At 37.8% G+C, this 72,089-nt stretch overlaps 2 long non-coding RNA genes across 2 annotated transcripts; both read right to left on the reverse strand.

The window, feature by feature from the left end:
* Window positions 1-13,060: 13,060 nt before the first annotated feature.
* LOC131202966 (uncharacterized) lies at window positions 13,061-22,411 on the reverse strand. The gene is made up of 3 exons (XR_009156262.1): window positions 22,296-22,411; window positions 18,992-19,147; window positions 13,061-15,898 (listed from the first exon to the last, which is right to left on the reverse strand). It is a non-coding gene; the product is annotated as an uncharacterized LOC131202966 (long non-coding RNA).
* An 8-nt stretch (window positions 22,412-22,419) lies between these two features.
* Window positions 22,420-55,910, reverse strand: LOC131202965 (uncharacterized). The gene is made up of 3 exons (XR_009156261.1): window positions 55,808-55,910; window positions 29,660-29,778; window positions 22,420-26,311 (listed from the first exon to the last, which is right to left on the reverse strand). It is a non-coding gene; the product is annotated as an uncharacterized LOC131202965 (long non-coding RNA).
* Between the last annotated feature and the right edge of the window lie 16,179 nt (window positions 55,911-72,089).

Raw genomic sequence — 72,089 nt, forward strand, 5'->3', positions numbered from 1 at the left:
TTTATGCTATTATCTCTTCTTCCAACTGTTGCAGGGACTGACACAAAAAATTAGTGTGACCAGTGGCTTAGTGGCTAAGGCACTAAGCTTGTTGATCAGAAAAGTCGGCAGTTTGGTGGTTCGAATCCCTAGTACAGGTCTTCTGCGTGAGCAGGGGGTTGGACTAGATGACCTCCAAGGTCCCTTTCACCTCTGTTACTGTTGCAAAGTTACAACTGTATCACAAGAATAGGCAGTGGTAGCAACATGAGCCATCATGAATGAAAATATAAACTACTTGTGCTATCATTGCACTAGGCAGAATATCAACACAACGGATCCAGGATTTATTCTGTTACTCGTTACAGCTATTCAATGCAATAAGTAGAATATATTCACATTCTATAAGTAGAATATATTCACATACAAATTATACCATTTTAAAGATACTTTTCTTCATATGTTTCGATAAATGTACTTAAAATGTTATATGCAGCAGGATTTTCAATTGTAAAATTGCTCCTAATCTCATTCAGAAAAAGACATTCAGAACTTTTCGGCAGGGTCAGGTTAATATGGAGATATTAAGAGTGAATCTGGCCTTATCATTGATGAATGTTTTATGTTCATATCCTTCAGAATCCACATTCATAAATAGGGCTTATGCTGGCACGATATCATTATCTCTTTTTTAAACTCCTGAAGGATAAACATTTGACATACAGAATTACAACATATTTTCTCATTTCTTGTTTCATTTTTGTTTAAAGAAACCATGTGAAGAAGCTTGAATATACAGATAAGATCCTGTGTTCCTTAAACAAGTTCAAGAAAAAACTATTTGGGATCAAAAAATTAGTACATTTTACTTGTTTTGTTCAATGTACTGTATGTATACCTGTAAGATAATTGTTATTCAAACTCTAATAATGCTCTTTTAGTAATAGGGTAGAGCTGGTTAAAAATAATTCTGCAATGCAGAAAAAAATGGGCTGCTAATTAGATTAATATAGTTCTACTTCGGCACAGATTACTGTGGTTTAGATAGAGATGGGCATGCTTTGTATGTCCATGCAACAGTTCTGTTCAATTAACATGTGCAATTCAATATGATAGTTGCTATCTATAAAGCCCGACATGACATTGAGCCAAGTTACTTGAGGGACTGCCTATTTCCCATAGTATCTGCCTGGCTGGCATGTTCTAGGTTCCTTTGATTGGATCTACTTAGTGCTTGAAGGGAAGACCAGCAGGATATTCAGAATTCAATCTAAGCTAACGAAGTAATAATCTGAAAGAAAGCAATTGCAAATAACTTTTGAACTGTCACCAGTTTGCTGCATGTAGGACTCAAGCTCAATTTGAGAGTTTTTCTCTCTCTTTAATATAACATGCTAAAATCATAGAATCATAGAGTTGGGGTGGACTTTGGAGATCTTATAGTTCAAGTCCTTGCCCAAAGTGCAAGACCTCTATCCATCTCAGACAAATTGTTGTACAATCTTTTCTTGGAAATTCATAGTGATGGAGTAACTGCAATCCTGGGAGGCAAAATTTTCCACTGCTTAATAGTTGTCACTGTCAGAAAATTTCTCCTTATTTCCAGGTTGGATCTCTTCTGACAAGCTTCCACCTATTGTTTCTTGTCCTGCCCTCAGGTGCTATGGAAAATAAATTGACACCATCTACTCATAACAGTGCTTCAAATATTGAAAGACTGTTATCATGTATCTCTCAGTCTTCTCTTCATGAAGCTAAATATACCTGGTCTTTATAGTCACTCTTCATAGGATTTGGCCTCCACGGTCTTATTATCTTTGTTGCTCTTCTTTGTACTTTCTCTAGGCTCTTAGTATCTTTTTTATACTGTGGGGACCAGAACTAGATGCAGTCTTCTAAATATGGCCTTGCCAGTGTGATATATGCCTTCGACATGACCTGAGTTTAACTCATAGAATCATCTATTACAATGTTCTTCCTGTTGAATACTACTTCAGCTTCAATTGCAACAATACACGAGCACACAATAGATTTAAGCTTAATGTTAACCGTTCCAATCTTGATTGCAGAAAATATGACTTCAGAAACAGAGTTGTTAATGCTTGGAATACACTACCTGACTCTGTGGTCTCTTCCCCAAATCCCCAAAACTTCAACTAAAAACTTTCTACTATTGACCTCACCCCATTCCTAAGAGGTCTGTAAGGGCGTGCATAAGAGCACAAGCGTGCCTACCGTTCCTGTCCTATTGTTTCCTTTCGTTATATCCAATTAATATAGTTATTATATACTCATACTCATATATATGCTTATGTATTGTTTAGTTATTTCATGCTTATGCTTATATATACTGTGTGACAAAATAAATAAATAAATAAATAAATATAAAGTAGTACTATTACTTCCCTTGATTTTGATGTTATTCCTCTATTGATGCAGCACCAGACTTCATTGGCTTTTTTTGGGAGGTGCAGCAAATAGTTGACTTAAGCAGTGGTCCAATAGTCCCCTAGATCCCTCACAGGTACTGCCTGTTCAATATTTGTGTATCTGGTTTACTTTTCTCACCACTAAACTGCATCATGTTGGAAAAGGCATGGTGTTGAAGTATGAAATCATTCTTCTGAATCTTGAGTCTATCTTTTGAAATGTTAGCAATTCCCCCCAACATTGTGTCATTCACAAAATTGATAAATATCTCTTCAACCCTCTCATCTAGGTCATTTGGTGGGCCTCTGGTGGCTCAGCAGACTAAGTCTGTCTGTTATTAACACAGCTGCTTGCAATTACTTCAAGTTCAAGTCCCACCAGGCCCAAGGTTGACTCAGCCTTCCATCCTTTATAAGGTAGGTAAAATGAGGACCCAGATTGTTGGGGGCAATAAAAGTTGACTTTGTATATAATATACAAATGGATGAAGACTATTGCTTAACACAGTGTAAGCCGCCCTGAGTCTTCGGAGAAGGGCGGGATATAAATTCAAATTAAAAAAAAATTATGAAGATTCTGAAGAGCACTGGGCCCAAGACAGAATCTTGAAGAACTCTACTGCATACTTCTCTTCACATACTGTAGCTGTAGTCCCATTAAAGACCACCAGTGGAGTGTGGTTTCAAACCCAACTAGTAGTGGTACTGGCTATGCCACATTGTTCTATCTTACCCAAACTTAGGCTGGGGTCTACTATATCAAATGCCCTACTGAGTAGTATATATTGAGTATTATACTCTGCAGTATTACAGTGGTCCAATAAGTTATTCATTTATCAAAGAAGACCATGAGATTCATTTCCTATATTCTGTATTTAACAAATCCATACTGGCTTCTAGCAATCACATTGTTCATTTCTAGGTGCTCACAAATTGATGCCACTTGATTACCTTTTCTGGGAATTTTGTAGATATTTACATTAGCCTGATTGGTCTATAATTTCCTGGAGCTACTTCTTCCCATTTTAAAAGATTGGAACCATATCAGGTTTTTTTTGGTCTTCTGGCAATTTACCCAAGCTTCAGGAGCTGTCAAAGATTTCATTCAGTGATTCTGAGATCACTTCTTCTGGCTCCTTCAAAATCACGGGATAAAAACCAGCTGTTCCCAGAGTCTTGAACTCATCAATAGAATCTAGTTGTTCTCTAATCAATGCTTTACCTATTTTGACCTGCATTCTATGTCCAAAAGTCCAATGTTGGCCATTTCCCCCCCTTTTTTTTATAAAGACAGGTGCAAAAACTGAATTATGAAGTTTTATCTTTTCCCTGCTGCCTGTCACCTTTTTGCCATCTTCTCCACTAGTGGACCAACCATTTCCTTGATTAAATTTTTTCTCTTTACCCACAGACCCATAGACACACAAATATACATATATGTATATATAAAGAGAAGAATAAAATCAAGGAAATGGTTGGTCCATATATATAAATTAAAAAACTTGTTTTGTTTACTTGTTTGTCTTGTTACAAGTCTTAACAAGTCCAGCCTATTTGCTGGTATTCTGTTCTATTGCAAACCTTCCTTTCCATTTTTTTATACTTGTCCTTTTTATCCATCAGCTTGTCAAAAAGCATTTTGTGCAACCACATTGGTCTTGGCCAGTGACTTCATTTTTCTTTCTGTTGTTTTTGTTTGGACTTTTACTATATCATTTTTCAGAATTTTGCAAACACCCTGAATGGTTTTTCCTCTATGATTTCAATCCATGAAATATTTCCTATTCTTTAGTTTGTTGAAGTCAGCTCTCTCAAAAGCTAGAACACTAGTCTGATTTGCATTATGATGAACCCTCATATGACATTTTCTCTCTCTCTCTCTCTCTAACTACAACTTTTACTTCTTCATCCATTCCACTTCTATTAGTAAGTGTCAAGTCCAATACAGCTGACCCTTTCCTCCACATTTTGGATGATAAAGTTGTCATAAAGTAAAATGTAAATGTAAACATACACAATGTATCAAAATACTAATAATAATATCAGCAATTTTATCAATATGAATAAGACCTGACAATATCATTCTAAAATTGAATAGATAATTGGCAAAAAAATTGGATGCCTTCTACTGTATGTTATAACTTAAGTATGCAAAAAATCTACTGATTCAAAACAAGGTTTTACCATATCCCTGTTTCTGTTTCCAACAGATGCTGCTGAAACACTTTTGGAGCTCCACAATCAAGTTTGTCTTTTGATCTTTGTGTTTCATACCACTGGTCTTGAAAAATGCTAAACATACATTTCTAAACACACTTTTTCATACCTTTCATTATATCTTTCATACCATAATATGCCTGTCAGTATCTTTACAGTACAGGTCATCACATTAAAGATTGCTATGTAGTTTGAATTTCAGTATCAGCAGTATTGCAGTATTGCCTTAATATTTAGAACCATTCAAAGCCTTTGGAAATGGAATGACATACAAGTTCAGTTAATCTATTGTCAGGCCAATACATACAATAACTCTTCTTGTCTTTAAAGGAACTAACACATTCATTAGCACTGTTTTAGTATTTGCCATTCTGCTAGTAATGTTTTGGTCTTTTTCTTTCTACCACATTCTTAAACTCTTCTTTGCTCTTGTCTTGTGCAGAAAATAAGTGAATCTTTATAGAAGAATTAAAAAGTGTTTATTATAGTAATGGTAATAAAGAAATGAACATTAGAAAAATAATATTAGCAGTGATGATTTATTCTTAGAAAGATCAGTATATTTTAAAAATAAAAATATATTAAATATACAACTCAACACCTATGTGTCCTTTTCACACTTTCTCATGTATGCTAGAACCCATATGGCAGAAACACCTACTCTGCACAGTATGAGCTGTTCCTTAGTACCATTGATTTCAAAAAGGCATACTTACAAACCCTACTTTTTTTTTTAAAAAAAGCATTACTTATTGGCCAAGTTAATTACTCTTTTATTTTTGGCACACTTTAGACTAGTGCTATTATTATCTTACATATTGTGTGCTAATTTTGAGGTTGAGATTAATGTGATTTTCTATGTAATTCGTTGAAAGCATTCTTATATGAGAGAGAAAGAGAGAGAGAGACAGAGACAGAGAGAGACAGAGAAAGAGACAAAAGGAAGGAAAATTAGATAGATAGAAGATAGATAGATAGATAGATAGATGATAGATAGATAGATAGATAGATAGATAGATAGATAGATAGATAGATAGATAGATAGATAGATAGGATAGATGGATTGGGTAGGTGGATGGATAGATGATAGATGATAGATGGATGGACGGACAGACAGATAAAGATAGTCAGAGAGACAGACAGACAGAGAATTTTTAGTCGACTGGAATGCAGAGTCATTACCATATCCTAAAAAACATATGTCAAATGTCAATGTTTTCAGATATGGAAAAGAGTACATTTTTACTTTTCATCTAGTACAGTTTTTCGTAAAGAACTTGAGCTCTAGATTGAACACTTAGAAATTCAACTCTGAGCAAACCATGAAACTCTCACTCAAGCAATTTGGTATAACTTCATAATTTAATGGTGATACTTTGGCTAATATAACTGAACTCTTTTCTTAATTTCCAGCTAAGTTGAATTTAGCAAAACTTAGAGGCAGATCAGAGCTGAAGAACAGGGACAGGGAAAAGGAGACCTTCAAACTTTGATGAATGATATACCAGCTCAAGGACCCAGAAACAGCAGATTCAGTCTCTCTTTGAGAAATAAATCAAAGCATTAATCAGGCTGTCAGTAAAGCAGGTGTTTTGATGCCTTTATGCTTCATTTTTATGCAAAATAATTGTGAGGTACAGAAATCATGAGGGATTGCAAATAAATGGCACTGACAGGGTTGATCCCACTAGGCGAGGGGGCCAAAACGAGGCTGTCTTTTCATATTATGAAATATATTTAACGGCAGCCTCTTTAAGCCCCAGTTACACAATGTGCTGTCAGTGAGTCTAGGATTTTTCTTTCATTTTTATCCCTTTCTTTCTTGATATGCCGGAGGCTCTTTTCTATTCTTTCATGATAAACTGTTCCAGCAGCCATAGCAGGTTTAGAATGTAAGAGCCATTGCTCACACGATTTGACAAAAGGATTCGGTTTTAAAGGGTTTAAAGGACATTGAACACACTATCTACAATCCCATTTCAGGATAACTTCTTTCCCTTTGGTTTTCATTACTCAGCAGCAGCAGCAACAAATACAACATAAAAATGTGTCAGTGTAAATTTTCCAGATTTGGAGGAGTAGAAAAGCATCAGAATAAAAGAAAAGAAGGTGGAGAAGTTGCCACCGCCGGTGGGGCTGAGACCCAGGGGCTTCTGATGCTTTACAGTGGCAATGTACAAGCATGCCTCTAATCAATTACACCAATCATATGCTATATAAACGTAATTTCTTAGGGGTTACTGACAGCTTGGTACCAAATTATAGTTCACATTGGAATACAAGAAATTTCAGTGTGATTGATGAGCATGATGTTAATGGTGCTTGACAAAAAAGTGCCCTGAACATCCACAGATATTGGTCCATAAATATGGCAGGACAGTACTAATAAATTTTGCTTATCATTACAAATTATTTAGCAAGAAACCTTTTCAAATGGGTTTGTTTCAGTTTGCAAAGACTATATTTTCAGAAATAGGTAAATTTGGTCCAAAAACCTCTATTCACCAATGATAATCTCCTCCGACTGTATTAAGAAATTGATTGGATTTTGTCCCTTTTTTATTTAATTAAAATATATTTTAAAAGTTGCACAGCTGGCACTTTCTTTGTACAGACAGCCTCGAGACCACTTTATTTAAATCTTTAATGAACCACTTGTGCCATAAAAGAGAAGAACAATGCACCAGAGGGCAATTGTAAAACTCCTTTTGCTGAATCTTGAAAGGAAAACTTTGCACCAAAGTTAGAGGGTAAAAGAAAAGCTTTCAGTTTAACCTAACAACACAGGACATAAGATCAAGGGTTCTTCATGAATGGAACTTTGATTTGTTAAATAAAAAATTGGGCAACTTAAGCTGCTTGTGTCCAAATATTGTACCTTTCTCTCACCCTCCCTTCCTCCCTCCATAGACACCCCCTGCCATGAGCAATACCAGATGGCCACACCCATCACTGATGATGCTCTTAATTAGGGCTTATTTTGGGTGTAGGGCTTATATTGCGAGCAGCATGAAAAATCAGGCTAGATCTTGTTTTTGGGTAGGTCTTCTTTTCAGGGAAACAGGGTAGTTCTTAAAGGAATTTGAAGATGCTTTTTAAAGGAAAAACATTATTAATCAACAGCTTCAAGGGCACAAAGCCAGCACTGACAGGCTTGTAAACAATTTATTTTATCAGTGTGGTGCTTTTCTAAGAACCTGTCACTGGAAAGAGTTATTTGCTTATCACCTTTCAAATCTTCAAATATTCAAGACACTTAGGATCTTGGCCTTGATCCTAATGAGACAAACAGTACACAGAAGATGGCTTAGACTAATTTCTTAACTGCATATCCAAAGGAGGACATAAGAAATGCTAGTCAATTGAAATTTATCCATTTATGCTTTGGGATTCTTAATTTACTTTAAATACAATAGTTCTCTATTGGTACAACTTTATCAATTTATAATAATGCTTCATTCATGTTGCTTTCTGATTGACTGATATCATCTTCATCTAACTGCTTGTAACTGATGATGAGCAACTTCAAAACCACCCTTCCCATTTTGTCCTGATTTATGAATTTTCTTTCTTCTCTGCCCCAGACTTCTCCCATTCCATGCCACATGCTCATTTTGCATAATGGATTTTTATGAAAATATTAATAGCTATTCAACTATTAAAAATCAATACATTGATTGCTTAATGATTGCCATGATATCTTAAGTCATATTATTAACACAATACCACCACTCATGAACTTGGGCTGGCACCAAAATTAGATGTATTTATACATGACCTCATAAGATCTATAGTTATATGAAAGCATACTGTATCTAAATAATGACAACATGAATCCATACTGTTGAAAGGCTGCATATTTATTTTGTGCATTAATCATGCAGATTTCTTATTTCAATGTTTAGCATGTTTGTCTCTGGGTAGTTTCTACAGTTCAAAGGAAAATGCATAATCAGTCATGATACAGGTGCTGTTGTAACAATTGAAAATTTATGTATATAGAAGTAGTATAAAGCCTTGAGTCCCTTGCTTAGTTTATCTTTCTATATTAACCTATATAAAAGAGTTGTTTTCAATAGGAAAAATCATGCAAAGAAACATGAAGATTCTGGATGAAGATTTTTCAAACATACATATGACTGTGATGCTATTTGTTAATATTTAGCCTTTCTATTGAACAAATCTCAATGTTTGGCAAAGATCAAATTAATTATAGGTCAGAACCAGTAAAATATGTTAAAAGAGCTGTGGTGATGCAGTGATTAGAGTGCAGTACTGCAGGCTACTTCTGCTGATCACTGGCTGCCAGCAGTTTGGCAGATCGAATCTCACCAGGCTCAAGGTTGACTCAGCCTTTCATCCTTCCAAGGTTGGTAAAATGAGGACCCAGATTGTTGGGGGCAATATGCTGACTCTGTAAACCGCTTAGAGGGGGCTGTAAAGCAGTCCTTATATAAGTCTAAGTGCTGTTGCTATTAAATTAAGGAGATTAATTACCAATCTTACTTTGATAAGCTTCTCAGACCAAGATGTAAGCATTATGGCTAGGCTAAACAGAGTAGTATAAGACTGGTACTTAAATTAGTATATTGAGTATTTGCAAATGTAAATATCTTCAAACCTCTATCCTATTTTTTCTGGATTGATATTAATACAGATTGCCATTCTCCTTTATCGTACCATTCTTACAATGGTTTAAGCAAAGAAACACTTTGAGCACTGAACACTTTGATGAGCAAACCTGAACATTTTGATGATTCAGGTTCATAGAAGCAAAGAAGTAGCACTCCCATATATTTATGACTATAAATGGTGAGAAGGAAAAGAGAATATGCTTCACCTAACATGAGCAAAAAGAAAAAAAATAGCATCCACTAGGAGGAAATAAGAATGGAACAGAGATGTCCAGGTGGAAAAGTAGGAAAACATGGTGACCAGGAGACTTTAAAGGACTTCATGGTCTTTATGTGGCATTGTTGAATTGAGGTGGAGGAGGAGGAGGAGGAGGAGGAGGAGGAGGAGGAGGAGGAGGAGGAGGAGGAGGAGGAGGAGGTGGAGGAGAAGGAGGAGGAGGAAAAGGAAGAGGAAGAGGAGGAGAGACTACGGAAGCTGCCAGAACCTAATGGCAAACAGTGTAAGAGGAATAGAATAGAATAGAATTTATTGGCCAAGTGTGATTGGACATACAAGGAATTTGTCTTGGTGCATATGCTTTCAGTTTACATAAAAGAAAAGATACCTTCATCAAGGTACATTTACAAAACAAATGATGGTCATAGGGTACAATTTAACACTTAATGATACAACACTTAATGATAATCACAGGGCACAAATAAGCAATCAGGAACAATCAATATCAATATAAATCATAAGGATTACCAGCCACAAAGTTACAGTCATACAGTCATAAGTGGAAAGAGATTGGTGATGGGAACGATCAGAAGATTAATAGTAGTGCAGATTTAGTAAATAGTTTGACAGTGTTGGAGGAATTATTTGTTTAGCAGAGTGATGGCCTTCGGGAAAAAACTGTTCTTGTGTCTAGTTGTTCTGGTGTGCAGTGCTCTATAGTGTCGTTTTGAGGGTAGGAGTTGAAACAGTTTATGTCCTGGATGTGAGGGATCTGTAAATATTTTCACGGCCCTCTTCTTGATTCGTGCAGTATACAGGTCCTCAATGGAAGGCAGGTTGGTAGCAATTATTTTTTCTGCAGTTCTAATTATCCTCTGAAGTCTGTGTGATGATAATAATAAATGATAATGACCAAACACTGGAGGAGACATGTAGTTGTAGTCAATTGAGAATGTTATTAGACTGGGATGAAATGCACTTGAAAAATTGCTCAGAAAGACTTAAGACAGCTCAGAATGGAAAACAATAGTTTTGACACTGAACATTATAACATGGGCAGTAAGTATACTTACAGGAAACTGGTAGTTAAAACGTGATATTGTCATTCAACTAGAATCATAGAAGATGGCTGAAATATTGATAATGTGACTAGACAAAAAAATGTGATCTGGCCTGGATCAAGCAAAAAGAACCAAAATAACAATAATACAATACTTTGATATAATAAATTACTTTACTTTAATTCCAAAATATACACAAAATATAAACTGAAATGGCTGAGTAAATATAAACACCCATTCCAAATGGGCAACTATTTAAAGTCACAATTGCCAAAACATCTCAGGGAGACATTTACTTGAGCAAAATTCAAACAGCTTGATACAATGGTTAGATATGGAACATTTCATTCTATCCCATATAATGAACATACACATATTGGAAAAGCTGAAGAGGTAGAAGACCTGACTCATATATTATTTGATTGCTGTCTGTATAAGGGGGTGAAAGATAAGTACCTTAATTCATACATTAAATGTATGGCCCAGTGGGAAGCTCTTCTTAAAACAACATACCTGAAGTGTGGCCAGAATTTGAAAAAAACACTTAACACAGCACAGTTTCTGACTAAGATGGTCCAACTGAGATTGGCATATGTGTGCCTGTACGAGTGATACAGAAATATAATTTTATGTTATTTTATTATATTTTACATATTTATGTATTAAATTATTGTATTTTATCGTATAATTATTGTATTTTACCCTATTCTTTATTTTATTATATTTTACATATTTATGTATTAAATTATTGTATTTTATCCTATAATTATTGTATTTTACCCTATTCTTATTTTCAATTGTTTTTATAGTATTTTATTGGTAATATAAGGGACACGGTAGTTCAGTAGGCTAAGACATGGAGCTTGTCGACTGAAAGGTTGGCAGTTCAGCGGTTCGAATCCCTAGTGCCACGTAATGGGGTGAGCTCCCGTTCCTTGTCCCAGCTTCTGCCAACCTAGCAGTTTGAAAGCATGTAAAAAATGCCAGTAGAAAAATAGGGACCACCTCTGGTGGGAAGGTAACAGCATTCCATGTGCCTTTGGCATTGAGTCATACTGGCCACATGACCACAGAGATGTCTTCGGACAGCGCTGAAACAGAGATGAGCACTGCCCCCTAGAGTTGGGAATGACTAGCACATATGTGCGAGGGGAACCTTTACCTTTACCTTATTGGTAATCAATAAAGCTAATCTGCCACAAAATATGACAATTGCAATTCAGTTACAGTGTTACAGAGTTTAGTATTATCCAGTTATAGATCCATCCATTGCCCAATATGTTATCTCAATATTTGGATGCATAGACTATATTGCATTCATAGAATGTACATTGCATTGTCCTGTACAGTTTACAATGCTACACAGTAATGTGTACATGTTTATGAATATATGTGTACAAAATGTTTACTTACAAGAAATGTTTAAATTATGAAACATCTAGAAATATTGAACAAAAGCAAAAAAAATCATTGGAAATCATATAATGCATCCATTTTAAATTTGAAAGGATCATTTCTAAAATAAGCAAAGAGCATATAGTTGGGTAAGAGCTATTCACAAAAGAGTATTTGTTAAAAGAAGTCAAAAAGATTTGTTTACATCAGTCAGTTCTAAATCTAGCTTGCTGCAGCTGGCTTATAATTATTAGACAAGCTGGACAGAACTTGATCCATCGCTAATAAACCATGTGTAATAGGGCAGCTTCAACTCAACTCTACAATATAGTGTTTCTCTTTGCAGCCGACATCTGCATAGTTATGTTGCCTTTAAGTAATGTTGGATTCCTTCCAGAATCCAAACAGTAATACAGCTGGTCTCAATTATTCTAACTACACTGACTACACAAAAAATAGCCAGCTTCTTGGCTTGATTCTGTGGCTTAATGAATTAGTTATTTAATAATTTGACAGAAGTGCTTGTGTTGTGTTTGGCCATGTGTGTCTGTTTAATCTTATCTTCAGGACTGTGTTCATACACTCCTGAGTTGCTCATTGACTACCACTATAGTTTATTTACATGTGCTAGCAGGTATTGGCAGGGTATAAAGGATTATCTTGATTGTTCAGAAGTTCTTATGTCTGCAAACTTAATCTTGGATGGATGACTCTATTTTGCTAGCAACCTAACATTCATAGCCCAGCATGTAAGATATACGATTTTTTTCAGGTGCTAGATTCAAAAGGTAATCCTTTTCTCTGTGCAAAAGACATTTTTAGATCATTAATTCATTGTTCATAGACCAGAACTTGCAAAAATTACACATTTCCAATAAATTTGTACCTGGTACTAAAGTAATTTGAATAACAGTGTTCACATTTACATATATCAATTTAAAACTAGCGAACTCTGAATATATTCAAGAAAATTTTGTTATTAAACTGCTATGCAAGGATGATTTTAGAATAATCCATGCTTCTCTATCAGAGCTTTGTCTGTAACAAATCACTGAAAGGACTTTGTTACCAGGCAACCAAGGCACACACAGTGCAAAACACTGTGAATTCTAGGTGACCATATGAAAATGAACTATAAAAATGAATGCCACAGTCCTGGGTAGGCAGTCATGATAAATTTGAGGAAACTACCAAATAAATTAATTGATTTATGAAAATGTATGCGTTATCTACCTTATAGATTCAAGATATCTTATAATTCTGCAAAAGTAGATCTCGTTTAAATCATTCAACTATTCAACATCATTATCATTGATGAAAATATTAAAATCATAGGAGCCATGAATGATCCCACTTAAATCTGACCCTAGTCAATTGAAGAACTATTGATACCCTCTGAGTACAATTTTCAATTTAGTTGAAATCTAGCAATCTAGCTTGTCTATAGTTAATTAGTTTCCTTGTCTGATTTTGTTATAGAATAGCATCCTTACAGTTAACTAAACCAGCATGTAGACAAAGAAGGACCAGAAAATGGAAACAAAGAACCAAGGAGAGACAAAGAAAAACACTGTGTCTGCAAGTAAACAAGTGTGTTGATAAATTTTCATTTGTAGTTTTTTTTATATATGCCTGCATTTCATGTACTGTAATGTGAATACATCAGCCAGTCAGTATGTTTACTTGCTTTATGAATATATAAATGTTAATTAAAGTCTGCTTCTGAAAATGTGGGCATCTGGTCCTCCAACAGTGATCCAAAGACTAATATTAAGAAGTTAAATAAAAAAAAATACGATTTCTCTTTATTCCTGTTAGTATACTTTACTTGGCTAAAAGGATTCAGTTGCACAACAATGGGTACTTATCAAATGCTTTAATGAAGTCAAAGTATATTATATCACAGCTTTTCCATAATCTGTTAAGGAAGTTATACAATCAAAAAATGAAATAGAATTAATATGACAAATCCATGCTAATCTCTGGTAATCACTGCATTTTTTCAAATGCTTAAAATTAATTGCTTTACGAACTGTCATAGAACCTTCCTAGGTGTTGAGATCAGATTCCAGCATCACACTTCCCGAGATTTTCAAAGATATTGAAAATCTTTGGTCTCCTCCAGTTGTTTATTACTTCATTTATTCTCCAAACTGTTTCAAAGATATAGAAGACCAAGCATAAATTACTCTAGTTTTCTAGATTGGAATCATCTGATCCTCAGTATTTCAGTTATGTAATCCACAGGGGTCAAACTTGCAGCGTCATGTTGCCACTTTGTGACATATCGTGATATTTTTAACTTTGCTGAGCTGGAGTGGACATGGCCTGCACGTGACACATCTGGCCCACAGGCTGCCAGTTTGACACCCCTGGTGTAAGCTTTGATTATTCTGATTGTGTTTATATCCAGCTCAAAAATTAGAAAACTTTTCACAACCACTAATGGAATATATACCCTTCTCTCACAGAAGGCCAAATAAAAATAGAAATGGTTTTTAAAAATATATTTTTATTAAAAAAAATTAAGTATATTAAAAGATAATATAAATTAAAAAGAAAAACAGCAAGACAGAAAAAAGATGTGAGAAATCTAAAAAGAAAGTAAAACTGTAAAGAGAAAAAGAAAAAAAACCTAAGAAAGAAATTTCCCACCCTTATCACAATAAATATAAACAGTTTCAGTATTTTTTCACCTTCTCGTAGTAAACAGATATCTCCATCTGATAACTCAACTGTTAAGTTGCAGGCAAGTTCCGTACACAATGTTTTTCCAGTACAGATATCAGCAAGTCCAGAAAGAAACCCCAATTCAAGTAACAACACATCCCATTTTAACCCTGATTAAGTAAGCCAACTTTATACATCTTTTTATATAAAGCAATCTTGTTTTTAATCCAATCAAATTATCTTTATCCCTTATTAAGATATTTTTCAAAACTTTAACAAACCTGTTTTGTAAGACTAGCAAAAAAATAATAATACAATTACTCACTTGAACTGGCATTTTCATTTCCTTCTTAATTTTTAGAGATTTTTTTAAAAAATTTTTTGTATATTCAGTGATAAATCTTGTTCATATTGTTCTCCATAATCATGTCAAATATTTTTTTCTAAATCTTTTTCTGTAATAGCATTTTCTGATGTAACAGCTACTTGTGTTCATAAAAACACACAACATAGGTGGCATAATCAATTCAAAGTCTCATTGCCATTCCTCAACAATAGCTCTGAATATCATTATAAGTTTCTTATCTTGTTGTGTTTCCAATATTGAAAATAATTTTTAGTTCCCATGAAAATGAATTTATTCTTTAAAATTCATTTCAAAGTCTTAATATTTAAAATCAAATATTCCAATATTTTCTGAGTCCTTAGTACAAAGGACTAAGTGTCAAACTCAATTGCGTCACTTGTCATATTGCAACCTACAAGGATTTTTTTTGCCTTAGTAGAGTCAGGTGGGAGTGGCCTGCTTGTAATGCATCCTGCTCGCGGCCACCAGTTTTATATCCTGCCTTAGTGTATGTAAAACTTTATATAGCTCATTTTTTTCTTCCTTTTTACCATTTATTTTGAATTCTCAAAACTTATATATATCCAGTTTCCTTTTCTTTTATTAAGTATTGAAGAGTCTCAAGTTATTTTCAGCTAGCAATTTTAAGATATCTATCTTCTTTAAAGTAGTTAATAGGCAATTACCAGGTTAGCAAAGGAAGTTGAAGACTGCAACTGGAGCAAAAATGTCAAATAACATCATCTCCTGCATCTCCAGACACTACAATCCTGCAGTCTCCTCATGAGGAACAACTGTGTGGAGTGCACCATTGGCAATCTCACATCTACTGATTCTCCAGAGAAGATCAAAGGAACGTATCTTCTTGTTGATTCTTTGTTCGTAGATATAATTTTTGGCTTCGCTTTTCACAGAGCTGTCTTCAGTCCACCATTTCCTCCCAGGAAGTCCTGAATCAAAATAGAAGATAAATTCTGCCTTTTTTAAAATTTATTTTTGTCACAACAGTATACATAAACATTGTCATAAATAAAAACAACACATCATGAAAGAAATATATATATATATATATATATATATATAAGTAAAAGTATGCAACAGCTATGTTAATTTGATATAATGAAGGGAACAATAGGACAGGAACGGTAGGCCCTTTTGTGCTCTTATGCACGCCCCTTATAGTCCTCTTAGGAATGTGGTGAGGTCAATAGTAGACAGTTTTTGGTTGAAGATTTTGGGATTTTGAATAGAGACTATGGAGTCAGGTAATGAGTTCCAAGCGTTAACAACTCTGTTACAGAAGTCATATTTTCTGCAATCAAGTTTGAAGCGGTTGACATTAAGTTTAAATCTATTGTTTGCTCTTGTATTATTGCAATTGAAGCTGAAGTAGTCTTTTACAGGAAGGATATTGCAGTAGACGATTTTGTGTGTTAAACACAGGTCATGTCGAAGTCGGCGGAGTTCTAAGTTTTCTAATCCCAGGATTTCTAGCCTGGTGGTATAAGATATTTTGTTGTTTTCGGAGGAGCGAAGAACTCTTCTAGTAAAATATTTCTGGACACGTTCTATTGTATTTATGTCAGAGATGTGGTATGGGTTCCAGACGGATGAGCTGTATTCAAGAATAGGTCTGGCAAATGTTTTGTATGCTCTAGTTAGTAGTGTAGAGTTTTTGAAAAGAAGCTGCATAAAATTAGGTTTACAACTCTTAGAGTCTTTTTTGCTATGTAGTTGCAGTGGGCTTTGGCATTTAGGTCATTTGATATGAAAACTCCAAGATCTTTGACAGGCTGGGGGTCGTCAGTAAGGTAATGACCATCAAGTTTGTACTTGTTGATATGATTCTTTTTTCCAATATGTAAGACTGAGCATTTGCTGGTTGAGATTTGGAGTTGCCAAGTTTTAGACCAATTGGAAACAAAGTCGAGGTCTTCTTGAAGGGTAGAAGTATTGTTAGTGGTATTAAATAGTTTGACATCATCAGCAAAGAGAACACAATAACTTGAAATAAGGTTACAGAGATCATTTATGTATAGTATGAAGAGCATTGGTCCAAGAACACTACCTTGGGGAACACCACTTTTGACAGGAACAGGATTTGATATAGCGTTGCCAATTTTGACCACTTGTTGTATGTTTGACAGGAAGGCATTTATCCAATTGTGAAGAGGTCCCAAAATGCCGTAGGAGTTTAGTTTGAAGAGAAGTTTATCATCATGTACTACTGAGTCAAAAGCTTTGCAGAAGTCTATGTAGATTGCATCTATTGCTTTTCCTTGATCAAGGTTGGTAGTCCATATGTTTTTGCAGTGGAGAAGCTGTAAGTTACAAGACAATTTTTTTCTGAAACCAAATTGTTTATTAGAGAGAAGGTTGTTTGTTTCAAGGTGGAGTATAATGGATTGGTTTATGATAGATTCCATTACTTTGCATGAGACACAACATAGAGAGATAGGTCTGTAATTTTCAACTAGGCTGGGATCTCCTTTTTTGAAGATAGGGATGACTGTGGCTAGAGACCAGAGTTTTGGAAGGGAACTAATTGTGAAAGCTTTATTAAAGATTATGCTTAGGGGTTCAGCTATATTAATTGAAAGTTTTTTTAAAAAAGTATGCACATAGTCCATCTGGTTCAATAGATAATGATGGTTTCAGGTTGCGAAGGGCTTTTTCAACATTATCTTCTGTGAAGTCTATATGTGTTAAGTCGTTAACATTTTTGGTACGATTGAGGAATATCGGATATGAGCCATCGCTGTTCACAAAGACTGAGCCGAAGAATGTGTTTTCTTTTATCTCTTTGCTATCTGTATTTTCTATTCCTTTTGTATTGTTCATATGTGAACAAGCTCTTTCTGAACAGAAAGAGCTTCTTTAGATATGTTTGAACAAGCAATAAATTATATAGTCCAAAAATTAGACTGCAATTTATTTCCCCCCTTCCATTTTTGTTGACTTTCTTCTCCACTTCTTTCTTTGAAGAACATCTTCAGTTCTTTTTACCACAACTTCTACTTGCAAAGGTTTATCTTAGTTTTATGAAAACATTTTATTGTTCTGTTTTGTATCTATTATGCCATTATGCCATTTGTAGAAAAAGATGATGCCATAGCGGAAAAAGCTATAGTTCAATGTTACTCAATTTACTTTGCATTCAAAAGGACAAAGATTTAGTTCTTTTACATTTTTTTAGGAGTGGGAATAAGACATTGACAGACAATGTGTAAATACTAAAATAGATAAATAAGTGATTTGACTTCGCAAAAATACATTTTTCATGTTTTCTTTTCCTGGATGGTTTGACACATATTCTTTCAAATCTCATAAAAAATTCCATAGAAATGATTTTTCCATTTCATGTTCGCAATCATAGAAATATGATTTGGTGGAAGTTATTGAAATTTTAAAAGGTTTTCTTTAGAGTTAGTAACTGATTAAATAACAGAAAACAGAGAGTAGGCATATAGAAATAGTTTTCACGATGAAGAAACTTGAACAATGGGTTATAATTTCTTTATAAATGTCTGGACTAAAGAGTGATCAGGAAGACGGCCAAGCCTGCTGATTGCACAAATGTTTCAGAGCAAGGAAAAATCAAATTCTATTTTGGAAACCAGTTTTTTTTTTTAAAAAAAAACCAAACAAATCCAAAGTCTATACTACAAATAATTCTGCTGTGAGCAATATGTGCCTAAATTTAAAATTCAGTGCATGGTTCTAATAATCACAACTGAAGAGAAATATTGCAGAAGGAGAAAAGATAGAAAACACAAGGCAAAAATGTAAAAAAGTTGAATTTATAACTTAGGAAAAAAAACACTCAAAAGAAGACACAAAATAAAGATATAAAATTCTTCATGATAACAGAAGGATCCCTTCCTTCAAGTAATACAAAAAACGCAACACAAATCACCATAGTGAAATGTTATGGAATGCTGGCCTGTAGCTTGAGTGACTTTAAAAGTCCATGGGGCAAATTCGTGGAGATAATTCTATCAATGTGCTGATTTCCATATAAATAGCATGCCTGGAAGCATTACCTGAACAAGATGAGGAACTTGTACTCATCTGCTGCTTGTGAGCTTTCCATACATATTTTAAAAAGTCCCTGAATACACAGGCTTTTGCTCCGATCAAGCATGGGTCTTCTTAAGGCTTATGAGAACTGCTTCCTTCTTTTTCTTGCTATTTTTTCTCTAATCGTAGAAAATAACAGAAAATTAATAAATAAATGGTGTTGAAATACAATTCCTTACTCTTTTTTTTTTTGAGTTTACTGATGACAGATAGGGTCCAGCATTATCAAGGGCCATAAATTCCATAGTCCTTCAATGTGCAGCCCACAAAAGTAATATAGTAGCAATTTCATAGCATTACTAAGCTTTCATTTTTTGAGTGGTGTGGTGGCCTAGGGGTGAAAACACCCATCTCCCTCTCAGAAGGTTGAGAATTCACTCCTAGGCAGCAGCAGATATTTCTCCACCAAGGCACAAAGAGAAAATATCTGCTCTGAACTCCATGCAGGCAGCAGGAAAGGCATACGGCCAGTAAATGCTCAATTCCATACAGTCACCCTGACCCTACCCCAAAGGAAGGGATTATAGGGTTGAACACTGTTCAGAGAGGCCTCAGAGACAGTCCAATACATAAGGGCAGGGTGTAATATACAGGAAGGAACAGCATACACTGAATGACACAATATACAGGGTGTAATATACAGGAAGGAACAGCATACACTGAATGACACAACTGAATGACACAACAAAGTGGCATTGTGTACATAGGAACATCTACATAGTAAATGGGTTAGATTCTCCCAAATCCAGATGGGAGATTCCACAGAATGTTGAGAAGAATAACAGTGCTAAGATCCTGTGGACCTTCCACAACTAGGGAAATATCAGGGTGCGAAGGAGGAACTAAAGAGGTCATGGGAAGTAAAGGGTGGAGTGGTCCCGATAGTGGTAGGAACACTCAGGGCTATAATCCTAAATTGAGAGAACTGCCCCAACAGATCACAGGAGCAATATTATAGTTCTTTCTCCAGAAGATTGCAGTGCTAGGAATCACTGAGAGAAAACATATGATAGTGATTGGGCCTGAACTCAGTCATTAGGCAGATCATATTAGTGGTCCGCGGGATTTAAAATTATGAATTTTGTGGTCCCTGAGGTCCATAAGATTGGTGACCACTGATCCAGGCTATGTTATTTACCATCTATTTCAACATAAGATGACACTCCAGAATGTGGAATTAAAGAGAGGAAAATTAATTACCACCCACGAAAAAGGGATTTCCCCCCCCCAAATTTTGTATTGAATAGATCATAGAGATAAAATAGAGATGAGAGAGTGAGAGGATAGAAGTGTCTGTAAAAAATCTGACAATAATTTCAGTGGCTTTGCAAATATGTGTGTGATTGCATGTATGAGTGTGTGTGCACACAAAAACATATTGGCAAATCCACTGAATGAACACACACACACACACACACACACACACACACACACACACACACACATTTTGCTAGATTCATGTCATTGAAATTATTGACAGATTTTTAGTGATTTGTAGTTTACATGCTTTACTGCCTCTTCCCCCTCTTATAATATTCGTGCTGGTGTTTGAATATATTGTTGAGATTTATACTGAACAGATGTTGGAACAGACCTTTGTGAATTTCAGAGTCAGCAATCAAAATTAAGAGATGTAAATAGGCAAGCATAAAATAGTCACTAAACCCAGTGAGGAAACTCTGTGCATGAGTGGAACACAAGGGAAGGGAAGAGAAGGAGAGGGAAGGGGAGGGAAGGGAAGGACAACTTGCCCTCCCCCAAAGCCCCAACAACAAAATGAGCAAGACTATCTGATAAATAAACAAATCACTGAAGTAGTATGTAGGGAATATATATAGCATGAAGTAGAAATATCTAAACTTCAGATGAATATGGTTCTAAATCCCAAACTGCTTTGTAATGGTGGTCATCTATCTATACTAGTTTCAGAATTTGGAAGAGCTTTCTCATTCAGGGATATTTTTCATTCATCACTGCTTTGACTGTTGCCAATTGCATAAACTTTATAAACCTATACATTTTTAACATGGCCAGAAAGAAGGAAACTAAATGGAAACTTTGCACTATTACCGTCAACTGTTCTTGTCATTGCAGTAAACATCTTTGATACATTATTCTGTATTACTTTCCTATCTATAGAAAGCTAATATTAGTGGAAACCCGACTGGCTGATATACTGTAACTCTGCCTCTTTGTTTTTCAGACTCTAGAGCCGTGATGGCGAACCCGTGGCATGCGTGCCAGCACGCGAGCCATCGCCCCAGTTCAGCTCTGTCATGCATGCACATGAGCCTCCCACCGGCCAGCTGATCTTCAGGTCTCAGCCACGCATGTGTGGTGGGCAGGGCACATTCATGGGGCTGTGTGCACATGCGTGGGGCAGCAGGGCACATGCAGGGGGCCGTGTGCACATGTGTGGGGGCAGGGCATACGCATAGGGGACATGCATGCATGGCAGCAGGTCTCAGGTATGGGGCCATGCACACATTGCATTTTGGGGGTTCAAGCATGCACGCTTTGGGCACTCAATCCGGAATGGATATTTGATGGTAAAGTGTCATAGACATAAAAAGAAATAGGAGTTTTTCTCGTATTTTACATTTTACACCGTGAATAAAAGGCCACACCTGTCCAGTGCCATGCATGACTTTGCCATTCTCCTTGAAACACTTGATAACTAGTTTTACAAAATTTACATATCACTCTGATTCATTTGAACATATTTCAAAATTTCTAGAACGCTATTCTGGTGCACTGATGCAAATATAAATATCTTAAAATTTAATTCCTATTAAAATACAAAATCAGAAATGGGAGAATCTTACTTCCATCGTATGGATCTAATCTGGATACTTTCCCTGCACATCTGTTTTAAGCACAATGATTAGAGATCATTGTGCATTCCACAACATATTCAGTGGAACATGAACTGTTACCGCTTGTAAAGTTATAATTCTTGTAATTTCAGAATGTTCCCACAAGTAAGGCCATTGCTAAGAATTCTGGGAATTGATATCTAGTCATACAGTAAGGAAAGTTCCAAAGCAGAAGAAAAAAAAATGCATAAATCTTACACTTCTAACATTTAATATTTCAATTCACAACACATATTTAGCTTTTAATCTTTTTATCAACAAAGTTCTGCAGCTTCCCTATATGGTTTTTAATGGTTTCAAAAATGCTGAATTTATTATTTTCTTAAGGTAAACAGAAGTATTGCAGATATAAAAGGTTTTTTAGATTTTATACACACTCAGGAGAGCTTACCTGGGATATAATTTCTTATTTATGGTGATACGTTTGCCTTTCTGCCAGTTTTACAGTTACTGCAGGATGAATCCATTGTCAGGGCTGCAGACTAATTGAATTGACCTGGGTCATTCTGTGAAGAAGTGTTTTTTGCTGTGATAGCATTATTGGATAAAGTTCTAGATAACTGCAAGTTTTAAATCAATTGGGTGTCTGTTCAGACACAGAAGGTATACAGTAGCAGATAACAAAGCAGTAGATTTTATAAATACATATTCTCTTGCTTCCATTTTTCATAGAAAATGTTTCCAATTACCACCTGTTGTGTGTATATAATTTTGTGTGTGTGTGTTTGTGTAGTAATAGCAATAGCACTTAAACTTATATACTGCTCCATAGTGCTTTGGAGCATTCTCTAAGCAGTTTACAACATCAGCAAATTGCCCACAACAATCTGGCTCCTCATTTTACTGATCTCAAAGGGATAAAAGACTGAATCAACCTTGAATCAGTCAGGACCGAACTCCTGAAATGCATTATTTATTAATGCATTTCATTATTGTATTATTATAAATGTATAAACATTACAATGCCTTATATTCTTTCTTTATGCCACTGTGCAACAATTGATTCAGCTATTAGTTATTTTAAAGTTACCATATTTAAACTGCAATTTAAGGCCTAATTAGCTAATTCTACAATTGGTTAGCTACAGTGAGTATAGACTCAGACTAGATTTGGATTGCCGAAAATATGACTTCTGTAACAGAATTATCTGTGCTTGGAATGCATTACCTGACTCTGTGGTCTCTTCTCATAACCCCAAAAGCTTTAACCAAAATCTATCCACTGTTGACCTTACCCCATTCCTAAGAGGACTTTAAGGGGCGTGCATAAGAGCACAAACGTGCCTACCATTCCTGTCCTATTGTTTCTTTCTCCATATATATATATATGCTTACACTTCCTTGTTTCTCCCCATATATGTTTATATATTATATAATCTTTTTGTGTGATGCTTGTGTATATTGTTATGACAAAATTAAATAAATAAATAAAAAATAGATAGGCCAGGGGTTCACATCTTATGGCACTGCTTACATTCTAACGCCCTATGTGTAACTATGAATAATAGCCTGGTCTATATTAAAAATAGGACACGGTGCTTAGTGGGTAAGACGCTGAGCTTATCGATCAAAAGGTTGGCAGTTCAGTGGTTCAAATCCCTAATGCCGTGTAACAGGGTGAGCTCCCGTTACTTGTCCCAGCTTCTGCCAACCTAGCAGTTCGAAAGCACGTAAAAAATGCAAGTAGAAAAATAGGGACCACTTTTGGTGGCAAGGTAACAGTGTTCTGTGCGCCTTTGGTGTTGAGTCATGCCGGCCACATGACCACGGAGACGTCTTCGGACAGCGCTGGCTCTTCAGCTTTGAAATGAAGATGAGCACTACCCCCTAGAGTCAGGAACGACTAGCACGTATGTGTGAGGGGAACCTTTACCTTTACTTTTATACTAAAAAAAAATATGTGAACACTTTTATGGATAGCACAAATTAATATCTATGGACCCATTTATTGATAGATGCAGGGGTACATGATTACCAGAAAGCATGTGTGAAAATGCATGGAATGTTTCATAAATGTTTCACATTGAGCAAGAAATCAAATAAGGGTAAAGGTTATCCCCTAGATTCCTTAATACATATATGGAAAATGTATAATGAATGTTTTTCATTATATTATAAGTGTGTTGAGTGGGACATATTTCTATATACATTGGTGCACAGTCAATTTATGTGTAATAAACATTTGTACAAAGGCAATGCCATGTTGCCTGAAAAACTGAATGAATTGCAACAAATATTAGATAGAATGTAAGATACAGTGTCGTTCTTCAAATTAATGTTTGAAGTCCCAATTAACTGTGTTTCATTGGAAAGTGCATATAAATTATGAAATATTAGAGCACAGAAGTGAATTTATGTAATGTAATTAGGTACATTTATGTACATAATTCCCATAAGTGAATTTATGCAGTACATACACACACATACTGTATATACTATATTTTATGGATTCAAAAAATCTATAAGCTAGATAAAGCATGAAAAAGATGAATTTTAGAATTATTTTCAGTCCCTTAATACCAGTTCTAGCAGGGTCACATGAAGAGTAGAAGGGACTTAAGTAGACCATCCAGCTTAACATATTTTACTCTATGATAAGGTTGTTTACAATTTCAGCTCCTAATAGGATAGCAGATGAAGACTATGATCAGGAGACTTTCTAGAGTTACTGAGAGTCAGGTGGATTATACATTTAATGAATTATTCTGTTTAGTCACATAGTCAGCCAGATGTTTAAAATGAATTTGGCATTTTGTTTACCTATCAAGTTCTTCCCAAGGACCAGGGAGAAACAGATGTTGTTGTTTAATACTATTTAAAAATATTAAAGGTATTTTTTCAGGATGTAAGCAGTTCCAGGTAAAGTTTTTTTATTTTATTTTGTCACAACAATATACACAAGCATCAACATAAAATAACTACATATCATATAAGCATATATATGAGCAAAAGTATGCAATAACTATATTAATTTGATATAATGAAAGGAAACAATAGGACAGGAACAGTAGGCACTTTTGTGCTCTTATGCACGCCCCTTATAGTCCTCTTAGGAATGGGGTGAGGTCAATAGTAGACAGTTTTTGGTTAAAGCTTTTGGGATTTTGAGAAGAGACCACAGAGTCAGGTAGTGTGTTCCAAGTGTTAATAACTCTGTTACAGAAGTCATATTTTCTGCAATCAAGATTGAAGCGGTTAACATTAAGTTTAAAGCTCAACAATAGTGCCTGTGATAGGATCTAGATTAGGGGTGTCAAACTCATTGCCCATGGGCTGGATGCGTCATGTGATGGCCATGCCCATACCTAATTTAGTGAAGGGGAAAGAGTTCTGATACATCATATGATGCCACCGTGACGATGCAAGTTTGACAACCCTGAGCTAGGTGTTCTGGTGAATGATACCTAATTATGAGCCAGCAGAATGCTGTAGCTGCCAAAAAGCCTAATGCAGTCCTAGGCTTCCATTAACAGAAAGATGGCATCAAGATCACGGGAAGTGACAGTACCATTCTATAGTGCACTATTGATACCACATACTGCACCCAGTTCTGTTCACTGTGATACAAAAAAGATGCTGAGTCCCTAGAAAGAGTGCAAAGAAGGGCAACAAAGATAATAAGGGGCTAAGTCATATGATGGTCAGCTAGAGAAAGTATGTTTAGCTTAATGAAGAGAAAGCTTGGGGTGACATGATAGTCATATTCCAACACTTGAAGAACTGTCACAGAAAAAGGTTAATTTATTCTCCATAACACCTGAGAGCAGGACAAGAACTAATGAGTAGGATTAGTTCATTTAAGTAAGATTCATTCTGGAACTAAAGAGGAATTTCCTGACATTGAGAACAATTAAACAATGGAACAGCTTGCCTCTTGGCACTGTGGATTGGTGCTATCCACTGGAAGGAGCTGGTGCTTTCTTCTCCATTTCTTCCATGTACAGGCTGAAAACAATGGGTGGTACAGGAGAATCCATGACACAATCATGTTTCTGTCTGTAGCAGTCATCTCTATAGGTAAAGTAAGTAGTATTCAGACACAGGTCCAGAAGACAGCAGATCTGGTCCGGGCTGTGGTTGATTCTATAGTCAAGGGTGTCAAGTACTGTCATCTTCTAGTCTTTTTCTAACCACTGTTAGGGCATCAGGAGTGAAGAGTGAAGAGACATCAAAGGATAACATAGTTTCATCTGTATCCAGTTTTGGGACCCTGATTCTTGAAGGCTCTTCAGAGTTCTGAATGAAGTGGTCAGTGTGTCCAACCAGAGTACTAGAATCGTTGACAATGTGTTTAGCAATATTATATATCATTGAATTAATTCTGATCACAATGGGTCTGTGAGGTCCTGAAACTGGATATAAATGAACTGAGCTTGAGTGGTTTAATACCAAATTCCAATTATAGTTCTGGAAGACACAGAAAAAGATTGTGAACTGCAGATAACATATTGTAGTTGCCACAAAATCTGTAGCTGTTTATTTTTCCCTTCAAAAAAACTTATGGATTTTTTAAAAAATGAAATTAACTATTAAAATATTTATGGTGGTCATATGCTCTGGGTTTTTTTTTAGGTAACAGTCTAAGACATACAACTTTTCTCTGCTGTTTCTGCTTAGCATCATGTTGACATGCCAAAAAAGGGAAAAATGTTTCTAACTTTAACTACATTCTTTCACTGAGAACTGGTGATTAACACGAGGCCTGGAGTTAGGAAACTTTCAAATGTCTTTAATTATAATCTGACTGGGTGGCATGAAGGAAATGGAATTGGTTTCTCTATTCTTGTCACATACTTGCAGGATTTACTTGAAGTGGACTTCACAGACTAAGATTACATTGCAAACTACTGATCTGATTTCAGAAGAATTGTGCAAACTTTGAGATAAAGAGTTCCAAGTAAAAGAATTTTAACAGAAATGAATATGTTTAGCAGCAAGGGGGAAAGTATATGAGTTAAACAGATTTGGACATAAGGAGTAAAATTAAAGCTAAAAATGAAGTGGATACAAAGAAAAGAGGTTTTCATAATCTATAATTTAATCCGTTACAATATATTCTAGTCTGATTTCTTTCAGATTGTTCCTTTCTAGCAATTATTAAAGTCAGCATCCAATGGGTCTCTTTCATGTCACTTCACACTGTGCTCCTTTTGTACTCCAAAATAGGTGTTTGCTATTTTATACCATTCAGATCCCTTTAAAAAAAAAAAATCATTTTGATCACTCTAAAACAAATCCTAAACACAAAAAGGAAAAATAAAGGCATAAACTTCCTTCTTTGACATCACATTTTACTTCCTTCTTGCATCCATAGTCAGGTGCTTGACTTAATATATTATGCTGTCAAAAAAAAGAAATGGTCAAAAGATTCCACACTTGAATTCACAATTTAGTTACTTTATATAATGGGTATATGGGTGTGCGTGCATGAATATGTCTCAACGGATGGGTAAAGATATATTGGTGTTCTGGAGATATTGTCCCACTGTTAAACTGTATCTTTCCTCATTTGCATCTAATTCCAACACCAACAATCTGTTTTTCAGTTGTGTCATTTATCCTCAGCCCATACGTTCTGCATTTTAAGACTCCTTGGCTATACTGGCATTAAAATAATGTTTTCTCCCTTAGTCTGTTATAGATTTGTGATATGGATAAATTATGTTCTCCTTCTGATCAGTCTGTCCATGCAGTTAGGTGACCCCCAAGAAGTAGTGGGTTTCACTTACCTTCGTTACCGGTTCCGAACTGTGAGCGCGCGCATGTGCACGCTTACATTGCTCGCAGGCAGTGCTTCTGCTCATGAGCAAAACCTTCTGCACATGCGCAGTGTCTGTGATGATGTCCAGGCGGGTGGGCAGAGACTCCCGCTGCTACCGCTACTGGCTCATCCGAACCGCAGCAAACTGGTAGAAGCCCACCACTGCCCTCAAGGATACCACTGAAGGATACTCATTGTTTAAAAGGTCCAGATTCTGCTTTAGAGAGAAATGAATTCCATTTCTGTCTATCATGGTTTTCCTCTTACACCCACCAGGTCTCCAGTTCAAACTAGGCGGTAGCACCAGGCTATATGAATCAGCAGAGAAAAATATATGGCTCTCTCTTTGCTGCTTAATTGTAAATTTCTCTCCATATCTGTGGGATGTTATTTAAGCTCCTTTTGAAAACAAGTCCAGTAATCTTCGGTAAATAGCACTAAGGCATGAAAGGAACATGTTTATCGGCTAATGGCTTGAACAGACTAAAAAAACCACATGTGGCAAACATGAATTTTGACAGACAGTTAAACTGACTGATCAAAACTTATTTCCTTCCCCAGTTTTCCATGTAAAAGAAAAAGAGTGATGGACGTTTTCCTGCTGACAGTTGTTGGAAGAAGAAAGAAAGAAAGAAAGAAAGAAAGAAAGAGAGAGAGAGAGAGAGAGAGAGAGAGAGAGAGAGAGAGAGAGAAAGAAAGAACCAGACATCCACCAATCTCTATCTTTGACATGCCCAGCACATTGCAAATAATGACAACAGTATTTGCCTGCATGGCTGCTATTATTGTCATGGGAACAGTAAATTTTATGGCTGCAGTTTTCTCTCAGCACAAAGAATGGTGGATAGAAATTTTACTTATTCACAAGGAAGATACATAAGAAAAAATATTATTAGAAAACATAGAAACAAAAGCTCTTTTCAAATTCAGAGGAGGAGAAAGCAAATATTCATCTTCTGACATTAACTAATGACACCTTCCTCATTTCACTCCTTCTGCCATTATCCATTCACTGCAGGGATAGATAAAAGCAGGGAACTTGCTGTGCATACAGAGTGACTCAAATAATTCAGGATTCCTAAAAAATCAGATGGAGGGTTTATTTGCATGCTGGAAGTTTTCTTGTAGATGGCAATGGGGCTAAGGTTGATGTGAATCAGTGGTAAAAATGGAGCAAGAGGTCCTCTACTTCTAACTGTATGAACAATCAGGACCAATAAAGGAGAACAATGTGAAAGATGCTGAATACAAATGTATCCACATAAATTTACATATTGATATTACTTTTCTTTTTCTTCATAAATAACATTACGGTATAAACTGGAACATTTTCATTAAGCCCTCATCCTTTCATAAACAGTTTTGAGCTAAGATATTTGGAGACTATATTGGTATACATCCACTCTTCATTAAAACAATCAGATTAAATACCTTGTAATTTAAGATATATGCAATAGGAAGTCATACGAGCTTTGTGCTGCATCTTCAGTAAACTTTATTTCTTTTGTGTTGATCATCTAATGCAAGGGTGTCAAACTAGATTTCATTAAGGGTAGTGTTTGACCTCGGGGGGGGGGGCAAGTGGGCATGGCCGGGGTGGGCATGACCAGGGTGGGCGTAGCCAGCTCAACATCTTGCAGCCCTCTGCAGCAAAAACAGAGCCCTCTGGAACTCCTTTCTGCTGGCAGAGGGCTGCAAGAGAGCATCACAGCCGAGATGTTTTCTCTGGCAGAGGCACCACCACCGTCACTGTTTCTAGGGCAGCCCCGCAGACCAGATCTAAGCACCCCACAGGCCACAACTGGCCTGCGGGCCTGAGTTTAACACCCCTGATATATTACAAGATGTAATATATCAAAAACTGGTAAATAAAGATGTGATGAAATAGGGCTTTGACATTATTTAATTATGAGCTTATTTTATTTTGGAGCCATTTTGATTAGTTCTAGTCAGCCAGATTGGACTTGATTAGATTAGGATTTTTGACCACTTACCTAGTCCTTCCCATTGCTCTTTGTCATGCCCACGTTGGAGTCTGAATCTGCGATGGAAGATGAGCTGGAACAAGAACTGACAGCAAGTAAGAGGGCAGCTCCATTGGCCTTGGAGGAAGCTAGGAAAGAGCAGAGTCAGTCCAGGCAAGGCTGTTCAGAATTAGCAAGGCCTGCAGGCAGGGAGGAGAGTCAGAGCTCAGATGAGGAGCAAGAACCACCCCTCCTGATGCAAGGGCTAGGAGAGTGCACAGAAGGCAGGATTAGTAGAGGCAGAGAAGGCCACATGCAAGGAGAGTGCCCTGCCCAGCTTCACCAGGAACACCTGGGGAATGAAACTTAAGGAGATGCCAAGGGGAGGGGCATTTGTCGGGAACAAATGCTAAGTTCCTGAAGTGTTGTCTGCCGATATTTGAACTTGCCAAGTCCTTGCATTCCTTGTTGGTATTCTAGACTAATTATCTGGATCTTCCACTCCCTGAACTCCTTGCTTGGCTCTTGTTTTGCCAAATACATTTGGGATTTATTGCCGTGCAGCCTTGATGCAGACAGCGCTGGGCTTGACTAATTGCAGCCAGAGGCTGCTTGAGGTTTGTGTGGGGGTTTGTTCTCACTCTGCTTTAGGACTTGCCAATAACGTGGGATCATTTGGGGAGATCTGGAGCAATAAAGGGGCTGTTTGAACTGCCAGCTGTTTGTGTTATCTCTGTGCCGGGCCCTGGGTCATCACACTCTTTAATAATACTAAAGGTATTGTCACAGGATATAAGCCGTTCCAAATAATGCTGCCTTTTGTAATTGATTAATGGTGATTTTGCCAATGTTCATTACATTCAAATGGTGCTCCAGATATTTTGGGATTGCACATAAAATGCCTATTTTTTATTTTATTTTTTTGTTTACATTTATACCCCGCCCTTCTCTGAAGACTCAGGGCGGCTTACAGTGTATAAGGCAATAGTCTCATTCTATTTGTATATTTTTTACAAAGTCAACTTATTGCCCCCCCAACAATCTGGGTCCTCATTTTACCTACCTTATAAAGGATGGAAGGCTGAATCAACTTTGGGCCGGGCTTGAACCTGCAGTAATTGCAGGCTTTGTGTTCTTAATAACAGGCTTTACCAGCCTGCGCTATTCACCGCTATTACTATTGGTATTACCTCTGCTTTCTTCTGGCACATCATTCTACTTCAATTTGCAGGTCTTTGTATTTTGTGATTTTTCTCCACTTCTTTCATTTCTATTTTGCTATGTCCAGGTACTGCAACATCCCCTTTCTAGACTTTCTTTCTTTCTTATTGTATTTCTATTATCGGAGCTGAATTTCTGAGCAAATACGTAATTTCTCTTCAGAGGATCATCTAGTAAAGTAGGTGATTCAAACTCTTTCAGATTTTGTTTTTTTGAGTATTAATAATCACAAAAATATACAATACCCAATCATAATAAACAAAATATTGTGGAATATTATGGAAAGCTCTATAAATAATTGTAGCCCTACAACATTCAGAGTCCCTCAAGCCAGATTAAGTTGATTAAAGAAAGCAAGAAAAACATAAGGACACATTAAAAAAAGCAGCAAGGTTACTCATCGGTTGTACCAAAATAGACAAAAATGAGAGGAAGAATCAAGGCTACAGTCACAATTCCAACCATTACTGGATTTGCAGTAGTAATTATGCAGTGTGGTGAGAACAAAGTGCTTGTTGAGTCATTTCAGCTGGATGGTCAAAAAGAAGGTGGTGAATAAGATAAAACATATGTGCTAAAAGATTGTAATGCTACTGCATTCTTATTTTGTGCATTCTGGATACAATCAAGTTTGACCTAAAGCTCTATCCACAGATATATGATTGAATTCTGATAACATAAACTTCCATCTCCACTTCTGTATACATAAGTCATTTATAAAGTGTTTAATACATTTAGTCTGTCACAATGTTTTTTACATTTCTCCCAAGGATAGGGAATGCTGATAAGGCTGGGTTCCTGATCATGCCTGAAGATGAAAGTTAAAGTTAAAGATAAATGGCTTACTTTCCCCATGTGAAATATTTATCAGATATTTATCATATGCAAATGCATCATACAATTCTTCCTGACATCTAAGGATTTACTGAACCATCCTGAGAGTCTCTTTTCCTATGTTTATTGTGAAATGAATGAATGAATGAAAGTGTTTATCATTGTAGCTTCATAATCTTAAAAAGGTCAAAGATGAATATGAAATATGAGATACTATAAAAGATGCAACAACTCTAGTGCCAGAAAGTGAAGAGGAACGAAAGACCCTCTTGATAATGGTGAAAGAGGACAATGGAAAAGTTGACTTGAAACTCAACATTAAAAACAAAAATAAAAACCTAAGATCATGGCATTGGGTATCATCATTTCCTGGCAAATAGAAGGGGAAGAAACGAAAGCAGTGACAGATTTTATTTTCTTGGGTTCCAAAAACACTGTAAATGGTGATTGTATCTATAAAATTAAATGATGCTTGCTTCTGTCATGGGTCCATTGGAGCCCAGTTCAGTGGAGGAGGAGAAAGTGTTGGAACTGGGACCATCTGAAAGTGATGGCACATTTCACTTGGCATGTTTGGAGAGGCTGAGGATGATGCTGTCCAAGGTCCCTCAGGTATTGGGGGAGGTGCCTGCCTGCAAAGACACAACGGAGGATTGGCTGCTGACAGGCAGTGCTGCAGCAGATCTCCTCTGATGAAGAACAGATGACTCTTCCACTCGATCAAAGAACAAGGAAAGTGGAGCATAGGCAAACTCAGAAGAGGACTGCAAGGCTACTTGGGAGAAGGTCATCCCACCCTTCTCATCCCACACCTGGAATGGAATAACTTAAGGAGAAGCCATAGTTTGCCAGGAACAATTGTTTGCTTTGGCTTACACTCCCTTGACTTTGACTGTTTCTGTTTGCCTTGACTAACTTGGAAGATTTCTTTTCACTTTTTGTCTTGAAACTAGCCATTATGGACTGCTTTTGGCCTTTGCTTCACTGTACATTTGGAACTGCTTCTTGCCTTGGATTTTTTATTTGGCCTTTGTCTTGTGCCTGGATTCTGCCTTTTGAACTGGACTTGGAACCCTAGACCTTTCCCAGTGAGTATTCTTCTATTCTGTGGACTTTATTTGTACTATAGGGCAGGGCTGTCAAACTCCTGGCCCATAGGCCAGATGTGTCACATGCTGGCCACACCCACACCTGGTTTAGAGAAGGGGAAAACAGTCCCGATACATCTCATGATGCTGCTGTGATGATGTGAGTTTGACACCCCTGCTATAGGGGTTGTTGTTTGGAGGTCTGAGGGTGGCTGCTTTCAGGGTAGCATGGCGGTGGAGCCTTACTGGTCATTGGAGGGCCAGTTCCTGGAATATTTGTAGAGAGAAATAAGGGCTTTCTAAAGGCCTGCCTGGCTTTGACCACCTAGGTCATAACAGCTCCTTGGGAGGAAAACTATGGCAAACCTAGACAGCATATTAAAAAGCAGAAACATCACATTGCTGACAAAGAGCTGTGTAGTTGAAGCTATGGTTTTCCTTGCAGTAATGTATGGCTGTGAGAGTAGGATCACTGAAGCTAAAATCCAAACACTTTGGTCACCAACTGAGAAGAGAAGACTCATTGGAAAAGACTCTGATATTGGGGAAAATTGAAGGCAAAAGGAAAAGGAGATGGCAGAAGATGAGATGATTCAAGTTTCATTGATGCTGTGGGCATTAGTTTGGATGGACTCTGGTGGAGGATGGGGGTCTGGGGTGCTATGGTCCAGGGGGTCACGAAGAGTCAGATAGGACTTAGCAATTGAACAACAGCAACAATAAAATAAGAGATGCTAGGAATGGCTCTAGCATACTTGAAATGTATGGTCTTCTCTATGTACATTTCATAATGAAGATAATAATAATGGAATGTAAAATAATATTGGAATGGTCCTAAAATGAAAAATAAAATTAAGAACTAGAAAAGATAACTGCAGATTAGCTTGCAAACAGTGATATGATTTAATTAAATACTCATTAAAAAAACATCAGACGCAGCTGCACCAAACATAATACTATCAAGATGTTATATTTTTTTAGCCAGCATCTTTATAAAATAGATAAGACATTATTTCTAGCTTCATTCTTCACTGCAATTCTAAGACTCAGCATGGTTTACAGTTATAAAACATAGGAAATAAAATATCTATAGAAACAAAAACCCTAGAAAATAATAAAAACCAAAGAACAAAGTACTTCCATCCATCATTATTCATCTTAGTAATGGTGTGACTGTGGTGCTCCTCGACAAAATATGCATCAGATTGTGTCCGAATGTACATCAAGAGCTTACACCGGCCCAATGTCTGATTTTTTCAACATAGACCACCCTTTCCTTGAATGGCTGGGTGGACTAAACATTAACATTTGAACCACTGTAAGTCCATGTATTTGCCATATGCTAAATAAATAAATAAATCAGTAATGGAAGACTACCAGCAACTTGAATTGGGATGGTTGATTCTGATTGGAGCAGGCATTCCAGAATATAGCTTGATGCCAAATGAAATATGGCTTTATATGTAATAACTAGTACTTTGAATTGCAACCTAGAAGCAAACTGGAAATCTATGCAGCATTTGAAGAACAGATGTTATTTCTTCATGGTGACAAGTATCATTTAGTAAGTGGTCTATGGCTTCTTGAATTTCAAAGTCCCATGTAGCACACATTGTAGTAGTAAAAGGAAAAAGAGGGACATTATATCATCATCCCTCCAAAGGACACCTAAGGACACCCTGTCACAGTGCCTAGAGGTTGTTAGGGGCTGGATGGAGAGCAACAGGTTGACACTGAACCCTGGCAAGACTGAGTGGCTCTGTTTTTTGAGGTTCTTTGGCCCATGGAGAATTGCCACCTTTGGTCTTGGATGGGGTGGCACTACCCAAATAGACCACGGGTGTAATCTGGGTTTGTCCTAGATTCACAACTCCCACTCGAGGAGAGGAGGGCCTTTGCTCATCTATAGCTGGTCGCGTACCTGGCTCCTTGCTACGTGACAGCTGCCCTGCCCGAGCTCCTGGAGGTGCTTGCTGGGGTGGCAGTTGAGACCCCCAGACTTTTAGTCGTGGGGGACTTTAACTTGCCATCGTCCGGCTCGTCATCGACGGTAGCTCGGGAGTTCATGGCTTCCATGACGGCCTTGGACCTGACCCAAGTAGTTGATGGCCCTACTCACGTTGGGGGTGGCACTCTGGACTTGATTTTTGTCTCTGGTCAGTGGTTGAGAGATCTGGACTTAAAGGAAATAGTCATTGAACCTTTGTCATGGTCAGATCACTCTCTTCTTCGTCTGGACTTTCTGACCGCCATTCATCACCGCAGGGAGACGGAGCCGACACGTTGGTTCCGTCCCAGGCGCCTGATGGACCCGGAGGGGTTCCGGACGGAGCTTGGGCCATTTCCTGAGGGTCTGGCACACGGCTCGGCTGAGGAACTTGTTGCGGCCTGGGAACGGGCGCGGCGGGGCCTTAGACCGGGTCGTGCCTTTGCGGCCTCTGACCCAGCGCAGGTCCCAACCAGCCCCTTGGTTCTCCGAGGAGCTGAGAGGATGAAGCGCGGAGAAGACGCCTAGAGAGTTCCTGGAGGTCTAGCCGTTCAGAAGCTGATCGGACACTAGTGAAGTCCTATACTAGGGCTTACCTAGTGGCAATGAGGGAAGCGAGGCGTACCTACGCCTCCTCCCTCATTGCATCGGCAGATAACCGCCCAGCCGCCCTGTTTCGGGTGACCCGCTCCCTCCTACATCAGGGGGAGCGGGATGGCCCGGTGCAGGGGCGTGCTGGGGGGGTTAACGGGTATCTATACGATAAAATCGTTCAGCTTCGGGATGGTTTGGACCAAGATTGCGGTGATACGGGTGAGACGGCTGAGGGCGGTCTTGGTGACATTGTATGGGATGAGTTTGACCCTGTCGCTCCCGAGGACATGGACAGGTTGTTGGGGAGGCTAAATGCCACCACATGTTTACTGGACCCGTGCCCCTCCTGGTTGGTGCTGGCCACGCAGGAGGTGACACGAGGCTGGCTCCAGGCGATTACGAGTGCTTCTTTGGTGGAGGGAGTCTTTCCGGCCGCCTTGAAAGAGGCGGTGGTGAGGCCCCTCCTCAAGAAGCCTTCCCTGGACCCGGCTGTTTTAGGTAATTATCGTCGGTCTCCAACCCGCTTGGCGAAGGTTGTAGAGAGTATGGTGGCATATCAGTTGCCCTTGCGCCTGGATGAAACTGTCTATCTAGACCCGTTCCAGTCCGGTTTCCGACCCGGTTACAGCACGGAGCGGCTTTGGTCGCGTTGGTGGATGATCTCTGGAGGGCCAGGGATGAGGTTGTTCCTCTGCCCTGGTCCTATTAGACCTCTCAGCGGCTTTCGATACCATCGACCATGGTATCCTGCTGCGCCGATTGGAGGATTGGGAGTGGGAGGCACCGTTTATCGGTGGTTCTCCTCCTATCTCTCCGACCGGTCGCAGTCGGTGTTGACAGGGGCAGAGGTCGGCCCGAGGCGCCTCACTTGTGGGGTGCCGCAGGGTCGATCTCTCGCCTTCTGTTTAACATCTACATGAAGCCGCTGGGTGAGATCATCAGTGGTTTCGGTGTGAAGTACCAGCTGTATGCGGATGACACCCAGCTGTACTTTTCTACACCGGGCCACCCCAACGAAGCTATCGAAGTGCTGTCCCGGTGTCTGGAGGCCGTACGGGTCTGGATGGGGAGAAACAGGCTCAAGCTCAATCCCTCCAAGACAGAGTGGCTGTGGATGCCGGCATCCCGGTACAGTCAGCTAAATCCGCGGCTGACCATCGGTGGCGAGTCACTGGCCCCGATGGAGAGGGTGCGCAACTTAGGCGTCCTCCTGGATGAACGGCTGTCTCTAGAAGATCATTTGACGGCCGTCTCCAGGAGAGCGTTCTACCAGGTTCGCCTGGTGCGCCAGTTGCGCCCCTTTCTGGACCGGGAGGCCCTATGCACGGTCACTCACGCCCTCGTGACGTCTCGCCTGGATTACTGCAACGCTCTCTACATGGGGCTCCCCTTGAAGGGCATCCGGAGGCTACAGTTAGTCCAGAATGCGGCTGCGCGGGTGATAGATGGAGCCCCTCGTGGCTCCCGCACAACACCCATCCTGCGCAGGCTGCACTGGCTACCTGTGGCCTTCCGGGTGCGCTTCAAGGTTTTGGTGACCACCTTTAAAGCGCTCCATGGCATAGGGCCGGGTTATCTACGGGACCGCCTACTGCGACCAGATACCTCTCACCGACCCGTGCGCTCTCACAGGGAGGGACTCCTCAGGGTGCCGTCAGCTAGGCAGTGTCGTCTGGCGACGCCCAGGGGAAGGGCTTTCTCTGTGGGGGCTCCCGCCCTCTGGAACGAGCTCCCCCCAGGACTCCGTCAACTTCCGGACCTTGAACCTTCCGTCATGAGCTCAAGACACATTTATTCATCTGTGCAGGACTGGCTTAGATTTTAAATTTTATAGGGGTTTTAAATTGATTTTAATATTTATATTTCTATTTTTAATGATAGGGCATTGGAATAAGTTTTTTAAAGATTATTTTAATTTTGTGTATCGATGTTTTATATGCCTGTGAACCGCCCTGAGTCCTTTGGGAGATAGGGCGGTATATAAATTTAAATAATAAATAAATAATAAATAAAAATAAATAAGATTGTGCACCAGTTACAGCCTTTCCTAGACTGACAATCCCTACTCGAAGTCACTCATGCCCTAGTCACTTCCCGACTTGACTATTGCAATGTAATGTACATGAGGCTGCCCTTAAAGAGCATCTGGAAGCTCCAGTTGGTACAAAATGCAACAGCCTGCATAGTTCTGTGCAAATCTCGGTGTCCCATGTATCACCTCTCCTGCAGGAGCTGCATTGGTTGTCAATCTGCTTTCAGGTACAATTCAAGGTGTTGGTTGTCACTGTCAAAGCCCTTCATGGCTTGGGACCAGGTTATCTGAGGGACCATCTCTTGCCTGTCATATCTACCCAACCCACTAGAGAGGGAGGCAAGGAATGCTGGAAGTCCCATCCCTTAGGGAGATACACCTGATGGGATCCAGAAGAAGGGCCTTCTCCATGGTGGCTCACTCTCTCTGGAATATCATTCCCCCAGAGATTATGATGACTGCTACTCTAACACTCTTCTGGAAGGCACTGAAGACCTGGTTCTGCCAGCAGACCCCTGGCAACCCAGAGTGGAATGGAACCCTGGCAACCCAGAGTGGAATGGAACCCATTAAATGGCTGGTATGATGTGTTGTCGCCAAGGTGAGGGGGGGGGGGCTATTATATTACTTTATTACTTTATTATTTGATTATTTTCTTCATATATATATATATATATATATATTTGTTTTCTGAGGTTTTCACGGGTGTTTGTATGTAGGTCTTTGGTTATTCGGGTTTTCTCCCGTGTAAAATTGGAAATGTCTTGGCAACGTTTCGACGAAGTCTCATTCGTCATCTTCAGGCTTCAGCTTCGTGCTTCTGGGAGCAATGTGTGATCGCAGCTGTTTCTTCCTTTTAACTGCTAGTGGGGGTTTGAACTGATTGGGTGGGAGCTTGGCTGTGCTCTGATTGGATGGGTTTTTTTGTGCTCTGATTGGCTGGGGGTGTGTCCTGTTTGGGTGGGGGCTTGGGTGTGCTCAATTTAGTCTGTGTTGCAGGGGGATTTGAGCTGGTGAGCTGCATAGCTGTTGTTTGGCTTTGTGGTGGTGCTACATCTTCATAGTGGGTGTCAGTCTGCTGCATGAATGGATTGGAGGGGTTTGAAATGGCTAATGTTGCAGCTGCGGTCTGGCTTCTGGTCCTTGGTCGTGCTTCATGATCAGTGTGGGTTTGGGTCTGCTTTCTGGGTGGATGTGCGGTGGTGACATCCTGTGTGGACCTTGTGAGTGTGGGTCTGGTGTCATTCCTCGTGTTAGGGACTTGTTTGTCAATAAGGGCGGGTTTCCAAATGGCTGGTAGGCAGGAGGTATCATCTCATTTGTTCATGCTGTATGGGCGTTTTTTTATCTCAATGGCTTCTCTGATTATTCTGTTGTTAAAGTGTTCAGTTTTGGCGATAGTTCTGGTCTTTTTAAAGTCAATATCATGTCCTGTGACTTTAAAGTGTTGGACCAGGGAAGAAGTTGGTTCCTCTTTTTTGACTGAGTTCTTGTGTTCTTCAATGCGTGCACTTATTCTTCTGTTGGTTTGTCCGATGTATGTGGTGGGGCAGGCGGTGCATGGGATTTCATATACTCCTTGATTTTCTAACTCAATTTTGTCTTTGGGGTTTCTTAGGATGGTGGATATTTTTTGGTTTGTGCAGAATGCTGTCTTGATGTTGTGTTTGTGGAGGATCTTGCTGATTCTGTCTGTGGTGCCTTTTATATATGGGAGGAGGGCTGTGCCGTTTTCTTGTTCTCTGTCTTGGATTTTAGTGGGGGGTTCTTTTTGGATTAGCTTGGTAATCTTATTTCTTTGGAATCCATTGGATGTTAGTACGTTAGTGAGAGTGTCTAGTTCGGTTTTTAGGTGTTGTTCGTCAGCTAAGCATTTTGTTCTGGAGATGAGTGTCTTGGCTACGGAGTTGACCTGTGCTGGGTGGTGGTGTGAGAGTGCGTGCAGATAGCGGTTTGTATATATATTTGTTTTCTGAGGTTTTCACGGGTGTTTGTATGTAGGTCTTCTGGGAGCTCCCAGAAGCACGAAGCTGAAGCCTGAAGATGACGAATGAGACTTCGTCGAAACGTTGCCAAGACATTTCCAATTTTACACGGGAGAAAACCCGAACAACCAAAGACCTACATATATATATATATATATATATATGAATGATATTTTTATATCCCTGTAAAATAATTAAATAAATAAATGAACAATTAATGCCATCTCCATTCCATACTTTCACTGGGATGCAGACTAATATGGCTCCAGATTAGTGATGAAATTCAAATTTTTTTACTATCGGTTCTGTGGGTGTGGCTTGGTGGGTGTGGTGTGGCTTGATGGGCGTGACAGGGGAAGGATACTGTAAAATCTCCATTCCCATCCCACTCTAGGGGAAGGATAGTGCAAAATCTCCATTCCCACCCCACTCTGGGGCCAGACAGAGGTGACAGTTGCCGGTTCTCCGAACTACTCAAAATTTCCGGTACCGGTTCTCCAGAACCTGTCAGAACCTGCTGGATTTCACCCCTGGTCCAGATAATCTTTTTTGTTTTTTAAGGACATTTTGTAGTTGCCCCATGACCATAGTGTCAGTGAACTCCTCTGAAGTTAGAGACAGGGAATTTTAAAGGTTGCTGAATTCAAGGAGGACTCCTTAAGGAAAGATACCATAGCATGCACAAGACTGCACAAACCAATTAATGGCATGAATGTGAATTTAGCTCAATACCAACTTCAAGGATAAAAGAAAGTTTACTGCTGTTTGAGGCTTCAATTCAATGAAGCTTTGACTGAATTATCCCTGAAGAACGAATCAAAGTGGGGATCTGCTTTGAAGCAGTGAATCAAATCAAATGGCTTCAAAGCAACCTTTTGAAGTGCTTTGCAGATTTGATTGCTTTTCTACTGCTTCTGAAGTTGTCACAGACAATATTCAATGTTGCAACTTAAATTCCATATATGGATAATGTGTGTGGAGGGGCTGACAGGTGTGAAGGGCTCTCTGACATTGACGTGAGTAACCAGCCAATCAGTTTAATGCCTCATTAAACTCTGCTTATCAGAACTCTGGGGATGTCAAAGCTAACACTGCTTTGGATTTATTCACTTTTTAAAAGTCTCAGTATCCTTAATGTGATCATTATAGAAGAACAGCCATGTTATTCCATGGTAACAAAGAATCAGAAGTCTGACAACCCTTTTCTGACTAACAATCTGATCAGTCTCACCATTCTATGAATCTGATGAGCCATTTAATAAAATGTGTGAACAAGAAAACATGCTACCTGATTTTTCCTCATTTTATAATGTGATCACGACCTGTAACTTTGCTTTGTCTTGTGGCAATACAATATAATACAAACTGTGAGATCAACTCAACATCTTGAATATAGATGAATGTTTACTGTTTACTTTTCAATTCAGCATGATTCAGCAAATTTAAATCTTCTGACAATAATGAATAGGGAAGGCTAATATTTAAAGGAGCTAACTCAAACTGCTGCTGCTTGAAAATTAATCTGAAGGTGGCAAGATCACTTTGATGGTATCTTTCTTTATGGTTCACCTGATTCTATAACATTATCTAGCATTGTGCCATATTGTCAGCAATTATAACTATGGAAAATTCTTCTTCTTGTTGTTAGTTGCGAAGTCATGTTCGACCTATTGCAACCCCATTAACAATGTTCCTCCAAGCCTTCCTGTCCTCTACCATCCTCTGGAGTCCATTTATGCTCATGTCTACTATTTCGGTGACATCCAGCCACCTCATTCTCTGTCATCCCGTTCTTCTTCTGCCCTCAATCTTTCCCAGCATTAGACTCTTCTCCAGTGAGTCCTTGGAAAATCTGGAGTCCCAGTGGAAAAATCTAGAAAAGTAATTATTCTACAGGAAAATTATTTATTTTTAGGAGTAGCCAAGCTTGCTAACAAGGTATGCCAAACATCTTGACTTGCTAGAAATTTCAGTGAACGGAGATTGCAAAGATGTATTTGTAAATCTTTCTCTAGAAAACAGTCTGTGCAAACTTTCTTCTAGAGAAAGTCAATAGTCATTCTTCCAAGTTCTGGCTACTCTGGCATTCCACTCAGGGCAGCTACAAGATTCCTAACAGGCAGGGCCATTCTTACCTAACAGTTATGTTAATTTTTCTGGCACTCTAGAAAAGATGGTACTTGGAGGCAGCAAAGAATGATGGTTAACCAGAAAGGAAGCCCATGGTTATTTTCAGTGTTAGTCACTCTTAGAAAATAAAGTATTAAGGTAAGAACAGATTTATTTAAACAGTTTTTGAAAGTTTGATGTAGGTAGAACTGAAGGTTACCAAATGGGCAAAAGGAGGACATGTCATCTTCTGTGTGCTTATGTGCTTCATCTGAAGGCATAATCTTAAAATACTGTTTGGCTTTTTAAGTATCTTGATTTTATATATATAGCTGTAAACACCAGCCTGAAGATGACGAGTGAGACTTCGTCGAAACGTCGTCAAGACGCTTCCAACTTTACGTGGGAGAAAACCCGAATAACCAAAGGCCTACATAAAAACACCCGCAAAAACCTCAGAATATATATATATATATATATATATATATATATATATATATATATATATATATATATATATATATATATATATATATAAACCTCAGAAAACATATATATATATATATATATATATATATATATATATATATATATATATATATATATATATATATATATATATAGGAGCAATTGCTCCCAGAAGCACGAAGATGAAGCTGAAGATGACGAATGAGACTTCGTCGAAATGTCGCCAAGACACTTCCAATTTTACGCGGGAGAAAACCTGAATAACCAAAGACCTACATATATATATATGAATATATGAACTCAATTTATGAACTCAAACCCAAACTCTGGCTTAGATACGTAGATGACACTTTCGTAATTTGGCCAGATGGAAAGGAGAAATTGGACAACTTCCTCACACATCTCAACAGCCTACACCCCAAAATACAATTCACTATGGAAATAGAAGCTAACAAACAACTCCCCTTTCTGGATGTCCTAATCTACAAAAAACCCAATGGCTCCCTAGGACACACCATCTACCAGAAAAAAACACACACCAACCACTATTTAAATGCACAATCACATCACCACCTTGCACAGATCAGCTCTGTAGCCATGACTGTCATTTCCAGGACCAAACGCCTAGCCGACAAAGACCACCTGAAAACAAAATTACACACTCTCACAAATGTATTAATCTCCAACTGATACCAAAGAAACACAATTAACAGCCTAATCCAAAGGGAAACACCGCCCAAGAACCAAGACACAGAACAAGACAACAGCATCGCCCTCCTCCCCTACGTCAAAGGTACCACAGATAAAATCAGGAAAATTCTCCACAAACACAACATCAAGACAGCCTTCTGCACAGATCAAAAAATAGCCAACATCTTAAGAAACCCCAAAGACAAGATCCATCTAGAAAACCAAGGACTCTATGAAATACCATGCAAAATCTGCCCAGCCACATACATTGGACAAACTAATAGGAGAATAAATGCACGCATCACAGAACACAAAAACGCAGTCAGAAAAGAAGAAAAAACCTCCTCCCTTTTCCAGCACCTTAAAACCACAGGACACGAAATTGGTTTTGAAGGAACCAAATTAATCTCCAAAACTGAACACTATAACAAGAGAATAATTATGGAAGCCATTGAAATAGAGAAACACCCCCACAATATGAACAAACGGGATGACACCTCCCGCTTACCAGACATCTGGAAACCAGCCTTGGTCAACAAACGAGTTCCAGCCACGAAAATTGACCCCGGACTCAGGACAACACAAAATGCTACCACCAATCATCCTGACCAGATTCAAACCCAAACCCATCCCACAGACAAAACACAACCACCATCAAGAAGCCAGACCATGCTGACACCACTGGCTGCTGTGCCCCCCTCCGATCCCCGCACAAAGCAGGCTGACACACACCAGGAACACATGACAGAACCTCGGACTCGGAGCCAAACCAGGCTGCATATGCTGCATCATAGCCATCTGCTCAAGACATCACATCACAGAACTTCAGAGGCCACAACACCAAAGCTCAAGAACAAAAGACCAGGATCACACCCACACACGATGCTACAAAGCAGTTGACCAATCTGCAAACACCCACTCCATCTACTAATCAAGATGCAATCACACAGCCAACCAACCCACTCACAGCAACACTCCCCACCTCCCCACCAGTATTTATAGAGAGATGGCAGCTCCGACCACTCTTTGCTCGAGAAGCACGAAGCCGAAAGCACCAGCCTGAAGATGATGAGTGAGACCTCATCGAAACATTGCCAAGATACTCTCAACCTTACACGGGAAAAGACCTGAAAATGCCAAGACCTACACACACACACACACACACACACACACACACACACGGTTTGGGCTGTTTTCACAACAATAGTAATTCGGATATTTGTGTATTGTGAGCTCATAAACTGTTTGTTTATTTCTTTCCCTTGTCCATTGACAAACTTCTCAGACTAAATTTACATTATTTAATTTATTTCCTGATTCCAGCAATCTGCTTCAATCCACCTCAAATCTATGACTAGTTTACAAATCATGAGACTTACAATATATTTCAATTGTAAATTGTTAATTCTATATTATCACATTAGCATAACAAATAAAGATTTGTGAAAAAATATTGAGGTTTATTTATTTATTTTTTTAAAAAAATCAGTCTGTCTGATGCTGGCAAATGTAATTTTATATCCTATACATATACAACAGACAGTAGGTCTAAGTAATTTTTTTCAACATTTTTGTAAAGTTTTGCACTGTACTTTTTGTAGATGCCAAGAAAAACTTCCTTCTCCCACCCTCATTTGTCCTCCTCTTCAGTTCTATATATTCTCATCTGCCTATTGGGATATCTCATAACCTTAGCAGAACTACCATATCAGGGCTTCAAAAAAAAAAAAAGTCTAACAAATAACTACCAAATGGCAACAAGGAAATACATTTCTATTTGATGCCATCTTATGGATTTTTGCAGTCCTGATATGAAAAATCTACAATAGGTCTAGGTATAAATAATGCCTTGGTAAGACTAGACTTGAAATATTGCATTCAGTTTTGGTTGCCACGACATGAAAAATATGTTGAGACTCTAGAAAGAATGCAGAAAATAGCAACAAGGATGATTAGGGGATTTGAGATTATAACGTATGAAGAACAGTTGCAGGAATTTGGTTTATATAGTTTAATGAAAAGGATTGGGGTGACATGATAGCAGTGTTTCAATATCTAAGGGGCTGACAAAAAATGTGGGGGTCAACTTATTCTTCAAAGCATTTGAAGGCAGAATAAGAAGCAATGGATGGAAACTAATTAAGGAGAAAACCAACCTACAATTAAGGAGAAATTTCCTGACAGTTAGAAAAATTAATCAATGGAACAACTTGCCCCCAGAAGTTGTGGTGTTCCAACACGGAATCTTAAGAAGAGATTAGACAATCATTTGTCTGAAATGTTATAGGGTTTCCTGCCTGAGCAGAGGGTGGGACTAGAACAGGGGTCTCCAACCTTGGTCCCTTTAAGCCTTGTGGATTTCAACTCCCAGAGTTCCTCAGCCAGTTTTGCTGGCTGAGGGACTCTGGGAGTTGAAGTCCACAAGGCTTAAAGGGACCAAGGTTGGAGACCCCTGGACTAGAAGACATCCCACCCAACGCCCCTTCCAACTTTGTTATTTTGTTATTCTGTCTATAGGATATTTGCTAGACAATCTGGAAGCTGCTACATTATCCTTTCCTCATGTATGATACCACTATCCTTAAAAAGGTACAAAAGGGCTATTTTGAATATAGACAGAGATAAAACTCTTGAAAGTATCAAGCTGAAACAGCAGAATTGGAATACCCTAAAGGGTCAGTCATCCTTCCTATTTTCATATAGACTGATAAAAAGTAAAAGAATTCCATTTGTTTTTAAATTTCCCTATTTAACATTTTCCTTTCATATTGAACCTTGAAACAGTTTAATTTATTGGATTCGATTTGTACTTTACAAACTTGTAATGAACCATATTCCCTTGAAATAAGCTATCTGTATTGGACTGATTGCAGACTTCTAATATAAATTTACTTTATAATATAAAGTAGTGTGTCCATCTAATTAAGGGTCTTATTTTCAATTAAGCATATATAGAAGAAGATTTGATAGTCAAAGTTAGTGCTATGCCAATAATTAGCTATTTATTTCATTGGTATTGTCTCCTCTAAAACATGCATTTAGATTCTTTTTGAGTAAGACAACAACAAAAGTGTTCACTTCATAATTCTCCCTCATTTCTAAATTATTTGTGTCACATAGCTAAATTTACCATAATCTCAGAATAAAAGTATGAAAAATATATACATTTGAGAGGTTTTAGATCCCAGTCTCCCAACAAGAGAGAGGATTAGTAAAGTGATTAATATTAATTTTATTTATTATTAATATTAAAATAATTTATGTGGCTCAGAAATTAATATTTAATCAGTGAAAACTATAAACTGTTGCTTTTAAAAGTCCCAACCAGGAGAATTTTCAGGAAGGATATACAGTGTAAACATGAACAAAAGAAGAAAGGAAGGAAGGAAACAATTCTTTAAAAAAGAATTCTGTCACATCAAATTTGCACCAGATCTGCAAAATTACTAAGGTCTTCAAAATTTAAATTCAGTTAGAAATGTCAAAAACGCAGCAAGTATTAGATTGATCTAACAGAAATATATATATATATATATAATAAAATAAAAGTTCCCATGGCATGTTTTGTTTTGATATTGACTCTCTTGACAGTTCACACTTCTTCTAACTGTAGTTTGACCTTCAAACACAGTTCAAAAAGCAGACTGCCATACTTAAATAATCCTCAGGCTTGTATGTCACATGAATACTAAAGATTGTAGAGGACAAAAGATGCTTAGGCCCTAAAGTAATCTTCCAGTGCTGTGTCTCTGATAAAATGTCCACACCCTGTAGGGTGGACATAGGCCATGTAAACAGATGTTCACTAAGAGAAAGTGTTCCACTGAATAGCTGAATTGTTCAGCTGATGCTCAGCTTAGAATGACAGTTCAGAATTTAAAAGCGGGTGCCATGACTAACAACACAGCCAGTCTTTTGACAGACTCCAACAGAATGATTCAGCATTATGTGTTTTGCCCTTGAGACTCTTTGAATTCAAGAATTACTTAGTTTGACATAAATGCATGTCCAGATGTTGAAGAATGCTTCATTCCATGCAATAAATCAGAACCAGATAGAAGCTATTGTTTTCTTATGGCTTTCCAGTTTATGATTATCTATCTATCCATGTATTCATGTATCCATAGATTCCTCCCTCCCTCCCTCTCCCTCTCTCTCTCCCTCTCATCACCCCTTGTATCTATCTATCATCTTTTCATTATATACGGTAATTATGTAGCTACAGTAAAGGCTAATGCAACATACTTTTTTAAAAAAAAAAGCAAATCCTAATTTATATTCTAGTTAAACTATATTTCTGAAATGCAGCAATGTTTGAAGTAATAGTGGGCCTAGTAAGCAAGAATTTTGCTTCAATTTCCTAGCAGAAAGAATAGTTTTACATACCAAAAAACAACAAGCATTCTACTTTCTCTCTTGCCGCCACTCCTCAGAAAGTAACTGAAAACCATGATATGTTGCTGCTTGAACAAAACTGATCAAAATCACTTTTGTTGGAAGTAGTGGCTGCCTTGGCATTAGTAAAGTAACAGCACCAAATTCTTTATTGAAACTGTAAAAATGTGGAGTTTGGACTTTTATTTGGTATGCATTCAAAACTGCCTGAATAATAGCACATTTTCTTCATCAAAATATGGTTTTCATATTAGTATTTAATATATTTCTAACAGGAATAGAGGAGGAAAACTTCCAAGCTAAATGCAAACCTAAGTTCTTATTTCATGGGAAAAAAACATAAATTCTTTGCTGCATTTTGCTGCCTCCAAAGTTTTGGGCAGCTTAGCCAGCAACACTGAGCTGTGACATAGATTCTTTCAAGCTAGTTCTATCTTGTGATGCATACATTCTCAGTGAATAGATTAAATGGTTGATCTTGTGCCTTTCTTGTTCTGCCACACGCTTTTACTTTGGACCACATGTCATTAATAGAGCTAATGGGATTTTGGCATGGAACCAAAGAGGAGGAGGTTAGAAGGATGGGAGGGAAAAGTGCTGAATGAAAGAGCGGCTGCTTTTCTCTACTCCAAAATGATGTCAGGCTTCTTGATGGGACTGCAGGCACTTCTATATACATGACTGTGTTTCATACATTCATGAGGTTCTTTGACACTGGGGCTTCCTTTGTTAACAGATGAAAATGCAGGCCATAGTCCTGGCTTTCTCTCAGCTGCCATATGGCATTGTGGAAAGAGGCCCACAAAGGAAGGAAGGAAAGAGGGAGGGAGGGAGGAATGGAGGGGAAGAAAAAAAAAGTCCAGAAACCAAACTACTAGCAGATGAAATTGATTTATGTCCACAATTGGGAAAGAGAAGAGGGGAGGAATGGGAGGGTTTTTGGAATATAAACCTGTTCGAGTGCAGGCCAAGAGGCTGCTCAGATGACAGTTCTGGCAGACATTAAACAAAATAACATGGCAGAAAATAGAAGTGCCATTGTTTCATCTCACATCTGAAGCAAATGCACATGAAACAAAATGCTTCATACATGAACCAACTGCTGTGGTTTTTGAAAAACAGGAAGAGATTGAGGGAGATTTACAAAGGTAAAGGCTTTTTAAAAGACGCCTCAAACATCCAATGCCATCCATTTTGTGATCTTCTGCATTTTCCTAAATTCAAACGCTGGGTTTCTTTTCTTTTCTCCAGTTTATATAAACATTGGACAAGTTAGGCAACAAGTCAATCAATTCAACCAACTGCTTAAAACAACAGAGAAACTTATTTGAATGAATGATCAATAATTATGTTTTATTTTTGAATGACAAAAGGCAAAATGATGGCAAAACAATAATTTTAGAAGCAAAATTTGTTGGAGAGAATTAGACACGGGCTATTAATAAAAAGGAAGAAACTCTAAAAAGCAGTGAAGCAAGGAGGATCCATTCTTAAGGTGTGCTGTGCAGGTTTATCTATTACAAACATTCTAAGGCAATGCAGTGCTGTAGGAATTTAGCACCCACCCCCCTCCTAGAAGAATGAAATATTCTAGGAAATATTTTAAAAAGCAGAATATTATACCTTCCTGGATGAGAAAAGGAGAAACATGCTCTTGGAAAGCGGCCCCCACCTTTGTTAATAGCCCCAGAAAGACAAAAGACATCTTATCTACAACACAGAAGACCTTCAGCTCCAGGGTGATGGGATTAAGACATGGCCCTCAGGACATGATAGGATTAGCCTCTACCCATTTCACCACATGGCAAGGCTCAGGCAAGCTTGAGGGACAACCTACATGTTAGCTAAGACCCCCACCCCCTGGGAGTCTGACAACCAATCAGGATACTCTTCCTGTGCCCCAGAAAGTTCAAAGCTCAGAAAAAGCATAAAGCCAGGGAGCACACAGGATCTCAGCCCTTTTCTGTTCAGGATCTCAAGCCATGTGATCCTGACCACCATTAAACCATCTTTCCAAGCAGCCTCCATGTTTCCAGTGTCTTTGTCCCCACTTGGAACTGAACCCAGATGGATATTTCTTCCAACAGTGCAAAATGAGCTTTTCACTGAAGGTTGTGGACCATAATCTATCACACTAGTACAATGCAGTTTCTAGATAGATGATTTTCATCATTCTTGTTCAGGGGTTTTAAAAAAGTAACTAGCTCAAACTCACTCAGCTGGAATCTGTGCTTAAGTAAGGTTTGGAATTCAATCTGTCCACTCCTATTCCAGCACCTTAGCTAAACAATGTTTTTTTTTAAAATACTGGAGTTTATATCATTCCACAAAACTGGACTGTTTCTCTGCCACCCACCCACCCAAGTCATGCAAGTTAAGATATACTACTTTCAGACTAAAGTGAGATGAGATAGGACCTGTATACTGCACGAATCAAGAAGAGAGCCGTGAAAATATTTGCAGATCCCTCGCATCCTGGACATAAACTGTTTCAACTCCTACCCTCAAAACGACGCTATAGAGCACTGCACACCAGAACAACTAGACACAAGAACAGTTTTTTCCCGAAGGCCATCACTCTGCTAAACAAATAATTCCCTCAACACTGTCAGACTATTTACTGAATCTGCACTACTATTAATCGTTTCATAGTTCCCATCACCAATCTCTTTCCACTTATGACTGTATGACTATAACTTGTTGCTGGCAATCCTTATGATTTATATTGATATATTGATCATCAATTGTGTTGTAAATGTTGTACCTTGATGAACGTATCTTTTCTTTTATGTACACTGAGAGCATATGCACCAAGACAAATTCCTTGTGTGTCCAATCACACTTGGCCAATAAAATTCTATTCTATTCTAAAAAATTCTATTCTATTCTAACTTTGGAATCCAGTCTGTGAATGAGTGAGTTGGGTAGTTTTAGCCTATGGAAATCAGTTCTATTCTTACTGAAACAATTAAAAAGCATATGCATAAAGGTAAAAGTGAACTTATCCAATGCCCAATCCAATTAAATTCTGTTATTAGAGATTGATTAATCCAATGAAAAAACAAATATACTAATGTGGCCTTGATATCCCTTGGCCAAAATTTCAGAGGCATTTTGCAACTTCAGAAATATCTAACACTTGTTAATTATGTACAAAAGAAGTATTATATATTAATTCATTCATTATTTCATATTAATATTACTAAAATTTTAGTAAGATTACTCTTAGAAATGCTGTTCCAAGAGCCATGAGGTTAGTTATATATCCACACTTAGTTAGAGGAAGGGAACTAAGCTGTGAGGAGAACTTTGACACTGGAATCTCTTTCCTTCCTTCTGCTGTCTCTTTTGGCTACTGGGAATTCCCTAGTTAGGAATATAGAAACAGAAAAATGGGAGGGAAGGGAAGTTGGTTGATCGGGGCTTATGACAAGCAGGGTTTCTAAAAGATTTTAAACTTTGTATATTGAAAACCGCAAGATAAAACCCCAAGCCTTTCTGAAGTTATTATTTTCTTACCATTAATATCATCACTTTTAAAATAGAAGGAAAACAGAACTTATTCACATGAATGAAGCTATAAATCCATTCTGATTCAGATACATTTTGAACTCTTTATGTTGGAAATTCTTTTTTTCTGTTTAGACTGCAATATTGTCATGCTCATATATTTACAGTATGTTTCTCCCTCTGTCTCTCCTCCCTCCCCCTTCCTCCCCTCCCACTCTCCCTCTCTCATCACTATTTTTAATAGCAAATGATTATAATGTCATTGTACAAAATTATACCTTTAGCTTTATCCTAGAATGGTAATATTCATTCTGCATCATATCCCTATTGTCAAAAACATTTAGGAGGTTTAATAATACACTACTTTCAAAATGGAATTCCAAATGCAATATGTTTTTTGACATTGGGATCACTTGTAATATATTCTGATAGTCCTGCTAAGTTTGGGCTACATTTTTTTCAACAGTTTATTTTGATTGAGCTCTTGCTTTTTAAGGAGGAGAGCATTAGATTACACAGAAGGCTGAACTACATGGCCTTTAATTAAGTAAAGCAATTTTTATGCTGACAATTGTCAGATGAAAACAAACCAGCAACACATTAAAACACTAAATAAAGTATATTTGGTCACTGCTCACTCATAATACATAAAGATTATCCACACTAGTGATTTCCAATGTCATCCAGTGCATAACACTAATACATATGATCTTTATATTGCCACAATTAGGCCTGTATGAGGTTATTTTTTTTTAATGTGGACAGCTTCATAATTATTGATAGAATAGAATAGAATAGAATTTCTTATTGGCCAAGTGTGATTGGACACACAAGGAATTTGTCTTGGTGCATATGCTCTCAGTGTACATAAAAGAAAAGATACGTTCATCAAGGTAACCATAATAATGTCAAAACTGGTGAAAAAGTGATATATGTAGCTAGTAGACAGAATTATGTATGGAATAAAAGCATTACAGGTAGTCCGCGACTTACAACAGTTCATTTAGTGACTGTTCGAAGTTACAGTGACACTGGGAAAAAGTGACTTATGATTATTTTTACACTTATAGCTCTTGCGGCATGCCCATGGTCACGTGATCAAAATTTAGACACTTGGAAACTGACTCATATTTATGGTGGTTGCAGTTTCCTGCAGTCACGTGATGCCCTTTTTTTAACCTTCTGACAAGCAATAAATGGGGAAGCTGGATTCATTAAAAAATCATGTTGTTAACAACTACAGTGATTCACTTAACAAATGTGGCAAAAGTCATTTAACCAATGTCTTGTTTAGTAACAGAAATTCTGGACTCAATTATTGTTGTAAAAAGGACTATCTATAACAGAAAGCCATGTTAAATCTTACAGTGTTGGAAGAAGGACTACCTGGAAAGTGAGCAATGTAACAAATAATTATTCTTGACTTCTAATATGGGAACATATTTTTAAAAAAATGTAATTCCCTTTCTCCTTTCTTTCTTTTTTCCCTCCCTCTCTCATTCCCTCTCTCCTTCTCTTTCATTTTTTCCCTCCTGATATTGCTACTCAAGAGCAAACTAACAAATTATTTGGCATCATGCAAGGGACATAGGATAAAGGAATGCCGAATGAGAGACAGAGACTATATATATTTAATTCTAATGGTTATTTTGAATTTTTATAAACATGTAAAACAATAGCCATAAGTTCTTGAATTTAAGTTTTCAGAAGTAGTGGAACCAAATGGAAAGTCACATTTCTGTTTAAGCTTTTGAGCTTAAAATGCCAGCATCAAGATAAATATTAGCTATTTAAATGTTAAAGTTAACTGAATAGACATGGAGTTTAACAGATTTGTGAATTATATATTTGGCCAAGGTTCACACAAATAAAAAATTAGGGAAGAAAGGAAACGCTTATCCACTTCCTTTTATGAATAGGAGGCACAGCCCAGTCAGTTAGACAGCTGAATATCCATGTGAATGAAGAGGAAAACTATGATTCATTTTTTCCTGTCTAATATAACTGTAAAGTGCAAAGATTAACATCTTTAAATGGCACAGTAACTTCAGATATGCTGCCCAGAGTCATTGGATATGAGATAGGCAGCAAATAAAATTTACAAATAAGTAAATAAATTCAGGGGTGGGCTTAAAATTTTTTAGCAAGGGGTTCTCTGCCTGATTGCTGGGTGGGTGTGGCCACGGTGGGCATGGTCTAGTCCAGGAGTCTCCAACCTTGGTCCCTTTAAGACTTGTGAACTTCAACTCCCAGAGTCCCTCAGCCAGCTTTTTGCTGGCTGAGGAACTCTGGGAGTTGAAGTCCACAAGTCTTAAAGGGATCAAGGTTGGAGACCCCTGGACTAGTCAACCTTCTGCACCACAGCAGGGCGTTTTTGCCCTTCCTGGGTTCTGGAGGCTTTTCTCGAGCCTCAGGGAGGGCAAAAAGGCCTCCCAAGGCTCTAGAGGCCCTCTGAAGGCTTTCCAGCCTTCCCAAACTTCTGGTAGGCCTGTTTTGAGCCCTCCCCGAGCCTCTGCGCACATTTACTTGCATCCAAAATGGGCTGTGTGGGGACTTCTGGGAGGGGCGGGACAGAGTGGGTGGAGCCAGCCAGGAGTGGGATTTGGGGGTTTTCTGAACTGCAGAGAATCTTAGCTAGAGCCTCTGCAAACCCCCCAGCAGCCCACCCATGAATAAATTTCATTGTATTTGGAATCTTTGGCCCTGAAATTATCAACCTACTTTTTCTTCAGACTGCCTATGCATTGCAAGTTGAAATCTATATTAAGACACCTTGCTTTTAATCTTCTGAAACTCTTGCATTTTTAATACATTAGAAGAGTTTTGTCATTTGACAAAAGAAAAGTAGACCCAGAAGCTAAACTCCTGAAAAATATTTAAAGGTTCTTAATATGTCTGTCATACTTTTCTGATCTTCTGCTTCAGATTTAAGCTTTTAGGAAGAGGGGGAAAAAAATCAGGAAAATTTTGAAAACTGCTATTACAATGCAAAAATGCTTGCTCAGAGATTTACTTCCAAATAAAACATGTAAGATAGTGAAGATCACATATCTACAAATTAATAAACGGACTTATTTGACTATGAGAATATCTACATTTTTAGTGACTGGAGTCGCTTATGGATTTTTTCCATAAGCTTGTGATTTATAGTTTTTATGATTAGACAAAGTACATTATAGAAAGAAAAGTAATATGATATAACTTTGAAAGAGATTAAAATATATTTGTACTTTTAACTGTTGTGAAGAATACCAGAAGTCACTTATCTTTTTTCTTTCTTATCTACTTTTCTTCAATTATTTTCTTTTCTTGAAATTATTGTTTTTTATTTGGTTTTTCTTTTTTCTTCTTTATATTAGTTTGTGTTAGTTTTTATCTTCTTATTTAAATGTTTTAATAGAAATGATATAAAAGTAATATACATATGGTTTCAAACATACCTTTCCATAACAACATGCTGACTCTGAACAATCTGGCTCTAAGTAATAAAGTTTAATTTTAAACGTGGCTGATATAATCAGATATTAAATATAGGGACAATATTCACATTAAAAATAACTGAAAGGAAAGAACAATGACAGTCTGAAATGTACTATATTTAGTATATCTATAGAGTAACTATTCTAATTTTGTTGGTCTTTTCCACTTCTTTCTTTCTTTCTCTCCCGCTCTCTCTCTCTCTCTCTCTCTTTCTCTCTTATTTCTCTATAAAAAAATGGTTAACATTTTTATTATCTTATTCACTGATTAAATAAAGCATTATTTAATTAGAGTCACTTTAGGGCACCAAGTGACTGTGAGTTCTAGTGTTTCATGGCTAATACTTTCATATGTTAGCCATAAAAGCTAGCTGGGTATCCTTGAGGCAGTCACTCTCTCTCAGTCCAACTCATGAAAAGAGTTGTTGATATGGGGACAATAGAGGGAGGAAGCTGCATTGCATGCATCTGCCACCTTAAATTATTTGTAAAAGTAATAAAAGTAAAAATAAATATAAATAATAAATAAATATTACACTTAAATATCCCAATACTAATATTTGATGTGGTATAATAAAAATATGAAAATAATGGCTCTAAAATATAATGGATCACAGAATTCTCAGCAGCAAAATTTGCAAGTGATATCTTCATTGGGTTGCATTATATCTTAGGATACATTCAGGGGTGGGCTTCAAAAATTTTAGCAAGGGGTTCTCTGCCAGGTTGCTGGGTGGGCTTTTTGCTGTTCCTGGGCTCCAGAGGCTGTCCTCAAGCCTCTGGGAGGGTGAAAAATGGCCTCCCCAGGCTCTGAAGACCTGTTTCCGGCCTTCCCGAACTTCCAGTAGGCCCATTTTTTGCCCTCTCTGAGCCTCCGCATGCACCCTGCACTTACCTGCATCCAAAATGGGCCTCATGGGAATTCCTGGAAGGGGAGGGGTGGGCGGGTCAAAGCCAGCCAGGAGTGGGATTTGGGGGTTCTCCGAACTGCACAGAATCTTAGCTAGAGTTTCTCCTGAACCCCTGTAGATCCCCAGCATCCCACCCTAGATACACTCAAGCAAAATAAAAAAGAATATACCAAAGCGAGATAATGAGTTCCACTATACATGATGGTTACCTACTAAAAGTATAGTTAATGAGTTTATTTATTTATTTTTACCCAAAATGTTAACTGAATGACAGAAATACGTGTTTCAATGAGTTTTGATTTAGTGAAGCAGTACAATGGATGATATTTTATTCAGATACATTTTATTTTCTATTTATATGAAACATCTCTAAAGATTAAGATAATACTATGCTTACTGAATTTGCATGAATAGAATCTTCATTGAACTCAGTGAAACTTACTGACAAATCAAAATATGTAACTTAAGTTATTAGATGCATAATGATGCAATTATGATTTAATTAAATTCATCATATGAAAATTACTATTTTAATATTTAATAGCTAGAAAGAATCCAGGTATCAGAATTATGGCATATAAGGTAATGGTTAAGATTTATATTTTCTATCTTGACCTTGACTTAAACCTCTACAAAGGAGCTTTGTTAGCAGGTCTGTACAAAATCTCAAAGGAGTGCTTCACTTTGCACAGTTATTAAGTCTCAAAAGCAAATTCCTTAAGAACATATGGTGGCTTGCCTTCCAGGATAAATAAATGCCATGGGGGACAATTTTCATCAAGATTTGATCATGTGGAAGAAAAGCATTAAACCCCTGTTTAATTTAACAGTAATACAAACATGTCCAAATTTAACTAAGATATATAAAAACATACCAATGTCTTTTCTTTTCTTTCTTTCTTTCTCTTTCTTTCTTTCTTTCTTTCTTTCTTTCTTTCTTTCTTTCTTTCTTTCTTTCTTTCTTTCTTTCTTTCTTTCCCTTCCCTTCCCTTCCCTTCCCTTCCCTTCCCTTCCCTTCCCTTCCCTTCCCTTCCCTCTTCCTTTAGCACTTAGCACTTAGACTTATACACTGCTTTACATGCTCTACAGCCCTCTCTAAACAGTTTACAGAGTCAGCATATTTCCCCAACAATCTGGGTCCTCATTTTATCCACCTCAGAAAGACAGAAGGCTGAGTCAACCTTGGGCCTGGTGAGATTCAAACTGCCAAATTGCAGGCAGCAGTCAGTCAGCAGAAGTAGCCTGCAGTACTGCATTCTAACCAGAGTGCCACCTCAGCTCTTTTCTTCCTCCCTCCCTCCCTCCCTCCCTCCCTCCCTTCCTTCCTTCCTTTTTTTTCTTTCTCCCCTCCCCTCCCCTCCCTTCCCCTCTCATTCCCTCCTCTCTCCTCTTCCCTCTTTTATACAGCCAGCCAGCCAGCCTTTGGGCTGCTTGTGCAAGCTTAAAAGTAATTTGATCTTTGTGAAGCAATCCTGATGTGACTATATTATTATTACGCAAGAACATTAACTGCTTCTCCAGTGTGTGTGTGTGTATGTGTGTGTGTGAGATAGAGAGAAAGAGAGAGAGAAAGAGAGAGAGAGAGAGAGAATAAATTTACATTTATTCATTAAGAATGATACTACATTTAAACTTTCACATAAATGTTCACAATCACCCTAGAAATTTCTGGTGTCCCAGTGCTCTATTTTCCTTCTCATTGAGCTGAGGCAAATAAGGCTGATACATTACCTGTAGCAAGATCCGGACTCAAATTAGTTAAAAATAAATGTGTCGTATCACAATGATTTCATGATCTATAAAATCTTTGTGCCATTGCAGTAAGTTGCAATTATTCATTTCAATGGCAGGAGGCCTGTGAGTCTAACGCAGCGGCTGCTGAAAACTTATATGCATTAATATAATAGCATGGCATTAAAAAAGAACTAGTGCTGCAGAGAAGGTATTCTAAAGATGCTCCATTCTTCACAAGACCTATTATCTTTCATCTTGAACCTTTGCTGTGAAATAGCACAGCATGGAACCAAAAACCCACAAAAAAATTTGCAAGATTCAGCTACAAAGTAAAGTTTTATATGACTGCTTCCCTCTTTCCCCTTTCAGGCTGTAGTGACTATTCCTTTATCACTTCATCCATAACTGCCAGACACTAAATACATGAGGAACAGAAAATAATCTGTTTAATTTTAAAACGTGCCTTAGGCATACTTTTGTATTCTTTTCAGCTCAGTTCTCATCAGGTTCCCAATGTTAATGATTCATTTAAAGACACTTCTACTAAAAATAGAAAAAGTGCTGTTTTCTGTCAAACTGAAGCAGCGTGGTACTTCATCTCAACCTGAAGAGCTGCATTTGATTGTGCTATCTCCACATCTGCATAAGGACACTGAATACAAAAAAGTACCCAAAATAGCCTCTTCAGTTTTTTCATATATTCTTTATTTTAGAATGCTCTCTTCATTTGCCAAAATGATCCTTGCTGTTTATTACATTTACTGAGAGTCAGTGTGGTATAGTAGTCAAGGTTAATAGATTCACATTACGACTGAGATGATCCAGATTCAAGGGTCCCCTTAGCCATGGAATCTCAACAAGTGACTTTCGTCTTTTTCAGTCCAAATTATCATTTAGAGATCTACATGTAATCTGGCTTTTCCCTGGAGTAATTGTGAAACCAACAGATCAGAGAACAGTTAACAATTTTGCTATGTCTTTAAAGCAGTGGTGCCCAACCTCTGTGGCTTGGTGGCCCAGCTGGTGGGGAGGAGGGAAGTGGGCCACACAAGCAGTAGGCTGGCACATGAGAGCACACAAACACCCTTTGAAAAAGTGGCAAAAGGGCACGCATGTGTGCAGCTCAATTTGTCCAAGCGATGGGCTCGCATGCATGCATGCAAGTACTGTTGTGTCTTGCCCGCCCTCAGAGCAGCCGGGGCCTTCTTACCTGCTCCCGAACACTGAGGAATGTATGCCTCCCGGCCCAAGTCCTGGCTCCATGCCCACACAAACTGCAGAAGAAGGAGCATCTCCCTGCCCCAGCCCTGACTCCATGCCCAGGCAAACGGAGCAGCTAGACCCCTCCCCCTCCTCCACAGCAGGTGAGCCTGAGGAGGATTTACTCCCAACAACAGCTGATTGGAGTGACCCTCGCATCAGAAGATTGGAGAGGCAGAGGCAACAGAAGGAAGGGAGGGGCAGGCCTTAATGAGTGCTGAGTCATGGAGCCACACCCCATGGCCTATATAAAGGATCTACTTTCTGGCAGTCTCTGAGTCAGGCAAAAGTTGAACTTATCTTGCTGAAGTCACTTACTGGTCTCCTGCCTGCTCTGAGGACTTTGCTAGGACTTTGGGCAGAGCTGCAGAGGCAAGCCTGATTCGGATTTCCCTGACCCAGCTGTCAGCGGAGGAGTGGGACACGACAAGTACCCTCTGGCCTGCCGCTTGCACAAGTTGAGCTGCACACACACATGCATGCTCTGGCCAACCACTCGCATGGCCCAATTCTGAATAGATCACAGCCTGGTAGTGAGGCATGGCCTGTGGGTTGGGTACCCTGCTTTACAGGATACAAAAAGTACCATTATCTATATGACTTTAGCAAAAATCTGAATGAACTTTCGTTGACAAAGTCTATTTTATTTTGTTTTAATATGTGGCCATTTCAAGTAAATAAAATTATCTCTAAAGGCATAAATTCATAAAATATAATGGTAATATGTGTCTTTATTTCATCTATTATCTGTATAAAGAGATCCTTTTTCTTTTGTTTTATCACTTACAATCTCTTGTGTCAAAACCATTTATTTACTGTAAAGCTTATTCAGGTGCCCATATTGTAATCATGAATTTGAGTGAGTCACAAGACAATAATACAGTAAAAAATAAAACCAGAAACCATTTGATAGTAGTAGCAGTAGATTTCATTTTTTTCTGTCAAGTGATGACAATAATTACTTAAGGATGACATGCTTCCTTGAAGATGTTGTTTGCACCACACATTTAATTGAGTTTAAAAGGTGGCAGGGCATATTAAAGAGATGATATATCAGTAGTCCCCAACCGTTCCAGCTCCACGGACCAGCGGCAGTGATGGTGGTGGTAGGGAGAGGGGATGGTTTCGTTCATGTGTCTGCTGTTTGCACAAATGGAGCTTTGTGCGCTCACACACTCACCCACTGCTTGCACAGCACAGTTCCCAATGGGCTGCAGCACATTCCTGAGACACAGTCCTGGGATTGGGGACCCCTGTGATAGACCATTTACAAGGTATATGGTGTAGATCAGTTAAAACAGATGAACTTTACATTTTAATTTAAATTCTGACTATATATGGTTATGCAGATGTATTTCTGTCAACTTTGCAGACGGAAGCTGTCATGTCGTGTAAGACTGTTGTTAAGATTTTCCAAAAATTTCAAAAGAAATGGGTTTTTATAATTTTTTTGTCTGACAATAATCCAAAAATAGCATTTTTCTTGTTCCCCAAAAAACAACAAACTGAATTTTGTATTCTATCTGCTTTGTTGTATATAAAATTGTAGACAGACGAACTGTCATTACATTCTTATGTGATGAGCTGAAGTGTAGCACTTAATGCTTTGGGCCAAATGAACTTCCTGATATAAAGGTTTTCTAAGTTGCAAGACCGGCTCGTGGTTATGCAAGCTGAATAGCCCTCAATCATTTGAGCAGCCAGCAGCAGCCAGACCCATCTATTCTTTTTATTTCCATATCTATGGAATGGAATCTATTGCTGGGGATTCAGCTACATTCACTCCCACTGTTGCTGCTGCCTTTTCACAGAGGCATGACTATTTTTTAATGATGCTTAACAATAGCATTAACAGCCTGGAATTCATTCCAATGCAGTTCATTTGAAAATGGAATGTCATACTGTTTCTGATTTTTCTGCTCACCAAAATAGTTATATTTTCCTATTCATAGCATCTGCCAATAATGTTCTAGCACTGCTGGCAAAATTTCAGGAGCAACTGAGTAAATACTGGAAATAAGAAAAATAATGTTGCATGTAGTATTTAAAACTACAGCAGGCACAAATGGCTTTTTCAAACTTTCAAAGTAATTTGGGAGCCGATGATTCTTTTAATTTATCCAAGGCAAGGGATTTTTTCAACAGCTTCACATGAATTGGAATCCCCGTTGGCTGTGACAGAAGCAGCACTACAGAAACAGACCAATGGAAAAGATTCCTTGCTTGTAATATTATCTCCTGGGATTTAACTGAAGGGTGCAAGCCAAGGATGCTGTAGTCCATTGGAAAATATGACTACATAATGAAAGGAAGAACATTCACATATCTCCCTTGGGTTTCTCATAACTTTGTGTGCAAGAACAAATTTAGGCCCATGAAAGAATTGGTCTAACATTGAATATTTGTGCATTAAATTGAAAATTGCTTAAAAATACAGTGAAATTGAAATATTTGGAGACAAAACTTCTAATAGAATATTTGAATATGAGTATTATGTGACAAACGGGATAATGTTTGTTCCTTTTTATTTAGCTTTTTTAAAATTTACTTTATTATTTTAATGTTTTTTTTTACTTGAAATGGGATTTTGTAATAAATAAGTAATGGGAGACCTTTTAATTAAGGTGAGATTTAAGACAGGAGAGATTTTTATCTTGTTTTTATTTTTTATTTTTTATTGTTACTGGTCTTTGATAAATATTAGGGATAATTATGTTGCACTTTGTTTAATGAAGAAGGGAGTGGCAAGAAAGGGGACAAAAAATGTGGGAACTAGATTTGACCAAACACTTTTCAGGATAAAGGGATGGAATAGATGTTTTGATAGAAGTGGGCGATAATAAAATTTAAAGAGGGGAAAGGGAAACATTGGATAAACGATATAATGAGGACGTGAAATTTGAAATATGTTTAATTATGTACCCGACTTATATCTTGTTCAACAAAGATTTCTATGTTGTTTGTTTTTCAAAAAATACACAATTTAGTTTTAAAATAATTCAATATTTTTAAAATAAAAAAACTAATTCACAATTGTTTTATGGGTAAAATGTGACTGCTGGAACACTTCCTTTTGATGGCTATAATGTCCTCAGAACATCAATCTCACAGAGATTCAAAGACAATTTAGTCATTTTTATTTTTCAGTATCAATTATAAGCATGTTTAGTTAAGTTTAAAATTCCATTCATTGTCTTAGTTACATATACACTAGGTGCTGCAATGAACTGATTTCATGCGATGATAGTTAGCTTCATTATGGTCAGTCTGAAAACAAGGTAATTTTTCCCAAACTGGTTGCCTTCCTATATATTGGAAGGGCTACTCTAGATTAGTCATCCTGACTAACTCCAATTTTCTTATTTTGAAAACAACACAGTGGAATTGTTTGGAGTCAGCAACTCTTTACCCCATTTTCTTATGCTACAAAAATCTCATAAAAGTGTCAGATTTTGAGTACTTTTATTAAAATGCTCCAATATGGCATATCCTTGTTTTAATTATGCTAAAAATAACTTACAACAGCAATACTTCAAAATCATTTGATTATATTTGCAGTTCTAAACAGGAAGCAGAAGGAAATGACAAAGAAAGCCATTAAGGAATTTGGAGTGCACATGTCTGCAAAGAAGAAAGATAAGCAGAAGAATAATATTAAAAGTTTTGGAAACCTTTTCTCCATGTGTGGGTAAGATGAAAAAGGAAGACACAGATATTCTATATGCTTTATTCCATACATTCTACACAACTATATGGAGCTAAAATAGAATTTTTGATTAAAATGTGCTGTTATAAATAAGCAGAATCCAATAATAGCATGAAAATGAATGAAAAACGTATCATTACTTGAGGTCCTGAATGAACAATGAGATATACATCTAGCAAATAAATAGATTTAAGATCAGGACATAAAATTTTGAGCGGTTGGATATTGAAATATTACTCATATGAATCAGGAAAATCAAATTTTTGTTAATCTTTATAAATGTCCAGATATACAAAGGAAACCAGTTCCATAATTGAATAAGAGCAGATTATACTCTTCTGACAGTTTGTAGTAAGAAAACTGGAGGAAATACACTGAGGCTTAACTTCATTGTTACAAAACAGGAACTCCGGGAATCCTGCCCAACATCTAGATCTTTAAAAGTTAGATGACATGAAATGGATTTAAAAAAAGCCTAACAGTAATTAACAAAACAGTAACTCTGGCATACATAACACAAACACAACCCATTCAATGATTAGTAGACCTTTTATGGAATGGCATCTTGATTTTATTGTTGGGTATAGAAAGCGTAGGATATTGTACTTTGACAATTTTCATGGTCAACTAATAATAGTCACTGTTATACAATAATTAACTAGCTCTGGAATTTCACAAGGAACGTAGCAGACATATCAATATTGTGAGGAAAATGCTTCTGTTGACACCATTGATGCCAGTCCATTCTAGGAATAATGCTTGTCTGTACCTTCTTTGCAGTCTGGCAATTTCCTTGAGGATAATGGAATGCAATTAAATTAAATGATATGAATATCAAACCTCTGAGATGATTGTGCCAGACAATTCATAGTTTAGCGTTAAATGACACAGTGCTGTAATTGTTGCAGTAAGTATTCATGAGGGCAAAAAGATCAGTTCCAGACATTTAGAGTAAGAGTGTACAAGGTTTACAGGAATTAGCATTTTTTTAAAAAATTGAGAAGTTCCCTCCACATCTCAAGTTATAATAGGCTGCATTAACATTTTTGTGTGTGTGATTTCTTAGGGAAAGTAACCAATGGACATTTCTCTTATCCATGTATGGATAAGCATTCTCCAAAAGCATATGGAAACACATTATAGGTCATGATCAATTTTCTTTCCATAAAGTATGAGCAGAGCACCAGGCACTAATAATTCTTGACACTCTGGAAAGCAACCCCATACTGTTAAGTCTAGAGTCAGGAATTCCCTAGTAAACTCTAGAAAGGTTTGGTTATGATTACATAACATATATACATAACCAGAAACTTTTATAAATTTGTATTTTATTCTGAAAGAATGTGGATCACCAAGTCACTTATTTATTTGTATTCATTTACATTGCTTTACTTTCACTGAAAATAAAAATAAGTTGGATAGAGTTTGAAGAAAGGCCTAATTCTTTAGTGAATCACTGTTACTCTGTTAAAACCAAGGACCCAAATTAACCCCACTATTTTATATATATTTAGGAAAGGGATAGTTTTAGAACGGTTCTCAGCTGTTTTGTCCTTACAGCTTACCTTTGATCAATTCTGTGTTCAGAATGTTTTGTTCCCTTGCTTTAAATTTTAAGAATGTACAGATATTTTACAGCATAAAGTTACAAGATTACATTCTTTGTTTCTTAAATCCTTTTCTTAGTGTTCCATCTGATCTCATGCTTCATCTTTTATTTTAATTAATTCAGATCTTCAAAGAGATTACTGTACAATGTTTTCCACTACAAAAGACAATTAATTTGTTGCTCTTTTTGATGGCATGTGATTCTTTCAATTTTTAGGCATTAAATAATTTACATACAAGAGTGGAAATGACTTCGTTGCCTGCTAGGCATTGCCTTGGCTTTTAAAAATGCCAAACCAATTTTGAATTAATAATGCAAACTCATGTGGTCTTCCCAAGTTAAGTAATAAATCAGATTCCAGAGGTCAACTGGAAAGAGAAGAAAAATTTGGGCTCCAAATTAAAACCATCAGCTTTGCTCTGGAAACATTTAGAAAAGCAAACACAATGCTAGAATCTGTGAAGGGGAGAAAACAGAAGTATTCAGCAGAAATGTATACAGAACTCATGATTTAATATGGGTTGTAATTTAAGAATTTAAGAGACCTAAGACAGCTTTGACTATGAAGAAATCTAGATTAAAATTCAGGTATATGTGATGGAAATAAACTGTTAGAAACAGCTGATTTTTTTCCTTATGTGAGATCTTATTTATTTCTATTTATTAATCAAATTTCATGGTTTACTATCTCATGGAAAATGATTCTGGGAAGAGTACCACAATCCAGTGAAACAATAAATAAATAAGACAATCATTAGTTAAAATTATTATATAATAATTATTACAAGTAATTAAAAATAATAAAAATAGAGGTAAGCTGAAAAAAGAATAATAGAGGGAAGTTAATAAGGGAGTCACCTCACAAGTTCACCTGTCCTCTGAGGTCTCGAGATCTGCTGGGATAAAAAGTTATTTTTGGGGGAGTCAAAAGAGTAATGAGGCTCAGGCTCTTTGGAATCTCAGGAGTAATGAGGCCAACCTTATCTGTGAGATTCCACGGAAGATTCTACAATATGGTAACCACAACAGACCATCTGCAAGGACCCACTGACTTTAGCTGTTTAGATGACAGAATCTATAATATACCTATTTTGTGAGATCTGTTCAGACTGGTCGTTGAAATCAGAAAAAAACGGTCCCTCATATAACCTGGTATTTTCTAATGAAGGTCTGGATGGAAGTCTTATTTAAATGTCTATATTCCAAGTCCTATGCTTTTATTCAGCCAGGATTCTACCAAAGCAGATAGTATGGATAAGATAAAATCATAATATGCCAAATCATCATTAATTTATTTTCTTAGGTTAGAAAAGAACCTTTCTAGCAACGTGAGATGAGCTAAGGAAGTTCACTAGTAGACTTGCTTCACTCAGAATCTAAGATAATAATTGGGCTCCAAAGGAAATGCAATTTATTTAAGTTTCTTAAGGCATTGGAAGGTGAACAAGGAATTTTAGTAAGATTTTCAAGACTTTGATTGTATTGCTTCTAAATAAGGAGACTCCTTATAAATACTCAACCAAGCATGAAACCTGGGGAGGAGCCACATAGGAGGTTCCCTGCAGTTCCTTGGCTCATCTGAGCTACAGATGAGCCGGCGGAGGCCACACAGGGCACAGCTGCGAGTATGCTAATCTTGGCCTCCCCAAGTGCCAGACTCTGCCATTGCCATTGCCCCTGGCCTGCCCGCTCTGGCTGCAACCACGGGTAAGGCCCATCAGAGGTGAGAAGGGGCACTTTTCAGCCAGGAAGGGCAACAGAGGGAAAGCTGAGAAGACCACTGCCACCTCACTGTGTCCCGCACTGGATATGGGGCTGGAGCGTCAAAAAAAAGTGTCAAAAACTCCCAAAAATTTCAGTGGCTTGGTTGGGGGGCATGTGACTGAGTGCATGAGTAACATCAAGTTGGCCACGCACACTCAGTCATCTCTCCCCCCAGCCACACCCACAGAACTGGTAGTAAAAAATTTTAGAACCCACCCCTGGCCTGCAGTATGGCTGCAGTGTTGAGGAGAATACACATGGGTAGTGGGCAAGTAAGGAAGGATTGAATTCTAGCTTAGCGAAGTTCTTAACAATATTATTAACCTAAAGGGTAAATTATAGTGAGTCAAGGATAAAGTCTTGTTTTATGTATTTGGTAGAAAAAATGATTCAATTTAATCCCCAAAAATGATACCATTTATTTCAATAATTATATTTTGCTATAATACCATTAATAGCCTAAGAAAATGGTGGTCTATCATTCTAATGTCTAAATTCCTTCAGAATTGTTCTAATAGATTCAGATCAAACACTGGCCTTGGTCTATGAAGGCTATCTGGGAGGCTCAATATAATATGTCTCAGTTAAGTAATATGGTGCTATGATGCACCATGGCTTAATGTTTAGACCTGTAGCTGGCTTGTTGTGGGCCCAAAATATTTTCAGAGGATATCCAGTCCAGAAGTTTAAAATAGAAAATTCTAGTATATAATTAAACCCTATGCATACAAAATAGTAATTTATAAGAATTATGTGAACTTTTGTATTGTTTTAAAAGTTTACATAATTCTTATAAATTACTATTTTGTATACATGGCTTCAATAATATGCTAGATTTTAATATATAGTTTAGCAACGGTTACATGATAGGATCTAAAAAACATAATAACCACTGGACTGTTAACATGCAAATAGAGCTTTAAAATAAAGACAGAAAAATTACTTGTCAGCACGAGATATGTTGGTGTCTGTGTACCTTGTTCATTCTGCCAATTGACTCCTATTATATCAACACTTTGCAATGATAAAGTTGGTTAAATCAATAGAGATCATTCTTATTTAATGACCACTTCTTCAGCAACCAGTCAAATTTATGGACTGTCAGTCAGTCAACATCATAGTCAACCTATTCAATATTCTCAATGAGCTCAGTGTAAATAAATTTCTTAAACAACACCAGCTCTAATTTCAATTGAAAATAAATATTTCCTTTATTCAAATGTTCACTTATTGAAAAATGGAACATTAAAATTCTGGTAGATGATTGCATTGGCCAGAATGGAGCACTGGAGAAAGTTAGTTGCTAAACCTAAGATATTATCTGTCAAAACCAGCATATAAAGTGTAACATGTTCCTGATGTGTGCCTGCTATCACATCAGCTATTGCTGACGAAACTACGGCTTTTCCATTGTTTTTAATCCCATTTCCATTGTTTTTAATCCCACTCCATATACCAATTGGTTTTTATATTTACCAACATTTATATTGTTGATAAGTCATCGTAAGGATTTTTATGGGATTCTTGGAAAGTGAAGTTATTGAATTTTGTTTTATTTAAGTGTTATAGGACTAGCAGGTAAAATGTGAAGAATTGAGCACGATAGATTATATGACCCAATGACATAAAGAAATTAAAATACTTTAGATTTTCAGGAACACATCCAAATCCAGCAGTATGACTTGGTAGGCATATTTATACTTTTTTCTTCTTCTTTAGTTTTCTGCTGTTCTTACAACATTCCACACCCACTTATGCTCCTTAGTAATTAGAGTCGTGAAGGGCATGATTCATTGTCATTATTTTTCTAGTATTTCTATGCAGAGCTTTTAGTTCTGCTTGAGTCCGGTAATTATTGCTCATTGCACAGTCAACCAGATGTTCAGACTGAATTTGGCATTTTGTTCACCCATCAACTCCTTCCCAAGGACCTATGATAGGTGGATGTTGATCTTTGATGGCATTACAGGTATCATCAAGGTGTGTAAGCTATTCCAAGTAAAGCTGATGTTTGCAACTGACTGATCCATGAATTTGTCAATGCCGATGGTGTTCAAGTAGTGCTTCTATTGTTTTGGGATTGCATCTAATGTGCCTATGACTATTGATACTCCCTTTGCTTTATTTTGACACAGTCGTTCTATTTCTATTTTTAGGTCTTTATGTTTTGCTATATTCTCCAGTTCTTTTTCTTCTATTCTGCTGTCTCCAGGTACTGCTATGTCCATTATCCAAACTTCTATTATCTCCTAATCAACAATTGTTCAGTCTGGGGTGTTATGTGGCAGATGCCTGTCAGTTTGAATTCTAATCTCCTAGAGCTCTTTAGTTTCTTGATTACTTTCTATATTTTGTGGTCCCATCAGTTGCAGGCAGATGATATTTCTTGCAGATCTTCCAAGGTACCATTGTTGCTACTTTGTCACGGTGTTTTTTTATTGCCAGTCTGCATGTTCTTCTTGCAGAAGCTAACAAAGTGGTCTACTGCTTCTTCCACTTCTTTGCAGAGGTGGCACTTTCTGTTTGTTGCTGTCAATCTAGCTTTGTTCTTAAGCTTGGTCTTCTGTAGCCAGAATTAGCCCCCTATCTTTTCCTGTAATTTTTATATTCTTAGCCATTGCCAGGTCTTGTTATTGCCTGCTTTTTTTTAATGTATCGGTCATTAATTCTTTGTATTCTTCATTTGGTCTTTCTTGTAGGCCAGTTTTGTCTCTCTTAACATAACATAACATCAGAGTTGGAAGGGACCTTGGAGGCCTTCTAGTCCAACCCCCTGCCCAGGCAGGAAACCCTACACCATCTCAGTCAGATGGTTATCCAACATTTTCTTAAAAATTTCCAGTGTTGGAGCATTCACAACTTCTGAAGGCAAGTCGTTCCACTTATTAATTGTTCTAACTGTCAGGAAATTTCTCCTTAGTTCTAAGTTGCTTCTTTCTTTGATCAGTTTCCACCCATTGCTTCTTGTTCTACCCTCAGGTGCTTTGGTGAACAGTCTGACTCCCTCTTCTTTGTGGCAGCCCCTAAGATATTGGAACACAGCTATCATGTCTCCCCTAGTCCTTCTTTTTGTTAAACTAGACATACCCAGTTCCTGCAACCGTTCTTCATATGTTTTATCCTCCAGTCCCCTAATCATCTTTGTTGCTCTTCTCTGCACTCTTTCTAGAGTCTCAACATCTTTTTTACATCGTGGCGACCAAAACTGGATGCAATATTCCAAGTGTGGCCTTACCAAGGCATTATAAAGTGGCACTAACACTTCACGTGATCTTGATTCTATCGCTCTGTTTATGCAGCCCAGAACTGTGTTGGCTTTTTTAACAGCTGCTGCACACTGCTGGCTCATATCTAAATGGTTATCCACTAGGACTCCAAGATCCCTCTCACAGGTACTACTATTGAGCAAGGTACCACATATACGGTACTGGTGCATTTTGTTTTTGGCCTAAATGTAGAACCTTACTTTTTTCACTGTTGAATTTCATTTTGTTAGATAGCGCCCAATGTTCAAGTCTGTCAAGATCTTTCTGTAACTTGAGCCTATCTTCTGGAGTGTTGGCTATTCCTGCCAGCTTGGTGTCATCTGCAAATTTGATGAGTTCCCCATCTATCCCTCGTCCAAGTCATTGATGAAGATGTTGAAGAGTACTGGGCCTAAAACAGAGCCTTGGGGTACTCCACTGCATACTTCCCTCCATGTGGATGTAGTTCCGTTGAGGACTACACGTTGAGTGCGGTTGGTCAGCCAGTTACGAATCCATCTGGTGGTGGTGCTGTCAAACCCACATTTTTCTACTTTATCTAGTAGTAGGTTATGGTCTACTTTATCAAATGCTTTAATGAAGTCCAAGTAAATTATATCGACAGCATTCCTCTGGTCTACTAATTTTGTCATTTTGTCAAAGAATGCGATAAGATTAGTCTGGCATGATCTGTTTTTGACAAACCCATGTTGGCTTTTGGTTATTACTTTGTTTGCTTCTAGGTGTTCGGTGATTCGTTGCTTGATTATCTTTTCCAGAATCTTCCCCGGTATTGAGGTCAGACTGATAGGTCTGTAGTTTCCTGGATCTGTTTTTTTTTCCTTTTTTCCCCCCTTGTATTCAGTAAGCCTTCCTGGTATATTAACTTCAGTGTATCTTCTATTCTGTCTTTCAGATATTCTTCCAATGCCCTTTTTTCTTCTTCATCTGTCTGATGAATGTGTAACATTCCATGCCCACCTACTTTCCTTGGTTAATAGAGCCTGTCAACATCACTGTGAGGATGAAGAACATGATTCGTTGTTATTATTTTTCTTGCCTTCCACTCCAAGGCTTTTAGTTCTGCTTGAGTCCAGTCTGGTTGTGTATCTACTGGAATTTCCCAGATGTTAATTGCCTTGATGGTATTTTCTCCACTGAGTTTTGACTTTAAGGTACTTTTCACTCTCTTGCTGTATTTATTTCTAAGCTTTTCCTTGACTTCAGTGTGTTGATGTTGTCAGCTTGAAGGATGCCCAGGTATTTGTAATAATCATCTTCACCCAGACTTTTGATGTTATTTTCATACAGTATCTTGATTCTTTCAGTTTTCATTATTTTCTCCCATTTGATAATAAGCATGGCAAATTGTCCACTCCAAACTCAATTGCAATATCTTGGCTGTATATAAAAGTAATTTTTATTATTATTATTATGTACACAACAATGTACAATCACAGCTGTGAGTTCTTTAGATGGTATTGGCTTTCATGTGCACTTAATCCTTCCCAGAAACCTAGTACAGTTGCATATATGCAGATCCAAGCAGTGTGGCCTTTTGTAATTGACAGATGGAGATTTTGTCAATGCACAGATATTCTTAGCAGCATCCAAGTTTTTAGTTGAATGACACCTGTTATTATTATTATATTTTAACCCACCATTTAAAAATATATTTGGTCAAGGCAAGACATAACTGAAAGAAAATAATGTTCAAAATTAAAAACTGCCCTGTCCTCAAAAAAATGAATGAGCTAGCCTAAGCATAGAAGCTCTGGATCCTGCAATCTTTGATTGATTGTTCATGCCTGATGCAAAGGTTAACCATAAACCATAGAAATAGTATCTCAGTTACACTTGTTCCTGGGGATAGCAAAGGAACATGTAAACTTCGTAGTTAACACCTAGAAGCAAACAAAGTAATAACCAAAAGCCAACATGGGTTTGTCAAAAACAGATCATGCCAGACTAATCTTATCGCATTCTTTGACAGTTAAGCTTCTGTGTGGTAAACTTACTCATAAGTGAGGATGAATGAAAAGAAAAGGCTAGCAATTGAAATGGGACAAAGAAAGTAGAATAGGATCATAGATGTACTTTGTATGTTCGGTGGTGCATGGGTATTAAAGACAATACAAGACCTATATGAGCTTGCCTCAATTACTTATGCTTTATATCGCCTAATTTAAGAAAATTGATAATTAATATCACATTTACTATGGACAAATTGTTACTTTCATATAGTTCCTATCTGTGTGCACATAAGTCATTGATAGCTCCTGAACACTTCTACCTTTGCTTGCCTGTTTAATATAAAAATTAATGTATCTAGACACAATGGCCTTAGCTGCTAAACCATTTTTCTTGTATGCATGTCACGATTACTCACTCATGACTTATATTCTTCCAGAATTGTAATCTTCAGTATATTAATGGATGGCGTGTAATTCATAAACTAAATGTCTCCATAAACTACAGTATTGCCAAGGACACTGATAATGGGTGTGTTTACAACTTTTCCCATTCATAGTGGGATGCAGGGTCAAATTGTTAGAGTGATTGCCAGCTTGATTGACATACACACTTGTCAACAGCTATTTATCCTGCATTACAAAGTGTTCTATTTCCAGACATAGGAAGTTCTATGTATCCACATCTACGCTCCTTATCAGTGTAAATCATTCCTTGCCAATGGTAAAATGTATGCATATGCTAATCAATAAACTCTATGAACCTATAAAAGACTTGGTTGATCAGTTTCTAGTAAAGTTTTCCCTTAAGAGTAGGAGACACTAACTCACTTATTGTTCTGTTTCAGTTCTCTCTCTCTCCCCCTCTCCCTCTCCCTCTCCCTCTCTCTCTCTCTCTCTCTCTCCCTCTCTCTCTCTCTCTCACACACACACACACACACACACAGTAAGTATGTTTATTTGACACAACCAAGCCTATAGTCATTCCCCAGGTGACTAGTCTTCCCAATGTAAGCTGTCTTTTTCAAGTCCATATCGAACAGCCTGGATGTAACAAAAGCATTGGGGGGTAAGTCAGGATGCAGTTTCTTCTGTGCTTTAGGCATGGGAATGCTGCCAGCAAAATAACAGTGCCATGATGCTCAGGGTTCAAGGCGCAGCCAAGGCCAACACAATTTCAAAGGATTTAAGGCACAAAGCAACATGACTCCAGCAGTTTCCAGGCATTACATGTCCTTAGTGAATTCAAGGCACAACAAAGGCAACTTGGCTTTGATGGGTTCAAGGCAATGGTGGGTTTCAATTTTTTTTACTATTGGTTCTGTGGGTGGCTTGGTGGGCGTGGTGTGGTGGGCCTGACATGGAAGGTTACTTCAAAATCCCCATTCCCTCCCCACCCCACTAACCTGTTCTGGGAAGGAATCAAATTCCCCCCTCTTCATTTCCCCAAATAAAATATTACTCATAAGAAAAGGCTTCCAGAAAAGCAAGGAAAAATCAAGCTGCTAACAAGGAACTTTGCCTGATACTCATTTCACATTCCTGCCAGCTGCATAAAGGAAACTTTATAAGAAGAAAACAGCTACCAGTGCTTAGAGATAATAGAAAGTGGAAGCCTGAAGTTTGGCTCCATTTACAAGCAGGCAGAAAACTCATTCAAGACAGGATATTTCACAACGGAAATCGCCTAAACCTTTTTAGAAACACAAAGCCCATGTTGCACCAACTCCAAAACTTCAAAAACATAGAACTATATAAGAATCCCTCCTCTTATCCAGTTTGTTGTTCAATTGACCCAGAAACGAACTACTGAATGTCACTGCTTCTGCAAGTAAAAACCTCCTTCCAGCAGCTGCTTCTTGGCTTGTC

Source organism: Ahaetulla prasina, chromosome 8 (genome assembly GCF_028640845.1).
Source record: "Ahaetulla prasina isolate Xishuangbanna chromosome 8, ASM2864084v1, whole genome shotgun sequence".
Lineage (NCBI taxonomy): Eukaryota > Metazoa > Chordata > Lepidosauria > Squamata > Colubridae > Ahaetulla > Ahaetulla prasina.